The sequence below is a fragment of the Labrus bergylta genome, chromosome 4, assembly GCF_963930695.1.
Source record: "Labrus bergylta chromosome 4, fLabBer1.1, whole genome shotgun sequence".
NCBI classification, from domain to species: Eukaryota; Metazoa; Chordata; class Actinopteri; order Labriformes; family Labridae; genus Labrus; species Labrus bergylta.
In genome coordinates, this window is record NC_089198.1 from 17,398,830 (window position 1) to 17,459,777 (window position 60,948).

Below are 60,948 nucleotides of genomic sequence, written 5' to 3' on the forward strand. Positions count from 1 at the left end.
GAAAAAAAAAAACAGAAATGTAGAAACTCTTGCAAATTTATTAACCAAGATAAACTGAAATATCACATGGTCATAAGTATTCAGACCCTTTGCTCAGTATTGAGTAGAAGCACCCTTTTGAGCTAGTACAGCCATGAGTCTTCTTGGGAATGATGCAAGAAGTTTTTCACACCTGGATTTGGGGATCCTCTGCCATTCTTCCTTGCAGATCCTCTCCAGTTCTGTCAGGTTGGATGATGAACGTTGGTGGACAGCCATTTTCAGGTCTCTCCAGAGATGCGCAATTGGGTTTAGGTCAGGGCTCTGGCTGGGCCAGTCAAGAATGGTCACAGAGTTGTTTCGAAGCCACTCCTTTGTTATTTTAGCTGTGTGCTCAGGGTCATTGTCTTGTTGGAAGGTGAACCTTCGGCCCAGTCTGAGGTCCTGAGCACTCTGGGAGGTTTTCTTCCAGGATATCTTTGTACTTGGCCGCATTCATCTTTCCTTCAATTGCAACCAGTCGTCCTGTCCCTGCAGCTGAAAAACACCCCCATAGCATGATGCTGCCACCACCATGTTTCACTGTTGGGATTGTATTGGGCAGGTGATGAGCAGTGCCTGGTTTTCTCCACACATACCGCTTAGAATTAAAGCCAAAAAGTTCAATCTTGGTCTCATCAGACCAGAGAATCTTCTTTCTCATATTCTGGGAATCCTTCATGTGTTTTTTGGCAAACTCTATGCGGGCTTTCATATGTCTTGCACTGAGGAGAGGCTTCCGTCAGGCCACTCTGCCATAAAGCCCCGACTGGTGGAGGGCTGCAGTGATAGTTGACTTTGTGGAACTTTGTCCCATCTCCCTACTGCATCTCTGGAGCTCAGCCACAGTGATCTTTGGGTTCTTCTTTACCTCTCTCACCAAGGCTCTTCTCCCACAATTGCTCAGTTTGGCTGGACGGCCAGGTCTAGGAAGAGTTCTGGTCGTCCCAAACTTCTTCCATTTAAGAATTATGGAGGCCACTGTGCTCTTAGGAACCTTGAGTGCTGCAGAAATTCTTTTGTAACCTTGGCCAGATCTGAGCCTTGCCACAATTCTGTCTCTGAGCTCCTTGGGCAGTTCCTTTGACCTCATGATTCTCATTTGCTCTGACATGCACTGTGAGCTGTACGGTCTTATACAGACAGGTGTGTGCCTTTCCTAATCAAGTCCAATCAGTTTAATTAAACACAGCTGGACTCCAATGAAGGAGCAGAACCATCTCAAGGAGGATCAGAAGAAATGAACAGCATGTGAGTTAAATATGAGTGTCACAGCAAAGGGACTGAATACTTATGACCATGTGATATTTCAGTTTTTCTTTTTTAATAAATTTGCAAAAATTTCTACATTTCTGTTTTTTTTCTGTCAAGATGGAGTGCTGAGTGTACATTAATGAGAAATAAAATGAACTTTTTTGATTTTAGCAAATGGCTGCAATGAAACAAAGAGTGAAAAATGTAAAGGGGTCTGAATACTTTCCGTACCCACTGTATGTCCGTCCCATCTGCAGCAATTGTCTGCAACATTGCTTCAGACACACAAATGTCAAGGATGATTTTCAGAAGTGTACAAGAGTAGCTGATTGCCACGAAAGGATGTTTACAACTTTCTAGAATTCTAGAAACTTTCTGACTTCAGGGCATGGAGTTAGTCTTTTCTCCTTGTTTTTATTAAATCTTGTAATAAAGGAACAATATTCCTTTGTTACGAGTTCATTTATGATGTTGGCCTTCCTGAGTTATTCCTGAAAACAGCCCAGAAAGAAGCTAATTGGAGGTAAAAGTACAAAAATATTATTAGCAAACATATTCACATTTTAATTTTTTATAATCTTTATTTTGTCAATTTTTTAATTTAACAACACGAATAACATAGACAACAGAAGAGAACCCCGTATGAGGAGGGCACCTTAGATTGAAAATAATAGTCATACTAACTTTATTTATATTGCAGCTTTAAAAACATGTTTCCAAAGTGTTTTGACCATAGACTGTAAATGGTTTTGACTGACAAAGCAAGGCAGGAACTTAGGAAGATAAGATAGTAGCAGTCAAAGCAGAGTGTATTCTCTGCAGCCAGTTTCTCATATATATATTTTCAAAGAAGAATTAATCATAATGAAGAAAAAAAAAAACTTTGACAGTTTTGATGTCTTATGGGGTCAGCCTCTTAAAGGGGGTGATCCCACTGTTTCTAAAAAAAGAAAACTACAGGCCTATCTCAAAACTGTCTGTCCTGGCTAAGGTTCTGGAAACCCTTGTCAGTGATCAGCTTAAGGACTTTTTAATCACTAATAATGTTTTATCTGACTTTCAATCTGGTTTTAGAAAAAGACACTCTTAAAGTTAATAATTTTATAGAAATTATAGATCACAAGCAGCATTGTGCAGTCCTTTTGATAGACCTTACAAACAGAACTCAGAGGGTTACAAGTCTAGTTCACTTACTTTAACCAAAGGTGTGCCTCAGGGGTCAGTCCTATGGCCACTCCTATTCATTCTCTATATAAATAACATTGATTCAAATGTTCTCAATTTTAATTTTCACTTTTAAGCTGACAACACTGTGATGTACAGCTCAGCACCCACTCCAGACCAAGCTCTCTCACAGTTACAACTTGCTTTTAACATTGTTCAACAATAATTGTGCCGCTGCCTGTCTTGGCCAGGACACTCATGAAAAATATATTTTTAATCTCAATGAGTTTCTTTCCTGGTTAAATAAAGGTTAAATTAAAAAACATTTTTAATGGTTTGGTACCTTTAAAACAACTGTACCTGTTCATTGATGAGTATGTAGTAAAAGAGAGAAAACAAGTATTTATGACGTAGAAATACCTCACAATGTAGTCAAAAGTACATTAAGCAATTGAGTGATTGTGTAGTAATTACCTTTAACTGTTATAAGACACAGTTCTGGCAGTACAATAAATAAAATGTACCTTTGGCCATGGCAGTTCTTTAAAACAATGCACCGATTTTGTTCCCTGTGACAAATGCGCTGTGCCGTGAACATGGATTTTGTTTCTCCCATGCTGGGTAACAGGATGTGCAGCAGGGAGGTCATGGAGCATCCAGGGGGAGAGCGGCCTCTGATTTACGCAGCTATGACTTGGGTCAAGGCCCTAAAAATTTACGAATGAGGCCCATAGGACACAGAGGGGAGGCCACAGAGGCTATAACCACAGAGGTAACTATAAGACATTCTGCCTCTCCCCTTCTCTATCCTCTGTTGGTTTGTTTTTCTCACAGTCTCTTTATCAAAACTGTTTCACCCTCTGTGCACCCCTCCAGACCCTCTGAGCATTGAACTTTAGTACACTTTGCCTCTCCAAAGATTATCCTTGTTTCCTGCCATTAATAGAAGGTGAGGTCTAATTAGACCCCTGGTAGACAAGCCAAGTTTTTAGTGAGGGGTTCGTTAGAGAGAAAGGCTGAAAGCAAAGATTAAGGAATTAAAACCACTCTTTCTTAACACTTAGCCACTATTTCAACCTGTCTGCAAAAGTGCAATTTGCTGCTTTCAAGGAAAGAACAGTAAATACAAACAATGATACATAAGCACCACTGACATTTAAGATTCGCAATTTAAACACACAAAAACACTTGAAAGAAAAAGTCCATAAAGTGCAAAATAAAGAAAGATAGTTTAAAGGATAACAGCAAAAAGCAAAACGGATGCTCTTAAAGTTAACTTACTTTTATGTAAGCTAAAGTGCAAAAGGGGAAGACTCCATTGTGTGAAGGTCAGGAAAACAAGCCATTCATTTATTTTTTGAAGGCTCCAACCCCTGCAATGCATGACACTTGCTAATTTTTTCTCCCACAATTCGCTGCATACAAAAGTCACAGAACAAACAGCAGGTGCAGAGCGCCCTGAAACACAGGGTCATATACTTGGCTGTTGATGATAATGAGGCAGTGTTAGAGACAGAGATGTTTTGACTCTTTGGAGCAGGAGTCCTTAGGTAAACATTGAAAGACAAAAGTGGACTCTGGGCTGACATGAATATTAGCACAGTGTACTGAGTGGAAGAACAAAGTCAGGTATTGTTCCTGACTGTTCCTCAGCGAGTGTGAGGCACTCAGCAAATATGATGTGATCAGGCTTGCTTAATCAAATTGATGTTCTTCAGGGTAGGTGCAGGGTCAATTTCACCTGAGAAACACTTTTATTTCCATGCAGTTTATACCTGTTAGCTGCAATTACTGACAAAGACACATTTTCTTGTTTTCTAGATACAGACGTTAAAACCCTTTTTTCATTTTGAGATTCACCTTTTTGTTCTTTTTACATTATTTATTAATTCATTTATTCAATCAATCATTCATTTTGCTGAGACAGAGTTGGGCATATTGAAAAGATAAATACCTACCTCTAATATCTGACCTCTACAGCAGTAGCCAGTTAACTTAGCACATGCCTGGAATCAGGTTGAATTAAGGTCCCTTTTTTGGCCAGAATTTCCCTTTTTTCCTCATGTACACACCACTCATCAGTCCCCATCTTTCTATACCGAACCCTTTTTTATGTTTGGTTGTCAGTTTTCTTCGCTAAGTTTCTAATACCACACCTGTTCCTATTTAGCTGCAGAGGCAATGTCTTGATCCTACAGGGCTGTTGCAGCAATCCTGTTTCTGCCACTAAGTTGCAGCATCTACTGTGGTGGTGCTTCAGGAGCTTCCTTGGCCACCAAAGCTCACCTACCGACCGGTACCCTAGCTTCTAGCCACCTATGTGGATCATGTCGCCTCTGGCCTATACTGCTTAGCCCATCTCTGGTTCACTCGTTAAGCCTTGACGTTTAGCAAGATTATCAGTGTCCATCATCTTCTGATGATAACAATACATAGACAGAAATGTGTCACAGTTTGTGATAAAGATAATAAGTAAGAAGGCCTAGTTGACTGTAAATAATAGAATATATGTTGAGAAACACTCAGGACATATTCCGGCCCTCAAGACTTGTACTTAATAGTTTTTCCATTTATGTATAATTTTGAGACAGAACATATCTTACTTGAGACCTGATCAGTTTAAAATGTTACTTTGATGTTCTCTCTATTCTGTTTGTTTCTCTTTGAGTGTTCAGGTTTGTTCTTGCAGCATCACAAAGGGTCAGATAACATCTTGAAGAGATATGGCCAACAGATGCTTAAAGTTGAAAGACCTCACTGCAGGATGAACTTTCAGTGATGACACACTCTGGTTTATATAACCATCCTGGGAAGTTTGACTCATTTTTTTATTTAATGGGGTCAAAATCAAAATACTGAAGTAAAACTCTGAGCTTTTTGACACACCCATGAGAGATCATGCAAGATACACAGTTGGGAAATTATTTGACAAGAACAAACTTTAATGGAATATGACATGTTCAAGTTTTTAGATAAATGTGTTTAACAAATCAGGTGACTCTAACTTTCAAGTTATAATAGTTTGCTTTATGTTTTAAAATATCTACAAATATCTACTCAGTGAGTCAGTGGGAGAAATACAGGACACAGTGTGACTGCTCAGAAATGAGGATGACACAAACAATCCCTTTTCCAACTCACACACAAAGATCCATCCAAAAATTGTCAGCTGTAATATATGTACAACCTGCCAAAATCATTACTTCAATAGACTGCTCCTGGTAATTCAGTACACAGACAGCTTAGAAACTTCAGTTACTAAGGTTTTTTGGTTGTCTCAATACCTCCAGAACAAGCTGTTGCAACCATCGCTTGGATTAGTGTTCAGGATTTGAGATTAATGTGGATCAGGGCAGTCTTTAGAGACACAACAGACGGACAGAGGTCATGGGCTTAATGTTTCAACTTATCATTATTTAAGTGCACATTGTGTCATTTTTATCCCCGTGAAATAATCAAAGGTAATGTTAGCAAATGTCAGCAGTTCGCCATCTTCCTTCCTCCCTCTCTGACACAAATCATCAATGTTCACCCAGAAGACAAGAGGTCAACTGAAAATCACTGGTACTTTGGATAAAAAAAGAAAAAAAAAGATATCTCTCAGTTTGAACAAACTTTTGTGATTGTTTAACACAAATCAACAAATTTGTTTCATACTTTAAGTCAATTTAGTGGAGAAATGTTATATATGCAAAATATAAATATTAAATGAGAAGCAAGCAGCCAGTTAGCTGAGCTTGGCACAATTACTGGAAACAGAGGGACAAGGCTAGCCTTGCTGTCTGGAGATTTGCAAACACAGTTCAACCCTATATCAACAAGGGTTTATCATCACTTAAAGGTTGGCAAGAGACACCAAAACCATGCCGTTTTTATACACATTGTTATGACAAAGCTAAGCTTACTGGCACCTGGCAGTAACTTCCTATCCATCCATCCATTTTCTTCCGCTTATCCGAGGTCGGGTCGCTGTGGTAGCAAGCGTAGTAAGTCAACCCAGACTTAACTCTCCCTAGCAACGTTTTCCAGCTCAAAAGCCTTCTCCAAATCCACAAAACACATGTAGACTGGATGAGCAAATTCCCATGCGTCCAAGTTATTAGGTACCCCGATAATTGGAGCACACCCTCCGGTCCCCCTTTTTGAAAATGGGAACCACCACACCGGTCTGCCACTCCACAGGCACTGTCCCAGATTTCCACACGACATTGAAAAGGCTTGTCAGCCAAGACAGCCCAACAATGCCCAGAGCCTTTAGCATCTCAGAGCGAATCTCATCCACACTCGGCGCCTTGCCACTGAGGAGCTTTCTAACTGCCTCAGTGACCTCTGCCAAGGTTAGTGGTAAGGCTTCCCCTGGATCTTCAGACTCTGCCTCCTCTTCAGAAGACGTGTTGTCTGGGTTCAGGAGTTCCTCAAAGTATTCCTTCCACCGCCCAACAATGTCCCCAGTTCGGGTCAGCAGTTCTCCACCCCTGTTGATAACAGCCTGGGGCAAGCCCTGCTTTCCCTTCCTGAGCCGTCAAACGGTTTGCCAGAACCTCCTTGATGCCAACCGAGAGTCCTTCTCCAAAGCCTCCCTGAACTCCTCCCACACCCGGGTTTTTGCTTCCACAACCCCTGAAGCCACAGCCCACCGAGCCACCCGATACCTGTCAGCTGCTTCCAGAGACCCCTGGGATAACCAAGCCCGAAAGGCCTCCTTCCTCAGCCTAACGGCTTCCTTCACCACTGGTGTCCACCAGCGGGTTCTAAGGTTGCTGCCATGACAGGCACAGACGGTCTTCTGGCCGCAACTCGTAGCCGCAGCTTCTACAATGGAGGCTTTGAACATGGACCACTCAGACTCCATGTCCCCAAACTCCTCCGGGAAGAGAAGTTCTTCCAGAGGTGGGAGTTGAAGACCCCACGGACAGGGGCCTCTGCCAGACGTTCCCAGTTCACCCGCACTACACGTTTGGGTTTGCCAGGTCTGTCCGGCAGCCTTCCCCGCCATCTGATCCAACTCACCACCAGGTGGTGATCAGTTGACAGCTCTGCTCCTCTCTTTACCCGAGTTTCCGAAACATACGGCCGCAGATCTGACGAAACAACTACAAAGTCGATCATCGATCTTTAGCCTAGGGTGCTCTGGTAACAGGTACACTTATGAACATCCCTATGCTTGAACATGGTGTTTGTTATGGCCAATCCATGACTAGCACAGAAGTCCAACAACAAAACACCACTCAGGTTCAGATCGGGCAGGCCGTTCCTCCCAATCACTCCCCTCCAGGTGTCCCCGTCGTCGCCCACGTGAGCGTTGAAGTCCCCCAGTAGAACTACAGAGTCCCCAGGCGGAACTCCTTCCAGGACCCCACCCAGAGACTCCAAGAAGGCTGTGTACTCTGAGCTGCTGTTAGGTGCATATGCACATACAACAGTCAGAGCCTTCTTCTCTGCAACCTGAAGTCGCAGAAAGGCGACCCTCTCATTCACCGGGGAAAACTCCAACACAGTGGCGCTCAGCTGGGGGCTTGTGAGTATCCCCACACCCGCCCGGCGCCTCTTCAGAAAAAGAGAGAGTCCAGCCCCTCTCCAGGAGTTTGGTTCCAGAACCGACGCTGTGCGTAGAGGCGAGCCCAACTATGTCTAGCTGGTAGCGCTCCATCTCCTGCACCAGCTCCGGCTCCTTCCCTGCCAGAGAGGTCACGTTCCACGTCCCTAGAGCCAGCCTGCGCTGCCGGAAATCAGAATGCCCAGGCCTCCACTTACACCTGCCACCCGGCTCTGCATGCACCCTTCCCCCATGCCTCTCCCTGTGGGTGGTGGCCCTACAGGGCAGCGGTAGACCTGGGTCCCCCTGGGTCTGGCTCCAGGGGGGGTGCCCCGGTTTCCCTCTTCCAGGCGAGGTGGCTTGCTCCAATGTATGCTGCTTCATAGGGGTATTTGTTGAACCGCTCTTAGTCTGGCCCCTCCCCTGGGGCCACTTTGCCTTGGGAGACCCTACCAGGGGCTAGTGCCCCGACAACACAGCTCACCAGGACATGCAAACTCCTCCACCACGTTAAGGTGGCGATTCTTGACTTTTTGAAAATGACATAGTTATCCTTCTTTCAGTATAATACACAAGGAGATTGGTAAAATACGACATATGATGAATGTAGAAGTATTTCTTTAAATAATTGAACCAGAAAAATGAAAGATGCAGGCAGTTCAACTGCCTTTATATACTGCATCCCTGCAGTACAAGCGTCAGCTATACAGAATGTGGGTGGTTTACAAAAAAACTGTTTGTTATAAATCATCCCTTTAGCTGATGAATAAGAGACACAAGTATTTAATTTCTACAGAGATGCAAGTGCTAAAAAGTACACAGCTGCCATACAGTCAGAGGCCAGGACCCCTGCTGTTCTGCAGGAACACTTTGTAATTCAAGCCATCTTTCCTTTTTCTTCCCCAAACCAGCTGTCTAGCTCTTGCGAAAGGCTGTCTGCCAGATACCCACATTTTTCCCAGAACAGGCTCCATTCAGTTAAATCCCTCTTCACTTTAAGAGTCTTGTGCATTTGACCTGCAGCTACCTCCACTCCTGTTGATTAAATTAATTGGACAATGAATTAGTATCATTGAGATCAGTAACCTACACCAAGTGGCCTTGAGTGTTCCCTCTCTTCAGTAAACACAATATGTGCAATTGAAGGTTTCACAGAAGGCCAATTGGTTCGTGGGAATGGATTCATGCTTGATGAGCCGGGTATGTACAACCAGAGGACTGAGGGACAGAACAGGGACTGGGAACGCATCTTCTGAAACTCTAGGGAGACTGAAAAGCTATACTGCATATCACGCTCTGGGTCCATGAAATGTCAAAGGAGGGTTCTGGGTGGCTCATCTAACAACCACAGCTGCCCCATTTGAGCGGATTCCCCAGACAGTGTAAATATGTTTTCAGGTTATTAATAGCCACAGCGTTTAGCACAGAATTCATTCTTGACCTTGGTAATTTGTTTTGGTCTCCAGAGTTTGTTTGTTTTTAGAAACAGCATTTTACAGCAGGAATCCTGACGATGTCTTTAAGTTACTTCACAAATAACTGAATGTTTTAGAGTAGTTTTAATTAAAAGTGCACTTTTAAAAGAATATTTTCACTTTTGGCAAAGAAAAATGTTTGTCACTTTTTTTTTTGAGAGTTGGATCCCAGATACAAGCTATACAACTTTTACATTTATGTGGTACTGAAGCTTAAATAGGTAGCCAGGCGCTTTCAAGCGCTAACCAAATCTGCCTTGCAGCACCTCTGAAGCGCATTCATTGATACATTTTATCTGGTTGCATGACATGCTATTGATTTATTTTGCTTGCAGGCAAATGTTACCTCTAGATGAAGCCAGGTTAGGTATTTCCCTATTTTCTTTTCTTATTTTATGCTAGGCTAATATTTTGTGCTTCATGTTTTACAGACAAAGAGAATGACGGTGATGTTTTAATCTTTCATTTCTCAGACAGAAGGAGTTGTTGGAGACTGTGGGAGTATTTGGGAAATGTATTACCTTTAAAAGCAACTTTTGTTAAATAAGTTCCTAAAGCCAAATGTAGAAGGAATCTGCCTGATAAAACATCTAAGGCTAACTATTTCATATTATAACACTTGTTTGATTATTTTGTACAAAAAATAATGCTAGTTGTTACCAGTTGTAATGCTAAGCTAACCATTTCCTAGTAAGAGCTACCTTATTTAAAAAAAATGAGATTGGTATCAGATTACCATATAAAGCTTGCAAAAGACAAAAAGAAATTCTCAAAATGAGGAACTACAAAAATAAAATATTGTATGTCTTCAGAACCGACAGTTTGTAACAATGTCAACAGCTTCTCTGGTATTTTAGTTCAGGAAGACACTCATCAGGTGAAAAGGGTACTGTGTGACTAAGTTCCAGGGTTGAGGCAAAGAAAAATTAAGTTTTGAATCAGAATTGATTCTAATTCTCTGTATAATCGGTCACCCAACTGTTCTGATCATAAACAACTTTGAACTGCCTCAAAGAATACTTGTTTCAGAGCTGTCTTTCCTAAATGTTGTTACAGGATTAAGAGTGAGGATTAAGTCTAATTCTCTTCCTAATCACACATGCAGCATTTGTTTGCTCAGGGTAAGGTGGTAGGCATAATTCAGAAATATTGTAGCCTGTGTGAATTTCAAACGCTGTACAAAAATAAGAGCATACACAGCTAATGAGGTCAACCACAGCCTATATGCATATTCACATTTTCAAAATAGGGCTATATGTACATTCTGTACTTTTCTACTTCCTGCCAGCTGGGACACTCGTTGAGTCCATATGCAGGGTCAGAGCTGAGTGAAAAAGCATGAAGAGTCTGGGGACAAGAAGTATACGGGTCATCTATCAGCAGGAGCTTGTTCCATACCAGCAGTCTGAGAAGTAAAAGTATCTCATGGTAAATAAATACCAAAGCAGGTCAAGCACAAGCAAAAACAAAAACACATTCATTTGTATCGTGTTACACATGTCTGTGCATGTGTTAGCTGAGCATGAGGGCAAGGAATGTCAAAAGAGAAGACTTGGTGTATTTGTGTGCATTTAAGCATGCAAGAACGATACATGCATAAATGAAGTGTGTATTTGTTTTGTGGTCAGCTGCACAAACAGGGCACTGGGGCACATATTCTTTGCTCTCACATAACTTGTGTTATAAAGCCTTTGACCCCAGAGAGAAGAAACAGGCTCATCATAAAAAAGGCAGAAGTCAAACATTTGTGTGGGAACTAAAAGAGTCTCTTGATACATGCACATGCAAGACAGGGACCTTAATCGTCCAAGGACAGCATGTTGGAATCCACAGAGGAAATCACTCATATCCTCTCAACCATGCGCTCCCTGCCAGGACCTGTTTGCACTGAACCCAACTAGAGTCGAAATGAATCGCACTTCATCTCTCAAAGCTGCTGGAGGGGGAAGAAAAACTGCAGGTTTTCATCTATACTGCTACCATGTCAGATTCAGTTCCTGGGGCTGCAATAGTATAACAGTCACTAAAAGGGCTGAGCAAATTGGAACAATATGCTTTTGTTTTGCACCACTAGGGGGCAGTAGTGTGTAGAGCCAGCTGTCTACTGATTTTTAACAGGCTGTAGAATGGAGATTGCAAAACTGCTGTAAAGCAGGCATTTTACTCTGCACAGCAGGTTGTATAAGCGTTTATGAGTAAGGACACCAACCTTTTTCCAGTCTTACCAAAAATGCATTTGTCATAGCTATGGTGTTATTTGTTTCTAAATGTAATTCTATTACCATGAAAACATCTAAAAGAGATAATCACTCTGAGTGAATTTGATAAATCAGGGACATTTGAACATCATCAGGAGACGTGCAAACTTCACTTATAATTAATTATGACTTCATTCCATTTCGGTGTGCCCGTTTCAAGGTGCATGTATTATGCATTTAATAGAATTATCACTTTGAAACATGCTCAACATGCTAAATGGAAAATATGGTACATTCCTGATTTTGCTGCAATGAAAGTTTAAACATCTACCGATACATCAGGATCTGAAAATGTAATTCAAAATACTGTCATTCCTAATGACATTCCTACAAGAGATACAAACTGTAAATCTTTCAACAGATCTATTTTTTATTGCCTATTTCTTCATCATTGGTGATTATGAAATGCCTAGAGCGCTGAATCCATTATTTTTAATGCTTGTTTAATGACAACGGATTTCTCCAGATTTACTTCTCTGATCTTTCCATTTTGACTTTTTCACTAAATCACAACAGTGATGAGCTCCATTCACTGTGTACATCTCAGTGATCATGGAGTCAGCTTTAAAGGTCACTGTCTGCTTTTCATGAATATCTCATGATATCAGACCTGAGGACCATGGGGCAGGTGACATTTGGATAACATAGCTGATGTATTCCAGAGACCAAAAGAAAAAGTTTATTTCTCTCAGAATTCTTTTGGTTTAGCTTTTCTCTTTATAAACCAAAATTGGTCTAAATCTTTCCCGGGAATATTAACTCTATTGGAATACATTCAGATATGTCTTTCTGGCAAACATAACTGGAAAAAGTCAGAGAAAATAAAACTAAAAACCTCGTAAAATGGTAATAAATGGAAGAGATCACACAGATCACAGTCTGTACATGAGAACCAGAGGGTTACGGCTCTAAAAGACTCCAGCACCTGTTTTTTTTCTTTCCATCTTCCAGTACATGACTAAGTCTGAGGGCTGCACTGGGATTTACAGATGTTCTGTATGTTGAATCTGGGTAAAAGGTGACTATGCCGGCAAGAGATGGGAGCGGCCATTTTGGCAAATTCAATAAGCAGCTGTGGTGAGATGTGGGTCCCATAATGATCTGTAATATGTGATAATGAATGACAGGAGACATATTCCTACCTTATTAAAGAAAACAGGATACAAAGAAAACTGAGGCTTGTTTAAATTCAACTGTTTGTTCTGTCATTTCAGATATAACACCTACAGATAATGTTACTGTTCTTGTTTGAGTAGGTTTTATTCCTCTTTGGAAGAAATCCAGCAGGTCACAGTAACTAGCCTCATTTATATTAAAGTAATCATTTTAGGGATTTTACATTTGATGATACTTCAAAATTCAATTCTGCAACATTTTGAAGGAAAATATTCTACAGGTTTTGACACCAGTTTTAGGGTTAAAAAATTCACATTTTATAACGCACATCCCATATTTAAGATCGAACACACTGTTACAGATTACTACTCACTAGTATTATGATGTATAACTTTTTGTTATAACATAACATATAACATGTAAATACATCTGTCATAAATGGCAATGTGAAAGTCCCAATTTATGATTAATTCAGTCTTCTTTTGAGACTTTAAATTCATTTTGTTGCTTGGTTTACTTTATCACTTTAAGGCCAGCTATTTGCAAGAAGAAATAATCTTTGGGGGCGCCAGATAGCCTTGCAGTCATGTCGCCAGCCCATGTGCAGATGCTATAGTGTTGGTAGCAGCGGCCATGGGTTCGAATCCGACCTCAGCCCTTTGCTGCATGTCCTCCCCCACTCTCTTCTCCAATGTTTCCTGTCTCTCTTCAGCTGTCCTATCCAAAAAAGGCAAAAATGAATACTTAAAGAAAAATGTTTACATTGTGGTGTTACTGTTGGTACATTAGTTAAGACCTGAATGTCTTTTTTTTTCCAGAACATGTGACCCACCTACCGTCATCATCTTGTTAAAATATAATAGTTGCCTTTTGTTAAGGTCATGATGCAAACAGGCTTGAGTTATCGAATTACAGTTACAGTTACAATTACAATTACAATTACATTTGTTGATAGTGCAGTGGATTCGCTGAGAGTTACTCTTGATTAGATTGCTCCCCTAAAACAGAAGGTTATCAAACAGCAGAGAATAGCTCCATGGTTCAACTCAGAAACCCGTACTCTAAAACAATCGTCGCAAAATTTTGAAAGAATATGGCGCTCTACCAAGACGGTAGAATCTCGTTTATTCTGGCAGGATAGTCATAGAAAATATATGAAGGCTCTACGTCACGCTCGAGCTGCCTACTACTCTTCTCTAATCGAGGAAAACAAAAGCAATCCTAGATACCTTTTCAGCACTGTAGCCAGGCTGACAGAGAGTCATAGCTCCATTGAGCCTTGTATTCCTTTAGCCCTCAGCAGTAATGATTTCCTTAGCTTTTTCAACAAAATTAGTAACCTCCTGCCCTTACCTGGTGCAGATACGTCTGATACGGCAGAGACAGTTCCAGGAACAGATATTAGTCTAGACTGTTTTTCTCCAATCGACCTTTCAGAGCTAAATTCAATTATTTCTGCGTCGAAACCGTTAACCTGTCTTTAGACCCAATCCCAACCAAGCTGTTTAAGGAAGTCTTTCCCTTAGTTAGCAACTCTATATTAGATATGATCAATATGTCTTTACTGGCAGGCTATGTACCACAGTCGTAGCGGTAATCAAACCTCTACTCAAAAAACCTACTCTAGATTCAGGAACTCTAGCTAACTATAGGCCTGCCACACACACACACACACATATATATATATATATATATATATATACATACATACATACATATATATATATATAGGCCAACCTTCCTTTTATCTCAAAGATCCTGGAGAAAGTGGTAGCTAATCAGCTGTGTGACTTTCTCCATGACAACAGTTTATTTGAGGAGTTTCAGTCAGGATTTAGAGTCCACCATAGCACTGAGACTGCACTAGTTAAAGTTTCAAACGATCTACTTCTAGCTTCAGACAGGGGACTTCTCTCTGTGCTCGTCTTGTTAGATCTTAGTGCTGCTTTTGACACCATTGACCATCACGTCCTATTATACAGACTAGAACATTTGCTTGGAATTAAAGGGACTGCTTTAAGTTGGTTTGAATTCTACTTATCAGACCGATCTCAGTTTGTTCATGTTAATGATAAGTCCTCTATGCACACCAAAGTTTGCCATGGACTGCCACAAGGTTTAGTGCTTGGACCAATTCTCTTTACATTATATATGCTTCCTCTGGGAAATATTGAGGAAACACTCCATACAGTTTCATTGTTATGCAGATGATACTCAGCTTTATGTATCAATGAAGCCCGATGGCACCAGTCAGTTATGTAAGCTAGAAACGTGCCTTAAGGACGTTAGGACCTGGATGACCAGAAATGTTTTGCTACTTAACTCAGACAAGACTGAAGTTATTGTGCTAGGCCCTAAAAACCTCAGAGAGACTTTTTCTAGTGATATGACTGTCCTTAATGACATCAGCCTGTCATCTAGCACCACTTTTAGGAATCTAGGAGTTCTATTTGATCAAGATATGTCCTTTAGCTCTCACATCAGGCAAATTTCAAGAACAGCCTATTTTCACCTTCGTAATATATCCAAGATCAGGAATATCCTGTTGCAAAATGATGCAGAAAAACTAGTTCATGCATTTGTTATCTCCAGATTGGATTATTGTAACTCTCTTTTGTCAGGGTGTTCTGGTAAGTCTCTAAAGACTCTTCAACTAGTCCAGAACGTTGCAGCTTGTGTACTGACTAGAACTAGGAAAAGGGACCACATTACTCCTGTGTTGGCTTCTCTGCACTGGCTCCCTATACAGTCTAGAATAGAATTCAAGATCCTTCTTCTCACTTACAAAGCTCTAAATGGCCAGGCACCAGCTTATCTTAAGGAGCTACTAGTGCCGTACTGCCCCTGGAGAACATTACGGTCCCAGAATGCAGGCCTACTAGTGGTACCTACAGTCTCTAAGTGTACTATGGGAGGTAAAGCCTTCAGTTATCGGGCTCCTCTCCTCTGGAATCGCCTTCCAGCCGGGGTCCGGGAGGCAGACACAGTCTGTATTTTTAAGAATAGACTTAAAACTTTCCTTTTTGATAAATCTTATAGTTAGGGCTGGTGCTGGTGTAGGCCAGCTCTTAGGTATACTGCTATAGGCTTAGACTACCGGGGGAACTGGCACCTTGAGCTCCTCTCTCTCTCTCTCTCTCTCTCTGTGCATATACAGTACATCATATTACTGCATGTATCTATCTGTAAATCTCAGTCACTAACCACCTACTTTCCTGGGAGCTCTTGAGCTCTCTTAGGCTCCTCAAGATCGTTGGTTGACGGCCTGCCAGAACAACCCCCCCCCCCCCCTCCCCACCGGATCGTTGATGGACGGCCTGCCAGAACAACCCCCTCCCCACCAGATAGTTGATGGACGGCTTGCCTCCCCCCACCCCCTTGCTCCCTATCCCTCTTCCTGCATCTTATCCCATCTCTCCCCCTATCCCTTTCCAAGCCCGGCGCAGTCTAGGCCTGTGAAGGCTGTTTCATCATGAGCCGGGGATTCGGCTGAAGATTTCTGCCTTTTAATAAGGCAGTTTTTTCTTACCACTAACTTTTGCTGCTTTGTTAAAGTGCTCATGATGGATAGGCCGGATCTTTGTAACATGACAATGAGTAAGGTCTTTTTACCTGCTCTTTTGTAATGTTAACAGACAAAGAGTAAGGTATGTTACCTGCTTTTTGTAAAGTGCCTCGAGATAACACTTGTTATGAGTTGACGCTATACAAATAGAAATTGATTGATTGATCGATTACAGTATGATTACACTAGCAAGAAAAAATGGATTTATCTGTATCCTACAGTTTGCATGAGGTAAATTGGAACCTTACAACAACAAACCCTGGAATAAACAAAGTTTCAAGATCAACTAGCCATTTCATATCAAATATATCTTAATTTAAAAAGATCACAAACAACCATGTCTGTTAAATGTGGCTGTGATTCAACTGAAACAACATAATCAGACATATTTCTCAATCAGAACATCTGACGGTTCTTTACATGAGGATCACAAAAACAGGCTGTCATCAGGTTAAAATATTACTTGATTGTTCTGTGAAACCTTATATATATATACCTAATATTTCTGCTTGAACAAACAAAAGCCAATCTGTCTGCATTTGCATTGGTGCTGCTGGTAAAACATGGAAAGATTTTAAAGATGAAGAAACACTTATTTATAACTGGAACACAGCTTCCTTTGGTAAATCCTATGGAAACCCTCTCTCTGCCAAGGATTTGAGGGAATAATGCATGACTGTTACATTCCTGAAGCATAAGGGCTCCGTAATTCCCTTGCACCTTGTTTCCCCTCTGAGCAGCGTCATCAGTCTCCCAGTTACCTTTCACCTACTTAGTCTGGGCTGCAGACAGGAGAGGGTTAAATTTGCTCCTTCTTTGTGGTCTGCCCACAGATCATGCATGGCCCTGCGAGATCCCCAGTGGAGGTTGTTAAAAAAACCTTATGGCTCACAATTTGGGCATTCTCTGTGCTGTGTGAACTTTCCCCTAATTCTCACACTCCACCCAACAAGCAAGAGCCTTTTCCTCTCCTGATGTGCTCCACGGACTTCATTCCCAACACTATTCCTTTAGGGGATTATCAAAGATATCCTGATACTGTTTTTATGATAGCCGTTGGAAAAGTTTCTATTATTATCTCAAATATCTATACCAATCAAAAAAAACTTAGAGTGGGATTTATTCACAGGAGCACTATTTATTTATTTTAAATGACATATTATAATTATTAAAAGGCTAATTAAAAGAAAACTAAAGATTTTACTTCTATAAGGTCAGTCAGAATACAAGCGGCATTATTTAATTTTCGCATTATATGCTTGTATTAATTGTATTCTTTTATTTTGAGCAGATTCATTTGTCTTCACAAACCTTTACTGAATTCTCATTCTGCTTGTGAAGTTAAAGATCATAAATTCAATGTTCAGTTTCCTTAATAACTCAAAATTGAAACCACATTAAAGGAATATGGATTCTTTGCCTTGTTGCTAGCAATATATAGTTAGGCTAAATGTACTGTATGAGACTGGAGGGTGTACTTTGACACAACTTGCACACAAAGTGCGGCAAGATACTTCTAATGAATAGATTTTAAAAGTAGATTTTAAGGCATGGGAATGTAATGATCTACTTGATGAGTTTGTTTAACAGTAAATGAAGAAGCCCAGATTCTCCCTTCAGATGGTGTTAAATCCACTTGATCCACTGGTCTTTATCTTTCGCTAGTATCATGATGATGGCATTTACTACTTTCACTTTCACATTTTAGTTTGGTACATGTATTTGTAAGCTCAAATCAGGCCATTTTACAGGAAATTATGTTTCATGATATTTTTTAATTAAACATAAACATAGTGATGCAGACTCTTTGTGACATGTTTTAGATTGAATATAATTTGAATGAACTCTCTAAATAGACACTATTTCATCAACTTTATCAGAGCTCTGATATCTTTATCTTCCAATTGTTATTACAGGCAGATCCTGTGCTAATGAATGGATTTGCTCATTTACTCAGAGATACAAATATTACACTTACAGTGTTAATTCAGAAATAATGAACACCCTACCCTGTCTTCCACAGTGCAGAGAGGCAAGCCAATATTTTTGTTATATAGTGTCCCTCCTCCACTTCTGTTAGCATGAATAGTTAACAGAGAGAGGAGGGACAGAAATCTGAGAGTAACTGCAGCCCTCCCTCTCTCTCCTCTATTGGCCAATGGCAGGCAGCTTGCAGCTCAGACTTTAGGGCTGTGAAACTATATAAACGTGACTGTTCAGCCAAGCGCTGGAGCTCCCAAACCCAAATCAAGAAAACAGGGCAGGACACTGCACCCTTCTGCAGGACCCACTATTCCAAGCAACATTTCACCAGTTCAGATCAACAGTAGCAATGAAGACAACACTGGCAACTCTGTCTCTGTGCCTGGTCATGGCCACAGGTTTCCCTCTGGAGAGGAAAGGGGGCTCACCCTCCAGCCATGCAGCCAAGGAGAAGCGTGTACAGTACGCGGCGTGGGACGATGTAAATGTCATCGCCCATGGCCTGCTGCAGCTGGGACAGGGGCTGAAGGAGCATGTGGACAAGACCAAAGTCCAGATGAGGGACATTTCCAGCAAGCTGAAGGTCTTCAATCGCACCGTGACAGAGCTGGGGAAGGAAAGCCAGAAACTGCGTGTGGAGGGTGAGGTCCTGAAGGCTCGAGCCCAGGGGCTGGAGGACAGAGAGGGGCAGCTTCTGAACCTTACAGCCGAGCTGAGGGAAAAGGCTGATGAGATGCAGCACGAGAGGAGGTCGATGGGTGAGAGGATGAGCCGGCTGGAGGAGAAGGTGGACAGCATGTTGCAGGGAGATGCGGTGCTGTCTGAGACAAACCCTGGGGCCAAGAACAACAGTGATGCTCGCAACATCCAGGTGAGAATGCATGACTTTCTGTCTCTGGGTTTTGACAATGATGATTTATTTGAGGCATGTAAAGATATAGGGAGTTAAGTTTTTTTTTTTTTTTTTTTTTTAAACTAAGGCAACATTAGGTTGCAGTCAACTGTATGCAAAATATCAATCCTACACTAATTCTTTCTGCAGCAGATGGTTGAAGGTGCTCATTAAATTAGTGCATGTACAGTATAACAGTTGGCTTTTCCCTGAGCTCAAAGGCATCAAATTAAAATGCACAGAGGGCAAGCGGTGGGTGTAGTAAAGAGGAGGGGGTGGTGGTTAACAAGCCTTCAGGCCAGGGAGGAAGAACGTGCAGTACGTGCAGGGAAACACTAAAAGGCAGCTAGACAAAGGGATCGGCACACATCAGCTGCAAGAATGTGTGAATTATTCTTGCAGCTGCAAAATTTTACAACTCGAAGAGCATTCAGCCATATGACGCAGTGAAAGGGGCTTATAAGAGTTGTGCTTTCTTTTGTAGGCTCCATTTACACAGCCGTATTTGAGCCTGAAAGACTTCAGAGTAGGATGGAAAATCCCGTGCTGGAAGGAGTTACATAACTGTAGCACAGTGGGTTGGAAAGAACAAATGCTTGTCCTTGAGGGGTGGAGATGTGTCTGGAGTATCAGGCTTTCCATTGAAACTCTCTAGTTAGTCTGTTTTGTTGTGTTCATTCTGGTGAATCCTTTGGTGACGTTGCTAAAGCATTTTGGGCACTGTTTACACATGGGCAGGGTGTGGAATAAAGATGACAAAGTGCTTATAAAATGTGGTTCCTTTGTGGTGTATTTCTTTCAGTTGATGCTGGAAGGTCAGAACAAACGCATTGATGATCTGATGGACCGGATCCGACTCCAACAGGAGAAGCTTGACAAGCAGAATGTGCGCATCAGGACGCTACAAAGTCAGGTGAGAGAAAGACTAACAAATGCGCACACAGCTTGCAAAGAAAAAAGAAAAAAATCAGAAACCCAAAGTGAAAACCCAAAGTATTTTTTTTTTAATGATTTTCATATTCGCCACAATGTCTAAAATGAATTGCTTCTTTGAAACAATTTCAGCTCCAGCAGTCACGACCGAGGCCAGTCATGCGCAGCAGCAAAACTGACCGTTCAATGGAGGAGCAACGCGACTCACCAATCGGTAAGTAAAGCTAGAAAGCGTCCAAAATCCCCTCCTGGCACCGTCTTAAGTCGACTGTACACAATCTGACGCCAAATGTGGCAGGCCATCTGTGTAGTCAGGCCATAAAGAAGCTTAAATCACTAGCAATTAAAATCAAGGAATCTAATCAATTTGGGGCACGCTTTCTGCTCAGTGTGACTCCAGATAAATCAACTGGTGGTTCTTTTTGCCAAAGCTTTGCCTTATAGCCTGAAAGGGCCAAATGTTATGAAACAACACCAAAACAATGCTAACAAAAGTCAATTTGATATATTTCAAATATATATTGTTATATATTTGAAAAATATAAAGTTTTGACGTGAAGGAAAGAGAAGCGTAGCCTTGTAGTCAGAATGAGACTTACAATAAATTATTTCCTCAGTGAGCAGTGAGGCCAAGCAGCTGCTGCTCCAATGAAACTGAACGTTAAATAGACCACCACTCACGTGAATGCTTTGATGCAAAATGTACTCTACTGTGAAGACTTCCAATTCCAGATATCAGTATTTTATAGTTGACTCAAACATTAATCAGTTGGAAATTAATTCATAATCAAACGTAAGTCTTCAAATGTCATGACTAAGATGTAGGTGAAAGGCAAACATTGCTGAGGCAACAGTTGAGATCAGTCATTCAGTGCAAATCACAATAACACCTCGGAGCTCTGACATCAGTTTGTTTAAACTGGGGGAGAGTTTGCTGGTCTCTGAGTGCGTTCAGTCAGGGTCATACAGCTCAAGTGGATTACTCGCGTTGCCCATTTCTGTTGTTTGTGGTCGGCTGAGGTGCAAAACAGGCAAGAAATTGTTTGTACAAATCTAGCATGCAATGTTCCTCAGATTACTGAGGCAGAAAGAAAGGAAAGAGGAAAATGAGGGGGATGTGGGAAAAGACGGCCTATATTTATCTGTGAACTTTGTACAGATATCCTTCACTGTATTAAAGACGCTTGCCCCCCTCCTCTTTCTTATGCGGTCCCACCTTTTTGTGTAAACCAAACATTTGCACATCCCAACAAGAATGAACAACCTTTCCCCTACATCTGTCAGGGAGTCAGACATCCCTCCTCCTCAAGCTCTACACACAAACCCCCGCAGCTCCATTTCTTCCTGCTCTCCTATTGTAATGAATAAGAAGTGTGCCAAAGTTCAGGAGAACCCCGACCCTCAAGGCAGGCTACCGCCACGACTCGCCACAAAGAGTTCCTCTGGAGGAAAGGTCAATACACACAGATGAGGTTTTGTGGCTCCGTGGTCAGCTGTTGTGCCAACAATGTAACAACATGCAGGCAAATATCTAACAAAAACAAGAAAACGTTTACATTTTTTAAATTTATAAGGGACTTTTTTGTTCCCTAAGGCTCCCTATGTGTTAGTACCATTCATTCTTAAAAGGATCACTGGAGGCATGCCATTTGTCTTGCGCCTTATTGGACACATGACAGCCCCAATTGGCTCTGGAGTCCCCTGCTTTGTGTTGCTCCCTTCTCAGATGTCCCTTGACTGAAACAGCCCCGATCATCCCCCTCCCCATCCTCTGATCACACCCCATGCATGCATCGGCCATGCACTCCTACGTCACAGACTGGCTGGTGTGCACGTGAGGGAGGTGTGACAAGCAAAAGAGGATGGGGTTCTGAAGAAGAGGGGGAGGAATGTAACGGGGGTAGTACTGAATACTTCAAGTAACCGTGAGAGGAAAGCCCTCTTGGGAACTGGGAGAAAGGTCATATTTATAACCCAGTCTCAACTCTCTCAATACCACTTGTTAAGGCTACGTCAAAGGCCTTATCATGTACACATTTATATCTCCAGACTTGCTGATAAACTCTCTAGGTATTTGCAGACGCTCCGCTTATGCATTGCAGAAAAACCTCTTGCTGTGAGGTCCCAAACTGAATGATCTACTTCTGTGTGCCAGAGAGAACAAGTTTAGATTCATGAATAATAAAGCAACAAAAAATACCACTGCTTAGAAGATGATTATACTGTTTGGATTATAAGACACTGTTGATTTTAACATTGTTGTTTTTTTCTCTCTCTCTTTGTTCTTTTTCCAGAGATGGCGTCTGACTGTCATGAGCTCTTCCTGAGAGGAGAAACCAACAGTGGGGTCTACACAATCCAACCCATCAATGCAGAGCCCTTTAAGGTCTTCTGTGAGATGACAGCTGGTAAGTGGAGTAAAACTTCCTCCTTTGCATTGCAGTTAAGCTTACGATTTTTTTTACTTCAGGCAATAAGTCACCAATTTGAAACAAAATGGTTCAAAAGTTCAAGCTGCACAATAAGCTGCTGTTGTGGTGAACACAACTTTTTCTAATCAAGCTTTTTTCTGTCTTTCCCTTCAAGATGGCGGGTGGACGGTGATCCAAAGGCGCCAAGATGGCTCAGTGGACTTTGACCAGCTATGGCAAGCCTACGAGAAAGGCTTTGGCAGCCTTAATGGTAAATACGCTTTCGACATTTATCTCACTCTCACTGAAGACTAAACTGGACTGGACAGGTGCTAGTTGGCATGTCCAAGGTTGGATGAGTTCACACAGCTTTACTGTCTTTTAAAACTACCATACCCGATCTGGCCTCCTCAAGCATCTTAACACATCTTTAAATGGCTCAAAGGCCAACAGAGGTAACTCGGCTAAGTATAGTTTTCTCACCTTTTCTCTCCCTCTTTGTCTTTTTCTTTAGGAGAGTTCTGGTTGGGTCTAGAAAAGATGCACTCCATTGCTAAGGACGGAGGCTACACCCTGAACATCAAGCTTTCTGACTGGAGTGGTGATGTGGCATCCATACGCTTTCCCTTCAAACTAGCCGGAGAGGAAACCAAGTACTCGCTCCAGATCCAGGAGACCAGCACTTTTAGCCCATTGGAGAGTTCACTGGGGACCGACGCCACCTCCGGCCTGCCTTTTTCAACCCGTGACCAAGATAACGACCAGAAAAATGACATCAACTGTGCCAAGCACCTCTCTGGTAAGTTGTGGAAGACAATCATAAATGTATCTTTTTTTGCATTGCACTTTAAAAATTGGCAAGGAGCTCAAAAGCAAACACCTAGCCTGATTTCTCCCATTGTCTTCATAGGTGGCTGGTGGTTCAGTAACTGCGGTCGCTCTAACCTAAATGGAAGATACTTCCAGAGCCCTCCACCCAAGCAGCGACACCAAAGGAAGCAAAGCATCTTCTGGAAGACTTGGAGGGGGCGCTACTACCCTCTGAAGTCCAGCGTTATGATGATCGCCCCCGCCGCAATCGAAAACAAGTCTTAAAGAATATAAAGAGACAGAAAGAAAGGGTTAATACCAAGAGAGAGGGGGAGAAAGAAGTAGATTTTGGACTATTCTTTCTTTTCTTGGTTCTTAGTTGATGAGGTAGAGATTTTCATTTTCCCTGGTCATCTCCCTTCGAAGAAGACCTCATACCAGAGCCAAAGCCCTCAAAATGGAACTCATAGGAATGAGATCCTGGTATTTATAGCTCTGTTACTCCGAGAGACAAGCAGATTCCTTCCCTGCACGTACAGACACAGATGGAAAAAGAGACAAAATATGCAGTGGAAACATGTATACACGATGTACTATCGAGTTGATTTCTTCTGTAGCATGAAGCAGGGCCCAATAGTCAGGAGAGCGTCACAGGGCAAATCCCAGCATGTTCAACATCCTATAAGCCACAACATGTCGACACTCATCACAAGACATTTGATGTATGGGCTGTTAGGTTTTAATGTGGTTTTGTAGCAAAAAGAGAGCACTCGCATCCAAAAAAGCTCTTGGTTGTGGGGCGCAGATGGCCTGGTAGTTAGGTCGAACCCTGTGTACGTAGGCTATAGTCCTCCAAGCGGCGGGCCGGGTTTGATTTTGGCCTGTGGCTCCTTTCCCGCATGTCCTCCACTCCACTCCACTGTCCTCTACAATTAAAGCAAAAAGCCACAAAAAAATCTTTAAAAAAAAAAAAAAAAAAAAAAAAAAGAATAGGTCTTGGGAGGAAGCATGTAGGAGTGACATTAAGGCAGATTAAGCAAGCTTTTAAACCCAATGGTGTGGACCAAATGGCAATTTAATTTAAACAAAGAGTAATTTTCCACCTGAACATGTTGAGATTAGTGTTCAAAGGCATTATGTAAAGTTATAAATCACTGTTAAGTAGGATTACGATGGAGAAACTGGTGTTAGAAAAATAGTTTACGGGGCACTGAAAACTATTTCAGCCTTTTGTTCGCAATGATTTCTGACAACGACTTCCAATAGTATTCAGCTTTTTCTTCACTTTCTTTAAATTTAAGAGGAGATTTTGACGATGTTAAGTCACATTGACTTTCTTTAAGACGCGAGTTATGGTATGTATATAGTGTATGACGGACTGTCATCTGTCTTTTCTGAAATATAACTGTTGTGACATTTTCTGTCATCTTTGGGACATGAGACTTTGTTCTTGAAGACGTTCCCTTTCTTATTTAAAAGCTGTAAAGAATCAATATATATATATATTTCTGGTGCTCACTGTTTGTAATTTATACTGTCTTTTCGTTCTGATGTAAAACTGTTTTATAAGAGAGAATAACCATTTTTGGCCACAATGAGCCAATAAAATTGATTTAAAATAATACTGCATATTGTCTGTGTATTTTGTGCAACTAAGAAAGTTTATGTGTTTTACGAATTCAACTCAATTGAATGCACGATTTAAAAACATTTTAACCTTTTTAAAATATACACATATTTTTATGTCAAGGGGAAAAGGCCCCTCAAGCAAAGCTTTGATTGAGTATTGTATTAGTTAATGCTACTTAATTAGCCTAAATTAGATCAATGTTGCATTTTTTTTTTTAAATGTAGCCTATAAAACACATTTTAGTTGTATTTTTTGATTTAGAAGGAAATGTTAAAGTGAACTTCATTTATTCTTTACATTTGAATTATAGCCTACATTTTTTAATTTTTACAATCGTTGTCTAAAACGACCCTATTTTAACCAATCTAACTAAAACGTTTATATACAGGTTTTTAATTGGTGACCACCTGCAAACAGACTAAGCAATCTTATTGAGCCACACGTGACACCTCTCTTGTAATCTTAAGGATTTAAGAAGCTTAATCGCATTACCTGGAAGCAAACTTCAGGAGCCTGTAGGTGTCAGCTTTAATTTCTCAGATCACCACTTTCTGCCTCCTCTGCGGGCTTCATCCATTCTGATCCTCCCGGTTCCAACAAACAGTTCAGGATCTCTCTCTATAACAGCTGATCTGAAGAGAGTGTGCTCTGAACCGACCTTCGAGGTATCTGTACTTGCTGGTGAAAGTAAGTTCCTGGATTTATAGGTTGACTGGGAACTCTGAGGACAACATATGTTAGCCTAGCTGCAATGTAAAACAAAGTTGTTGAATAATTCAACGAACCTCTTTTGAAATTAAACGAACTGTTAAGGAAAAGTAAGCTCACCAGTGTTTTCATGTTGGGAATAATGTTTTATGAAGAAAAAAAGTAGCCTATCAAGTGTCCCCTATGATGCACATTTTACAAAAGCTCTCTTGAATGAAAAGATCTTCATTTGCATTCTAGCTAAGACAGGGGTGGGCAACTGGCCACATGCGGCCCCCATCAACCCTCAACGTGGCCCTCAGATAGATTTTTACACATCAATTAATTGGAAACATGAAGAAAACATGACTAAATCTGCCATGAAATCATGAAAACCAGAAGTATGTCCATAATAATACTTGATCACTGGTATATGTTGAGTTAAATTTGAAACATAATTGACTGTAATTGTTTTTGTATCCTACAATTTGGCCCCCTGGCAGTGAGAATTAAATGAATGTGGCTCTTGCTGTGACCAAAGTTGCCCATCCCTGAGCTAAGACAACCATTAGCCTACAACTCTCCTTTTTGTATATAGAAGCTACAGCTAGCTATGGTTTAGCTGAGCATAAAGTAAAACAGTTATCCTACAGCTATTAGCTTTATGAAAATAAACATTTTATTTAAATTATTTAAATCAAATAGCAGTTTAAGCATGGAAACGTGAGTCTGGCTCGAGAGCTAGAAGTTGTTAATTCGATTAGGACCAGTTGCCAAGCAACATTCACATTAGTCAACCACGCTGCATCTGGTCGAGAACTCCTCTGGTCAAAAACATTCAGAACCTATATTTCGTTTTTACTCTTTTTTTAAATGGCTAGTACAAACAATATGTAATTGATACGTTTTAGAGATTCTGGTAGGCAGTTTTTGTGACTTTTGTTTGCTAGCCCAGGTTGCTAGCATAGGTTTGTGGTGAACTCAACAAAGTGACTTCTGACTGCAGACAGAATTAACAATAGCAATTTGGAGGTATTTAACTTTGTAATCTGTTAGTTCTTAGGGAGATGAATCCTAAATGAAAGCTCCTGTGTGCAGACTTGGGAACTTTTGGTTTTGATTTTTGATTTAACTTGAACTTTGAACTTTTGATTTCACGAGCCCTGGCAACATCCAGCAGTAGGCCTATGCCTTATCTCTCTGTTGATCTCGTCTTGTACATGCCTAGGTAGTGTTCTCCTCCTGCTTTCTTTCAACAGTCAAATGTATCACTCATTGTATGTTTGCAGTGAAAAACAAACAAACAAAACAATACTGTTTCTGCAACATCCCCTAAATCATCTAAACTAAAAACTAAATGAAACAAACCAAAAAAGGCAGTGTTTTTGTCCCTGATGGTCTTGTTTGCTTTTATTGATCCTTAGAGAAGAAAGAGACCCTTATGTGCCAATTTGTTTATCCATAATTAAAATTCTGACTAAAAACAAATGGATTGTACATATCTAAAATGGGAGTTATTCCTGGGAAGAATTCTATTTGCAGGTTTCCAGAATGATCATTCTGGATAGGAACAATAACATATCAACCTGAATACCCAAAGCAAAAGTGACATGTGTCCTTGGAAGAATTAAATTGTGGATATCTGAATTGACAATTCTTGCTAGTGAGAATACAGTTTTGACTAGGAGAAATGCTATTGTAGATCTAGAAAATATGATATAGGAGTGTGTTTGCTTTAACCGTTTAAACAACTCAAAAAGAGCTTTGTCCCGATTGAAGCCCTAAACAAGCTTCCATGCTGACTGGCTCCTTCTTTGCAATGTGTTTTCTACCTGTTATTTGTTTCTACCTGCCGTTATATGTTTTCTTCATGTATACCAACCGTGCAAAGCTGTGAGAACAGATTTCCCCCTGGGGGACAATAAAGTATTGTAACTGGCCATAGGATACAATACAACAGCTCTGTTCACAGAAGAGAGGGCAAAACGACTTACAAGCACCTGCTGCCTCACTATTGTGGAGCTACTGTGAGTAGGAGGGCATGTAGCAACGGGTAAAATTAGTTTACGAGTGGAATATCTGTGGGGAAAGCCATTTGAGATATTAGCGTTTCCTATAGGCTGGTTACATCATGCAGAACATGGAATAGAAGAGCATATGAATGAGAAGACTGCAGTAAGAGAGCATGTGATTGATTCATACATTTATTCATTATCATGTACAAATTGTATTCCGGTGGTACAAAGCTGTTGTAAGACTCCAGTGCTCACCCTCCTGTTGTCTTTATTGCAGTAAAAAAGGAAATACCAGCATGATCAAGAGTCAAGAGGTACTTTGGCAAATATAAATTATGTGTTAAGAAGGCAAGCAGACGTCCCAAGCAATGTAATGTGAGGGGAGAAAATGTCGCAAAATATCAATAAGCCACTTCCGTCAGTGCTCACTTAAAAAGAATAAAAATTCATAAAATGTTTTATTTTAAACAACACACTTAAAACAAGTGGACAGAGGAAGAGTCACGGTTTTCTCCCTCCTTTCATCGTTATGCAAACTGCGAGATACAGAACCACAGTATGAGTGATATTGTAAGTCTGTGTTAGTGTGCTAATGAGATAAACTGACTTTTACACGCATATATATATATATATATATGCGTGTGTATAGTATGGGGGCTCATATCTGCAAACTTGCGTATAGATTCTATTTCATATCTGTGAAATGTAGCCTTGTCCCTACCGCTGATCCAAGTGAATAAAACAGGTGGAGCAGGGTGCAAAACAACACAGTAACATTTGGCAAAAAAAAAAAAAAAACTTCCGATGAGAACGCGGGTGAGCGATGAGTCAATGTGACACAGCCTGCAAATATTTCTCTGTATGTCCTTGTCTTTGTTCAGCTTTCAGGGTGAGACCAAATCTCTGTGCTCGTAAACCATACCCCAGACTGTACACCGAGGGAAGGGCAAGAGAGAGACAGATTGAGCAAAGCGAGTGACAGAACAAGAGACAGAGAGAGCCAAAAGGTTTAGTGGGGAGGTTACACGACGAGTTCATAGGAGACAGTGGCTGCAGTGTCTGATAGTCTCGCTGATGGGGGTGAACATTTTGAGGAAGGGGAGGTCAGGGAGAGTACAGATGGGTGGTGAGCTAGAGGGGTAAAGGAGGGCAGGGGGAAACTAGATTTCACTTCTCCCCTGTTGACTAATTTTTAGAGGTATTGTTGTAAAAAGTGCAGCAGCATTATCTCGTAGTGCTCTCCGGACTCAGGGCAGCGAATACTGTGTCGCTCATTAGGGTATACCTGAAAGATCAAAAACATGGAAACACAATCACACACTGATATGTTTGTATCCTGTTGTATCTGCTCTGAAGATATCAACGCGTGAAAGTATAACATCGCTAAATTTACAGATTTTTTATTTTTTGGCATTTCATAACAGAAATTCCTTTTAATGCTGAATTAAATGTTATGGAAAGTATGTCAAACTGGTATGCAGACCTTTCACCAAGCCATATCAGACAGATGTGTTAGTCTGTGAAAAATGGTATGTAATGCTAACCTGAAGCTGGTAGGGCTTCCCAGCACGGATTATCTGCGACACCAGGAAATTGGTGTGGAAAAAGTGCACATTCTCATCTAGAAATCCATGAAGAATCAGCAAACGGTTGGGCCTGGAATGAGAAGAAATAAACTGTTGCAATGAAATCAAATTACAGTAGAATTAGGGTACAAGCAGAGCAAATCTTTTGATGATTATTATTCTTTGGGCTTTTCAAGGTTCAATGTTGTCGTTATTATCTCTGTGTGAGGGCACTTTGTTTTGCAGTCAGCAGTAAAAACCTACATACATCCAGCCAACCTTCAACAGAAAACTTGGATGAGAGAGTGAGAAATGACAAAAGACAAGAGCTGAGGGTCGGAGTCTTACCCTGGCCACTTGCTTCAAGGTCTATAGCCTCTGTACATTGGGCGCATGATATAACCACTAGGTTATCACAGTCTGCCAAACAGTGAAAAACTCCCCATTCCTTTATGATTTAAGACACTAAGATATTCAATGACTTGACACCAGCATCCAAGAGCAGTGCTCTAACATGCACTCTGTCAGGCCTTAAGGGTATCCTCAATCCTAAACAGCGAGGCTTGACTTTGCCTGCCACCTCAAAAGCTAATTTTAGAATTGCACATTTTTAACAGCTTCTAGAAATATCTGCAGACATCTGATAGTTTTTAAACATACAAATTAAACACTTGTATCACTAACGCGTGCATAACTAAAAGTGCATCGCAGTATATAAGGGCTAAACAGACGTGGTGGACATTAAGGGATTTCTCCAAGTTTTAAACTCTTTGGCACAATTATGCGAGACTGACTTTTCAAAGAATATGACACGGTAATAAAAACTCCTGCAATCATGTGTGTACTGACTCGCTGGGCAGTTTGTCCACGTGCAAAGCAACAGAGCCTTCCTCGTAGCCCTGCTGGTTGTTCTCAGGCACGTCCATGTAACGCTCTGTGTATCCTGTGTCGTAAGCCATCCACACAGTAACAGGGGCTCCTGCAATAGCCAACTAGAAGGAAAGCACAATGTCACCAGGGTGTGAAGTACGTAAAATAAGCAATAACAACATAGATCTTACTTGAAGAAAGTGTCACAATTCTACTATATTCTGATGGATCAGCTTAATATATACTTCTTTGTAAATCTGCGCACAATTTAACCTTCAATCCCTCTCCCAGGATGATGTTCCTGCAGATTTACTCATTGGCAGAAGGCTATTATAGACAACACGTTGTACAAGATAGACACCATGTGGCTGTAATGGGTAACTACATCACAAGTTAAGAGTTAAATCCTTTGAGATTCCTTATATTTGTATTACTTCAGGAGACAGGAGAGAAGGGTTATTGAAAGTGTGTGTGTGTGTGTGTGTGTGTGTGTGTGTGTGTGTGTGTGTGTGTGTGTGTGTGTGTGTGTGTGTGTGTGTGTGTGTGTGTGTGTGGTAAAGAAGACAACAAGGGCTGAAGGTTGAAGAAGTTCCCTGACCTTGAAGACATTGGGTCTCTGAATCAGGCCCATGAGGGAGAGGAAACCTCCGTAGGACCAGCCATGAATGGCAACACGGCTCAGGTCCACAAAGTTAAACTTCTCCGCCACATACTGCAGCCCCTCCACCTGGTCCTCAATCTCCACCTGACCCTGAAGAGTCCAAGGAGAGTCAGGGTTATCTTATATCGTAAATGTGCATGGTTTTTATGTAATTTAATCATCTTTTAATTTCATTTACCATTTTGTTTTTCAGTGCTCCTTCAAATTCAAGGCCTCTCTGACAGGAACCCCTTCCATCAATGACCACCACAGCGTAGCCCAGAGAGGCCAACGTGTTCAGACGGAGGTACTTCATCCCCTTGAAGGAGTTGTTCACCAGCTGCACCTAAATATACACACACATACATACTGTTGTCCATGTTTTCTTTTTTATTAAACAGTGATGCAGTTTATAAAAACAACATCATAGATCCAAGCGACCAGGCTAAAAGATATAGACCTACCTGTGGACCTCCGTACACAAAGAGAACAGTCGGGTGTTTCCTGTTAGGCTGCAGGTTGTGAGGCTTGTATACCATCCCATAAAGTTGGAAGCCTGACCTCCCTGGGAAGTCAAAAATCTCAGGCGGATTGTAATCTCCTGGGCAACCTGGAAGAAATATCAACACGTGGTCATTAAGTTGGCATGTTAAAAAACCGTCAGGGACTCCGGCTATATCAGAACTTCACATAGATCATGGACTGTGTCTGCTGTATTAAAACATCTTACAAAGAGAAAAATATTATTTTACATAAGGAATATAAATCACACATCATTGTTTTGACTTATATACATTTTCTTGGCTTCTTCATCAGGTAACCTATACTGCAATAAACCGTCTTTTATTTCCTTTTCCTTTGAAAGCAGACATTTTCATTCTTGAGCTGTTCGACTTCCCAGCGGGGGAGCAAGAGTCTTCTGAAGCACATTTTTGCTACTTTCAGATATAGTTTTTAAAAGTTGATCGATAACATCAGACAGAACTCCTTCTGCAGCCTACAGTTAGAACAAATAGCTGCTGGTTTTTGTTGTGTAGTGAAGTACTCTCCAAGATCTGTTTAAATCCAATGCGACAATAGGAATAACAAGGATGGGCATCTCTCGGTTCTTGGTGGAGGTTTTTTCACTTTGACGTCAAAAGGGCAAATTGAATGCTCGCTAATTGCCTACTGAAAAAGACAACTGTAATTTAAAATTCAGCTCTATGTTGGGTGATGGTTTTGCTTTGAGTGTTTCTGCTTTGACACAAACAGGAGAAATGCCATCTCATTCCTGGTACTTTTAATTATTAATAGTTTTTAATTCTCTTGTAACTCCAGGACAGAGTCCAAGAAAAATTTCCCTTTGGGGACGATAAAGTATATCTTATTATCGTGATGAATCATAAACAACAATCAACACTGACTCCTAGTGTCTGAGCACCACTTTATCTGATTGCTGTCCGATTGTCTGGAGGACGCCGTTGTAGACCAAACTGACCGTCCTTGATTTAATCACAGCCAGACCTCAACTTTCCCCTACAGACGCTACTCTATTGATTGCTCCAAAAATAAAACCACAGACAGCCCCGACAACCTTCGCACTTGGCCACAGACTACTTTCTATGGAAAACTTTGCTGGGCCAAATATGTAAATCAAAACTAAATAGATCATTAAACTATAGGAGTGTGGCTACTTCACATCCAGTTTACCTGGTGATTCCATCATGCTGGCCCAAAACTCCGGCACCATGTGTAGTGGGTCACCTTCTGAGCAGCTCAGTTTGTAGACGTGAACGCACGGAGGCGTACTCACATTACTGTAGTGGCTGACAAAAAAGTCAAAGTTCTGCAGAGGGACAGAGAGATGCAAATACTACATGGTTACAGGGAATTTTGTTGAAGGTACGTAACAAATCGGTATAATAAACAGACAATAAAGAACTAAAGAGGATGCAACTGCACTGCTAAAACATGAACCACCTTTGGTGTCAAACACTCATGAGAACATATCCCCAGATTTGACAGCTTTGGAACAGCATGGAAGAATGTATTTGTCTGTTTGTAAAGAAATAAATGGTTTTACCTGACTAACAGAGCAGCTATGGGAGAAGCCAGACTTTGTTAGTCTAACCACATCTCCAGGTGAATCATAGCTGACCACATACAGGTGGTGCTCCAGAGGTGTGTCTCTGGTGCCCTGGAAGTACACCAGCTTTGAAGACTCATTCACCCAGATCTAGCAAGGGAAAGGCAAGCGAAACATGTAAAGATAATTTATAAGACAGCAGCGGTGAGGCTGAGGAATAAAACTGTAAGGTGCTACTAAGACATCATGATGTGACTTCATCATCGTCATTTATATTTTTCACCCGTGACTCCAGTATTGAGCTGCAGGTGAACAAACAGAGGAAGCTTTGTGTTAATGAAGAAAGCTATCAAAAGGATCAAGACTTACAAGGTGAGGAATTTCCTTGTCACCAATCAGGTGCCTTTACAAGTGTTGACAATACAAAAGCAAACATTAGTGATCCCACCCTGATTGGAGCATTTAACAGAAGTGATGTCATACGAGTTTTTCTCATGCCTCACACTCATGTCACGGCAAAATTAACATACGAGAGTGAGTAGAGATGAAAAATGAATACAAATTAAAACTGCCAGAATTGGTTACCAAATATACTCAAGCTTCTTGCGTACCATTGCTCAGCGTTAGGAACAGTGCAGGTTTTGGAGAACACTGTCTGAGTAAATACTAAACAAAACAACATACTTTCATCCATCCAAATAGTCTTTAAATGCATTCTATAAACACTTTATATTAAAACCAATAGTCTTTGTCCAACCTTTGAACCATGTCTCGCCAGCACTTCCCATTCGCCACTGGTCAATGTAACCTCCTCCTTGATTGCACATTTGAAGTCTCCTGCAGAAAACAGATAACAGAATCAACGCGCTCCTTGTAATACGTTTGGTAGCTCTGACCTAAACCGTGATGAAGTGATGGTTATTTCGGAGTCTTCTTCTCTTCTCTTACCCTCATTATGTTGGTAGTCTTCTGTCCAGCGGTAGCCTCCCGGTTGTATCAGAGATGTGATTTTATAGAGATGGCTGAAACCGGTTTTAGACTCATTTACCCAGATGAAAGAAAACTCATCTTCTGTCGTTTGAACAAACGGATAGAATATATCATGAACCTGTGGAAAAAGAAGAACGGCTAGCTTATAAATCCTTTTCACATCCATGACAAGAAGCTCATTGAAAATAAGATGGATAAAGGTAATTAAGAGAGGACACTATGGAGCAAAACGCACATTTATCCAGACATCTGTGACCTCTTCATAGATTATGTGTGGCTGAGTGTTACTGGGCATAGCCTCCAGACTCTCCTGCCTCTGAGCTGGGTCGTCTGTGACAGGGATGAAGAGGGCCAGGGGCAGCAGGACCAGCTGTAGTTTTCTCTGACTGCGGTCCAACAGCACAGCCCAACCACTACGGGGACACAGAGCAGACAAAACTCAAAGATTTGCTTTATACAGAAAGACTACTTAATTATGGAGATAACTGCACCATTAGAAAAAAGTAATTGTGAATAGAGTTATTAACAGAATATTATCTGTGACATGTCACGTCAGGTATCAGAATTCCATTTAACAACAGTTTACATTCTAATTGTTTGAGTCAACAGAATCAAAGTTTTTCGACTGTAACACTCACTATTTCCCATCACTTGTCCATCCTACTCGGGCAATGTATTCTGTCCCAGGAAACAAGGAGTTGAAGGGGATGGCCAGTTCTTTATCTTGTGTGCTTACAATCTGAACACAGAACCATGAATACAAACATTAGGAAAGTAAAAATATCATTCTGAGAAAAGAAACAAAACAAAGAATATGGAAGAGGGGAGACAGTAACAGACTCACTCTTCCTTGATGGTCTGTTTTTATCTCTGCAAGTTTTAGGGTAGCCTGGGGATTTTTACTACCTGTGAATAAAGAATGATGTTAAATGTGAAAGGATTTCTTTTTTTATCCTACCAAAATTAACTCCTCCAGACATGTGTCGGTTTGTGTGTACAGTGTAAACAGCAACTCTTGCCTGTGCGGGGATATCTGTATGCATCTGCTTTCCGCTCTTCCAGTGCCGGAGATGGAACATGGATAATCTCTACCTCTGTCTCATCCACCTCTTCATACAGCAGGTACACTGTTTTTCCTCCATTCGGGTCTGACAAGGAAAAAAAACGTATTAAGATGAGGCTGGCATAAATGGAGTATAAATAGACAAAGCTATTATATTAGTTATTTGGCAAACAACGGTTTTAAAAACCCAGGTAGCATTGGTTGTCAAGCTTTTTTAAGGATTCAAGTTGACATGCTACCAATCACTGACCTTCCACTGCTGAGGGACTCCACCAGTAGCCAGTGAAACGGTCAAACTCTTCTTGTATGACAAATGTTGCTACACCTGCAGACTTTGGGTCCTCCTTTACACTATCCACACCTTGAAAAGAAATAAATGAGCCAAAGTAAAACATCACACACCCATGTACTGTTACTGCTTAGTACAAAATGTACAAAGTATCTAGTCCAGAAACCACTTTTTTGTTAAGATAGAGAATTGCATTTTCTAACATATATATGATGTGCAGCTATATAGCAGAGATGGAGACTTGTGTTGAGACTCGGACTGGAGTCGCACACAAATGTGACCTGAGTCTTATCCTGGACTCGCCCCTCAAAGACTCCAGACTCTACTCGGACTCGAGGTTTCGGACTTGTGCCCAATCTATTATGTTGTATTTTTTGCGCATTATCATTGACAGCTGAATGTTATTCCCCCTCATTATGCGGAACCCGTTGCTTCATTTTGCACCAGCAGCCACACTCCACAGATCACACGATGACAAGCACATCACCTGGAGCTAATACAGGCTCCGCGCATACGCCCAGGTGCCCTTGTTCAGGAGAGGCGCTGCCAAAAACCCTGAATGTTTTGAAGAAGCCCTTATATGATGTTAAAAGCAGCATAAGCAACTTCCCCACCGCTTCACTGCTCTCTTCCTCTGTCTTGCTTGGCCACTTCCTGAAATGCACCATGCGACACAATAGCAGCAGGAGAAGACTTATTACAACTACGAAGGAAAGGAGGGTAAGATGTCAGCATCTGCAGCAACTTCTCATTAAAAGGTACATGATGATTAACATCCTGATTGTGGGTTCTGTTGTGTAATTAACTGCCCAATACACAACGCTTGTGACCCTATAGGACTACTTCACACACACAGACAGGTAGGCAGACAGAGAGACAGAGAGACGGGCAGGTGGACTGCTGTGTTTGTTGTAGAGAGAGATGACGTAGAAAGTAGTTGAAGTCAGTAAATGAGTCATGCTGATGTTTGACAACAGTGAGAGATACCACATTGATTAAACCTATATTTAAAGGGAGATTTTGTCACTTTTTAAATATATTATTACCGTATTATTAAAACCATAAGAGATATGACTTGGACTTGAGGCTGCCCTCAAAGACTTGAGACTTGATTTGCCCTTGCCCTCAAAGACCTGTGCCCATCTCTGCTATATAGTAAAGACACTATGTGTATAGCTAAGCATGTGAAGCTGCTATATTACATTTTATTGTCCACTCAAACAATTCCAATGAAACCATGAGTCTTCATACCTTTGTGGCAGTAAGTGAGTCTCCTTTCCTCGCCGGTCTTAATGTGAGCTATCCACAGGTCATTGTTGTTGATGAAGGCTATGAAGTCAGGGTCTGCGGGGCAGATCTTGGGGTCCATGCGTGTCCCAGAGCACTGGGTCTTGATCTCCACTGGCTTTACAGGAGCAGACTGCTAAAACCAACATGTAAAGTCTTAGTCAACGGCGGAGACAAAATTAACTTTCACACGCAAAAGATAAATGAGAGGCCTGTTTATGCAAATGCAAAAGAGAGTTTCACACAAATGACGAGGTACACTACTACTAGACAGATGCGCTCCTGTTTCTGCCAGGAAGTGTTCTTGAAGATTTTTATTTAAAAAAATCCCCCACATCTTCGGAAATAACAGATGTTTTTTTGTTTCATATACGACTATGAAAAAGAAAGATCTACATGCCAACTGAAAGCCATGTTTGCTTATTTAATGAATCAGTAAGATGAACAATGATTTTTAGAGACAATTTGCTTTCAAGACTCATCGACACCTATCTCACTCTTTTTTTCAAACCAAACTAGGCTGTAGACCAATGCCATGCGCACAAATATGTTTACCTGCTCTAGTCTAGGATATCTATCCTAAGACATTAAAGAAAAGAAACAACAGTTTACTCACAATGAAGCCGTTGTTGCCTCCATCCTGACAGTAAAAGAGGCTATTGCTGGCCTGGAAGAGGAACAGGCCTGTCTTGGCATGGTAGTCATAGGATGTGATACCAAATGCTCCGAGACGTTTACGCTCTCTAAGCAACTCCTCCTCTCGTGAGTAAGCCCCCTGGTGCGGTGTAGCCTTGGAAAACCAACAGGAAATGAGGTGTCACATTCAGAATATGAAAGATTTGTAAAGTATATTAGTTATATGGAATCATCTTTGTGATGTCTGACATAACCACATTTAACGTATCCAACCCCCCTCAGGTCAAATCATCACAAAATGGTTGTGAAGTATGTGCATTATTCTCGTAGTTTATGGTTGCTTAATCTCAGAACATATCTCGCCTAAGAACGGCAACACCACCATACCTTCAGGGAGAGCTTATCATAAGAGTGAAATGTGATTCGAAGTAGAATTTTGCATGTTTTAAATGGGACAACAAATAAAAACAATTAATGAAACAAATGACCCTGGGCTGTTAAGAATATGAAGACAGGGGAAGTTTACCTGGAAGTGATCTAGCATCTGTTTCCATGACAAAACTAAGAGGGCCTCTTTCCTGATCTTCTTGGGGATTTCTGAGTAAAGTAATGAATTCTCTCTGCTTCCATAAGGCATTCCTGAAAAGAAGATAGGAAAGAAACAAATGGAACTTTAGCAAAAACAAATAAAAGGCTAAGAAAAGTCAACACAGTGAACAGTGCAATATCATAAGGAAATCATATGTTGATGCCTAGAGCAGAAAAGCATGGCTGAGGTCAAGGGAACAGCCTGGTATAAAAGAAAAATATGAATCATGGGCTGACCAAGCATCCATCAACTTACCAAGGTAGTACAACCGATGGGAGTGGGGTCCATTTTCATCCTTTTTCTGCACAAACTGGAAGTCATGGGGAGCCTTGTTGGCGATCATGCCCGAGTACTTCCTACTACAGTGGATGATGTCACGGAGGCCCTCCCAAGAGTGTTTCTCCACAAAGAACTGAGTTGGAACATCCTCCATCTCCACCACCTCTGTGCTGTCTGTAAGGCCGTCCACAGCCGTCATGCTCACTGTCACACAGCTGGATGTTGACGTTAGAAAGAAGTGAGAAGACTTAAAGAAATCAAGCCACACCTGCATTTGAAAAGAGCTGGTTAAAACGTGTCTTCATCTATCTCTCAGAGCTTTAAAGCAGAATAAGGTTAACACAAATCTTATACTGTACCTTTTCCAGATACCTTCTTTAGTGTCACAGAGTTTGACCTTCTTGACTCTATGCATTCACTGGTCAACACACCTCTCACCAACTCTGTAACCTATAAACAAAAGTTGAGGACTGAGATTAGAGATGTTCCACTGCTATTTGTTCCAATTCCTATACCTAGTTGTGACTATTGGCTGATGCCCAGTATATCTAAGATACTAACAGGACTTTAAAAAAAATCCTACAAGTAGGAAAATCCTGAATTCTGACATTTTACTAATTTTGACAATACACTCTCCACTAGTACTGCACTGTTGCTGTTTATTGTCCAAAGATAATTTAACCTGGAGCAGTTGGTTTTTTTTGGGTGACAAATAAAAAATTGTATCAGATTTCAGAATTGACTGGTGCACATGCTGATACACCATACAACATAAGGCACAACATAACTAAACTGAGATCATATGAAATACCTCAATAAATAACTATAACAGAACAACTCTGAGATCTTTCCAAATACCTAAACAAGAAATGAAATATTAGAGTATTGGCACTTCTGTCTTCCCTGGTAAGACATTTATTTCTTCTGTTGCATCAATCCTCAGACTACCACACAAGTGTCGTATACTTAATACATGAAGCTTTAACTACAGCCTGGAATGAAAAGTAAGGATCATAATTCTTGTTTAATCTTTTGTGTGTGAGTCTCAAGGTAAAGTACATGTTGAAGGGAATAGAATATCCCACATTCCTTCCTTTATCCTTAAGTGTCGGGTGATGGATTAGCACGAAGCAAACAGCGGTGGGAAGAATCATGTACTCTTGTTTCCATAACCCTGCGTACATCGTGTTAACATTACAGCAGCAGTTATGGTCTGAAACAGGATTTGTCGCACCTTCACACACATATTTACGCTCTCTGTCCCAAACGCTCGGACAGAAATTGGGAGAAGGGCTTTTGGGTATTCCGCACCCTCAGCCTGGAATCTGTTGCAGAATGACTTAAAGCTCAAGGAGCTGGTGTCCTTAAATGTTTTTAAATCTAAAATGAAAGACATGGAAGCAGATTCTACAGGATGTCGACGTTTTAGCTCGGCTGCTTGAACAACTGAGTCCCAGATATGACTAATAGATGGTTTCTATTTTAAACCAAAATGTTGTGTTTTGTAAATTGTACTGTGTCTCTCTTTGTATTTCCGTCTGTAACTTTGTGTTTTTGCTGCTGCCTGTCTCGGCCAAGTCTCCCTTGGAAAAGAGGTTTTTAATCTCAATGGGACCAACCTGGTTAAATAAAAAAGTATATATATATATAAACTGTTTGTTTACACATTGTAGGCTCTGTGTCGATCCATCAATCCTTTTGCTAGAGGTGGTAAAAGAAACTATGTAGTGCTCACCTAAAACAACCATATTTATCACAATATATACCTTAAAAATTGTCCAGCAAAATGTTGGTGAATGTGTGACTGCTGATGTTAAGTTGACACAACACCATATGCTTTACTTGTGGAAAAAAACAGTTTTGTTTGAAACCCAGTTGGGTCATAACACCAGTCCTAATTATGGCAGCTGAGATTTATACACAATATTCAAGTGTAACAGTGCTGAAATAAATACAAAAAAAACTACAACTAACATTACCTCAACTGAAGTTAGCAGAAGCATTAAGAGTCAATTCAACAAACACAACAGGCTCAGTTTTCTCCTAACCAACAACTGTGAAGAAGTCTATTGATTAACTCATTCATGACTAAACTAAGATCTGACTATTTGTGCGACTGTTTCAGATGAAACCTTTCTAACCCAAAGGCTGAATTTCAACATAATAAAAATAAAAACTCGTCTTATCATTGAACTTTCCCCTGAACGTAACCTCCCGCAGACTGTGTCAAATATCTTAAAATGGATGTAATAACACTGCAACTTGTAACCTTAGCCAGAAAGAAAAGCTCTGTTTGGCTCGGATAGTAACTTAATACTTGTTAGCTTGAAGTAAAAACATTTTAATAGTTGTGTTAAGTCGGTAGATTTGTAAAACACCGGCACCTTTAAGGTTAGCTAGCCTACAATAGAGCTTTGTTCTCGGGTTTAAACCACTGATAAAACACCGGATAAATAACTACTGACAACATTTAAAACAGCACTGACAAGGTTACAGCTGACAGCCAGTGGATATCACCAGCTTTTATAAAGTGACAGTAATCAAACCGTGTCTCCGTTAAGCTTCACTTTGACATGACAGCTCTCTTCTGTCACTGAAGCTAACTGTCGCTAGCATGCTACCAAGCTAGGAGCAAGATAGCCGCGGTGCTAGCGGTGTCTTGTATTTCTCTTAAATCAGACAATAAATCGATCGTCCCAACAAAACAGGTTAACACTAAGGTGACTACTTACCAATCTGGCCACTGTTCCTTTAACCAAGTTATAGACTCTATCAGCTTTGTGTCAATAAAAAGACTGTGCAACTGCTAAAGGTTGCATCCATGGCCCAGAGTGGCCTCACAGAATGTAACGGGCTTCCAGATAGAAGGCGGAACCTTTGCGCTGGTGGAGTTCACACCCGGACTGTTTTAAGGCTGCACAGGCGACAATGATGCGTCAGTTATGGTCACTGCTGCGCGGATTGTGGCAGGATGGTTACTTGTCCTATTTTTATTTTTATTTACCAACTATGCACTTAATCATATCGCAGTTAAAAAAAAACAAGATTTTAATCTCCGTGTCACAAAGACGACCATTAATATTATATATTTAAAATCTGAAGTCCTTTCCATTTTCTCACAGCCACACTTTAATTCTTTTAAATAAATGATATAAATCCTGACAGCAAACATTCTCAGGCGATTATTCAGGTTTTAAGTGGTGATCACAACTCATCAACTTTGCTAACAGAAAAATGCACTTTTTATTTTTAAGTCATCTTAAAACCCACATATACTATTTACCAAAATACTTCACAGGTCAAGCTTCAGTTTGAAAAGCATCTATATTTTTAAGCTGGTGTTTTTTTTTTTTAAATAATATACAAATGAAATTAAAGCAGACATGTTTTGTGGAGCAACCCTTTTTTATTTATACAAAGAATACAGCCATTCTACTTCAGAGGGATGAAACGAGAAGAATGTGTAGCTCCAATACCGGGGCGACCATGCTTGACTGGCTTGTAGGTGATGGAGAACTCGCCCAAGTAGTGTCCGCACATCTCGGGCTGTGGAGAAGAAAAATGTATTAGTCGCAAGGTCTGAAAAGAGTCGTTGAAACAAGTACAATTAAAGCTGAATTACTGGCATTTTTATACAGGTACTTTCGATGAGCTTGAGTCAATTGAATTCAGCTAGGGTTACTAGTAAACACCATCTCATTGCATGGACTGATCCACAAGGCTATACTTTGGCTGTTCCAATTTATTTCAAAACAAATATATTTTATTTATTTTTTTACACATCCTCTTGGAAAGATTTCAGCCCACCTTAAACACAATGGAGTTAATCATTTTCTTCAGTGGATATTTGATCAGGTACAGGGAAGAATAGTTTATCAATTTAATGCAATGGCGCATAGATGGGGAGCCAGAATTGTCTACGATGACCTTAAAAACATGAATAATTGTATAGAGAGCTGACAGAAAGGTTTTTGTCGCAGTCTGACACCCAGAGCAGATGGCTACATGCCTTGCTAAAAGGTACTTCAGAAGTGTCCAAGGGCTTAACTAAAACCACTCAGTGCTACACTGGACTTGGGAAAAAAAATGAGCTGATGAAGCTGCCATAGCTGAGATGTTACTTTGCCTGCTTAAATCGCTGAAGTTCTTCATGAAGTTGCCCATTACTCAAAAATTCCAACCCATCAATAAAACAGATGACAACTGCTTTTAATAGAGTCACAAAGAATTATGACAAATTGAGACCACCTTGGGTATTTTTCCTTTACACACCCAAATCAATGTTCCTTTTCCTACTTTTGACAATTAAGCCACCAACAGCAAGTCTGATCCCAGTAAGCATGAGTTTCAAAATGTACTCGAGTGCTTCCCTGTAGGTTCTCACCTTGATTTCAACCTGGTTGAAAGTCTTGCCATTGTACACTCCAACCATGGAACCAACCATCTCAGGCAGGATGACCATGTCCCTCAGATGGGTCTTCACCACCTCAGGTTTCTCCATTGGGGGAGCTTCTTTCTTTGCCTTACGCAGGCGCTTCAGGAGAGACTGCTGCTTGCGGCGCAGGCCACGGTTAAGCCTCCTCCTCTGGCGGGCGCAGTACAACTGCATGAGCTGCTCACTACACAAGGAAACATGAGAAATGTCAATGAAACCCTGTGCATTACCAATGTATCTGTAATCTGGTTAGACAGTTTTTTTAAACAGAGGGGCTTAAGTGACTACTAAACACCTAAGAGTGAATTCTGATTCAGTGGCATTACCAAGCTGGCATGACAGTATAACCTGATCTTAACATACACACAACACTTGTAACTTAACCTCAGTCCTTTCTTACTTACTATGACATGTCCAGCAGCTGATCCAGGTCCACACCTCTGTAGGTGAACTTCCTGAAGGTACGCTTCTTCTTGATCTCAGTATCCGCCTGAAAGAAGAGGCATCAACCCATTAGCTAACATAGTTAGCAAGTTCATAGTTGCACAGTTACTATTTAAACCGAAGTCAATGACATTGGTGTTTATACAATAGTTAATTACACCGAGCTTCAGCCAACTCTACATTAAAAGCCCAACTCTTATTAACGCTACTACTCCAGGTTATGATGTACCAAAATGATAGCTTAGCAATAAGCGGCGTTTGCTAATACTGGCTTGTAGCAGTTATACACATATTTATCCGGCATTTCATCAACAATTCCCTCCTGAATCGTCAGCTAACGTAAGTGACTGTCGGATTGTATGCACAGTTATCATAATCAGTAACTATTCGGCTCAGATGCATATAGATTGTAGTTTGAAGAGCATCACGGTCTGTTTTACACCTACCATCTTGCCTGATGTTCCGGGGAAAAGAACGTCTGAGGTTCTCGTCTGTCCTGATATCGCGAGATTTTATATAAACATCCGGTGGAGCGTTGTAGTGATATTCCCTACTTAGAACGACAGGGGGAGATGTTGTATAAAATAAAAATCGGTTTCTTAATAATTTCCAGGTTTTATTATTTCGATGTATCTGATGATAGCACACAATACAGTCTTTTATCTAAAAAAAAAAAAAAAAAAAGTTACTGTCATCGAGAGAAACTTAAACCAAAAATGTCTGATATTAAAAAAAATGAAATACATGAATGAGGTTGACTAAAGGTGGAACTTTGTATGTTAACTGAAGGGCTTCATTTTTAAGGAGCACATGATTTTTACATACTAAACTTAACTTTTGCCACATTTCAGAAAAAACAAAAACAAAACAATTATTGAATAATATGTATTTTTTTTTAAAGAATGCACTTTTTTAAAACAGGAAAGTTTTTCATTGTGTCACTTTTCACCTAATTCAATTTAAACGTCCCTACAATATGGAGGCCTGCCCTATGGTACCCTCAAGACCTCTCGGACTACAATTATTACAGTTATCACGCTGACATCTTCAAACTTCATACTTTTATGCAATTTACTTCTAATGGAGTATTCATATTGGATAACAAAGTAAGTGGCCTACTTTAAAGCGTTGCAAAAAGTCCACATTTAGTCAATTGCAAGGACATTTTTTGAGTATTGCTACCACATTTTAGATGTAATTAGTCTTTCAATGTATTTATATGATGCCTAAATCAGTAGTTACACCATTATAACAAAAAAATGCACTGCTACTAAAAGAATCATCTGAAGCTGCACCTTCAGATGGTCACAGTGTATGTAATTATTATTAGATAAAAAAATTAAAAATGTGACACAACTGAATGACTTGTGTTTGGTGCTTAGGTATCAGTCAAACAATGTTTGTTTTAAAAAAATGTAGGTTCAATAATGTTAAGCAGCTCTGTTTAAACCTATTTTTGAAAACATTTTAGGCTCTCTGGTCCCCATTTAATCTAGATTTATATAAGTAGGTTACTTGAGTAAAGGTTTATTTGCCCATTTAACCATTGCTTTAAAGGATTGATCCCCCTAAACTTCACCTTAAAATCTCTATATCAATCATCTAAAAAGCTGAGCATCTTTTCCACCTGTGAGGTCCGATTGGCACTTAAATACAATAATGTTCTCCCTTCCTATACTTTTTAAAATATATGTTTGTTTTGTAAAGAGTATTTGTAGTAACTTCTGGACAGAACTTTTCAAGCTCTATATACTGATATTTGTACATCACCATTCATAGTTGACTCACACAAACAAGCTTAACCAATGCAACAGCAATAATACACTTTCTGTGCCACTCATCACACAAACCAAATCAACACATAATAATGAATACACATCTTTATTACACTGTATTCACAAAAAAAAAAACATACTTCTCAATTCAAACATGTCCTTTTTCCATTGTTGAAAAGAATATTCCAGAAGAAAAAGTATAGTCCAATGTTATTCAGAGTACAAAACACCCCATTTAAATCACAAATATGCATAAATATGATCTAATACAATTGGAGGATTGGTCACATTTCAATCAATATTTAAGAACTCACTGACCAAAAAAAAGAAAGAAGTCCAGTATATTTGCTTGGAATGTTGAAAACTTCGCTGGAGTATTATTTTATCCTCCCCCACCAACCTGAATCCAAAGAAAACAAGCTGAACGCCGGTTGGACTGGTTATACAAACAAAGGAAATATTTCCTCCATTAAAAATGAAATAAGTGAAACGAGAGAGAGAACAGAAAGAATATAAAAGAGTGGTTTGATCTAAAAAGGAAATCTACCTACATATCCATTTTGTTCCCTTGTCTGCTTAAATAAAACAGACTGCGTATGTTAATAAGAAATACTGAAGGAATTGAGAAGATACTGTCAAAGTAACAGACACAATGCACAGTCTCATTTAAAGAAATGACAAATTACACAGCTGACACAGATGCAATACACATGAATGTTTTGATCAACAAGAAAGTATTAAAAACTGGTTAAAAACACTCCCCAATGTTTCATGCTTGGTTTCGTTTGGACCTTACAAAATATCTGAAGGATCTTAATAATGAAACTAATGAGTCAGCAAAAACACTGGGGGAACAAAGAGAATGGGGCTTTGGCACATTTAAAGAAATCCCTGGGATAAAACTAAGTCAGCCAAAAAGATTGGCTTTTGTGGTCACTTTAAATATATATTTTTAAAAATCACAGAAATACATTTCATCAATGATATGTTTAACATTGTTTTCTATAAACAGGGCTAAGAAAACATCTTAATACAATGCTAGAAAGGCTGTGACCCAAAAAAAGATTGCGCAACATCCTATGGACATAAAAATAAACCACATGCTGTGAGGTTTTCTCTCTTCTGTTATATGACCTCCCTTTTCCTTCCTCAGTAGCCTCCCGCCCTAATAATCAGTCCCATCCCCTTGGTACACCTGCTCCTCTTCCTGGTAGCCTTGGTAACCCTCATCTTGGTTATCTGGGATGTAGTCGCGAGCCACGCCGGCCCCGTTTTGTTCCTCTACCTCCTCTCTGGCTGTTGGACAGTACTTGGCGTCATAGATCTGCCGGCCCAAGCCGAAGTTCTGTCCTTTCTGGCTGGCTCCCTGGGTGTAGCCCATCTGTAGGGACATGGTGCTGTTGTCGCACTTGTCTGTGTTCAGTTTTGTGTCGTAGATGGCACGCCTTGTCCCTGGAGCTGTCATCCCAGCCTGGAGTATGCACAGAGGGAAGGGAATAAGAATCACATGTACCTTTCATCTAACTGTCATGACATCAGTCACGCAGCAGTTATTTTTCTGTTCAGGCATGAACAGCCAAAAGTGCTGATCAAGTGTTTGTTTTCCATTGAGGGAGAAATAAAACAAGGCTTTACAGCTTTCTACAAGACTAAACATGACACAGGTTTACAGCGGTGGAAGGACGGGAAATGAGCGATGCCTTGAGGCGTGTTCCCACTTGAGCCCTATAATATTGGATTTATGAGAAGTGGGGAATAAGCTGCAGTACCTGACTCGCCCCCTTGTTGGTTCCCATCTGCAGGCTGATGGTTGTGTTGTCCATGGGGGCCTGGATATTATTTTTGTGGTCGTATAAATGCCTCCTGGTGCCGTATGCGCACATACCTGCCTGACTAGCACCCGTGTTGGATCCCATCTGAAGAAAGAAAGAACACAATAAAACCATGTTCAGTTGGCTTGCTGCACTGAGTGCTCACATGTTGCATAATATCCCCCACATATCATTCTGACACCTTCATGTACTTTAAAGTTTCAGCCCTCATGTCACTATGCTCTACAGATACCATCAACACTAAGTGGTTCTGTCGATTTCTCTCTGTTTAGGCAGCCCTCATGTCTGTGTGAAATCCGTCTTGGCAACAGAAACAATAACAAAACATAGAAGCTAAAGAGGCAGAGTGAACAATGACACATTCTTATTCTGAAGTATGCTGTGCCTGACATGAGGTCATGACCGGCGGGTTTCGCAGTAGTTTCATCCCATGCAGCATTGGGCTCAGCTTTAATACCATGTGATTCACCTCAGCTCTGTCAGATCTAGCAAATAAATGCCAAATTCAGCAGCTTTCAATTGTTTTTGGTTTTTTTTTTTTAAACCTAGGATTTTTTTTATTTAAAAATAAAAAAATAAATCACATAATATTAAATATGTAACCCTCCACAGTCCTGTGTTCCCTCTCAAACACAACCTACAGTAACCTGAGAAGCTCAAATCAAGGAATGTGATCTTATGGAGATTTCAGGCCTTAGCGAACATAGCTTGAACAGATCTAAGAAAAAGTGCTGCTGACTCTCTTGAGATTTTAAACCCTGCTGCTCACACACTTGACGAAGGTTCAGAGGGACCGAAACCTTGAGATATTTCTAAGAAATTGATGATACTTAACAAGTATTAGCTTTTTTTCTTTTCAAGTAATAGTTTGTCACCATACTTAAGAGATCTCCTTAAAAACCCTGCTGCTCACCCAGGAGTCTTAAAAAAAAAAAAAAAAAAAAAAAAAAGACCTCCATACCTGTAGACCAATGACGCACTGTCCTGCTTTCATTTTCTCCTCGTCAAACATCCTCTCCACCTTGTCAGCATACTTCACCCCGATGTCTACCCGTGACTGGCAGCCCCTGGTCTTCGCCTGAGGGAAAAAAAAAAAAAAAGAAGACAATTAATGGGTCACTAAGCAGAATAACAGCCAATCACAAACCATCATTTATTATTCTTTGCCTGAACAGCCAAGAAAAAAAAAGAAAGTCTCACCATGCTGGCGAGTGCGAGCAGCGTCGTCTGGACCTGTGTCATGTTTCCGTTCTCAAACAGGTCATTGGCTTCAAAGATATCGTGAGGCTTCAGGCCAAACTCCGTGATGGCTTTGGTGAAGTTTGTCAGGTTCTCCAGCTGCACCGATTTAAAAAGAAGAACCACCAATGAGTGTGCAGGGTGAAGAACAACAGCAGTGTGATTATTTCTCTGTTTGCATTCCACCTTAATGTATATTCAGAAGAAAACACAGTCCTGTAGCCTTAAAAACATTCAGGCCGTCTAAGACGAGGGAGTTTGTTGACAGTGGCTGGTCACACCTCGGTCAAAAAACCAGTTTCAAAAGCAGCACTGAAAAGACGCTCTAAAACAAAAGGGATGCTTGCAACATTGAAAATGTGTAAGTAGAGCCATGACATAGCATGATTCAGTATCCTGACATCTGAACCGGTACAGAGCACAATGCCACAGAACAAGGCGCTATTAATAAAGTATGTACAGAATAGAGTCAGAGTCATTACAAGTTTGAATGAAACTATTGTTTTACCGCACCCTTAATTATTTGAAAAAAGTCATTTATTAACTCACCTGATGCCAGTTCAGTGCTGACTGGTTGATCTTTTTCACAGAGTTTGGGGCAAGTTTGTTGATGAGTCTAAAAGGGGAAAAGGAGAAGAGAAAAACACAACAAAATTATAATTAAAAAAAAAACAACAACTATAATTTTGGTAACAGCCCAGCTGTGATGTGTGCTGCTTACTCGCACAGAATGACTCCACTCTTCAGGCCTTTCTGGAAGTCAGGGTCGATGGTAGCGCCGGTAATCTCTTCGATCCAGGCCCTCAGCTCCTCTTCTTTCTGAGAGTCATACTTCTGTGCGATCTGGTCGGGGGGGGGGGGGGGGGGGGGGAGTCAAAATGTCACATTTGTTTACTAGCAGCAATGATATTCAGTGGGGGATTTTTTTTGTTTGAGAATTCCATAATTCATTTGTATCGCTAGCAATGAAAACTCGTAGGCCAATCGCACAACACAAAATGTCATATGTGCCCTCAAACGTTGATTATGACTTCATCTAATCTTGTGTCATGGCCACCAATGAATGTTGCTTTGCCTCAGTGTATTCTGCCATGTCTACAAAGGAGGTTTAGTCTCTTTTAGCAGTCATAGATAAAGGGAACACTGACTTGACCTCACTCATGCACACATATATCCTGTTTGGTAAGATTCTCCTGAAACACAGGAAGGCAGTAAGGTTTGGGAACGGGGGAGGGAAGGAGCACTTTAAGGGGCTTAAGGTGGCACAAAGATTGACTTTCTAGAAAAGGGCGTTGCTTTTGAGGTGTTACTCAGGTTTATAAGCCTTTTTTGATTGACGGCATAAGTGTGAGAAACGTGCTCTGCTTGCTCAGAAAGAGGCCATTCATAAAAGGAACATTATGGTCACGTAAACAAAAGTCACAAAGTAAGAAAGCAGCAAAAAAAAAAAAAAAAACAGAAACACAGGCATTGATTTCTTCTCCTCCAGCAAAGGATGAGGTGTTGACTGAGCTTCGTGCAAGCTCTCAAGCAGTTAACAACCTCTCTCTGTCCTGAGGCCAACCAGAGAAACCAAACCGCTGACTTTAACCTACTATTATACATGGAAGCCGGCCGCACTCAGCTCACAGCTGGATGTACTCTTGAGGAATGTCTGTCTTCTAATTACACTTCCTTCGTAAAGTTATCCCTATATTAAAAAACAACACAAGCTATTTTAATTGCCCACAAAGAATCAGACAGATGTAATTTACAGAGACAAGCTGAATGGGTGGAATTCACCCCACAGTGCTTCGATAAAAAGGAGTCTGTCTGCGTGTGTTGATCCAATGAATGAATGAATACAGACGTTGTGGCGTAAACTCAAAAACTGTTTGTTCCCTCTCTAAACTTTGGCACTTTTTTTTTAATGTTAGTTTTTTTTTTTTTAAAAGGAAAATGTTCAAGGGGAAGGGGTTTAAAATCCTTAAATTCTTCACATTTCATGGTCAAGGCTATGGCACTTTTGGCAGGAAATACCACTCAAGTCAGCATCACTTTACACTCCCCCACTTCAAGGACATCATCGGTAACAGACAAGAGTAAATCTACATGTTTTCTTTACATCCTGCACATGTTGTTCCAAAAGGTTCTGGGAGGGGACAGGACCCTTTCTCTCCTGTGCAAGAACTGAAGCAAAGAAATTAATGCAATTGGAGAGAAAAAAAAGAAAAAAAAAATCAGCTGAAGGCGAGTTAAAGAAACACTGGCAGGCTTGAGAGCAAAACCAATAGATCTCCATCTCTTCTGGCAGGAAACAAAGATAAAAGCGTTTTGCATTGTAACAGCACATCTATACAATATTGTTAAAGGGGGAATTGATGCGTAACAACGTGGTCAGGTATCTCCAGCAGCATCAGCTCTGGCATTTTAAGTGGATCCGGATGTGCACATATCAGTGCTGGCAGGTCCAAATAAACAAGGCCGCAATCAAAAAGTTACACATTACCAAAGAGAAGGGGGGTCACTTTGGATACGGTTTGTTTAACTTCAGTCTGTACAAGGACTCTTTTTTTTACAGCGGGAGAGCCACAATTTAAAAAAAAAAAAAAACTGTTTGAGAATAGAGAAAAGTCAAAATGAAAGAAGAAGTAGCAGGAAATTTGCCTCGAGGGGGGAGGAGGAAACTTTTCTAGCCATTATACAGCAAAAAAAAAAAACAGCAAAAAAAAAAAAAAAAAAAACACAGAAGGACTGAATGAAGCCAAATCCCGGGACTTGGAAGATGAATTACATTATCTACTAATGCGGGTCACAATGCCGGCCAACAAACCGCAGCACATTAAACAGATAATTCTGGAAACGGAGAACAATTATGCCACAGCGACACACTTCTTCTCTTGAAGGACAACGCCCATGCTGGGTTTTTAGGTTTGTTTCGTACGGCTATAGAACAACAAGCAAGTTCTGCTTTTCAAGACACGAAACTCAAAGATGAAAGTAGGGCTGAACTTTGCAATGACTGATAACTCGCTGAAAATCTTTGATAATAGTTAGTCCCTTTAAGCCTCTCTTTCAAAACTTTTAATTTCATCCACCTTTCACTACCTTTAACCTGAGCACGCTCGTCAAAATGGAGGCCAGGTGACTCCCAAACTCAGGTCCAGCGTGAGGCACAATGAGAGGGTGACGGGAGGAGAAGTTTGATATTACATAATTAACTTAACTATATTAAAGTGTCATACATACCCGGTTTTTCACCTCCGCTGATAATCCGTAGGAAGGACCTTTGTGGAAGGACATTGTCAAAGACTTGTCGTGCTTCTATGTGGTTACAGAAAAAAAACAGAAGAGGCTAACTTGTGGATAAAATCTCCGCTTAAATGTGTTCGACTTTCTCTTCCAATGAAAACGGAGTGAACTAAATGCTTCCTTTCTCTTTTACGGCCGCCAATTAGAGCGCTCCCACGGCTTCTACCAAAGAGTGGCGATTCAACTCAAGATAGTTCTCTGCTGCCGGGCAATAGAGAGATCAGATTTGATTTCCCCTAGTGAATATTCATAACAATATGTCAACATGTAAGCCTTTGCAGGAAGTATGAGCAAAGAATCAGACAGCTGGAATGGATTTCTTGTTGTTTACATTGGCTGGCTAGTGCATGTGTTCTGCTAAAGATTAAAAACATGGCTCACGGAGGTGGTGACTCTCTTGTCCTCCTGCATACTCTTGGGTTACCCGCTTCGTTAATCGATCCTAGGCTCCACCTTTCCCCTTCTCTTCCTTAGGTCGCGATAGAAATCAAAAACTCCTTATATGGAAGGAAACTTCCCAAATTCCTGAATGGTGGGAGTGATCCACCGTCCCACACTGCATACCAGACTTTCAGCGGACCAGACAAATTGTCGCACTTTTTTGAGTCACTGTCGAGAAAAAGTTTGAGTAACTACACCAAGTTCAACTAGCTACGGAGGTGACGTAATGTAGGGGATATGGGATTTTTAGATAGCAGATTTGTTACAGCTTCCAGACATGTGTGGATGACTACATCTACTCTAGGATAATGTCTTTTTTGCTACTGTGTGCTCAGAGGATTGCGTATTTCTTTACATGATAACTGTATACTATTGTTTGGGGAGGCTTTAGGGTCTTTATGTTTTGCTACCTTTAGTCAAATCACTAGTAAAAGAAAGAGAAAGAGTCAAGTTTGGATAACTAGGAATTAAAAAAAAAAAAAAACCTCATAATGGAATATACTACCACATGGGGAAAAAAAAGTCTAATATCATAACTGGATTTAAGCCACAGCAAAGGAAACACTTTTTTTAAAAGTAATTTATGAGTAAAAATGTTGCACCTCAGCCTAAAGTCATCATAATTATTTAATCTGAAGCATATCAAATTTGATAAACATGAACACCTCATGAAACTACATCATGAAACTACATCACATACTAAAGCGAAGTACCCGGATATGAAGCCGACTCACTGATTGAATACTGCAAAAAAGAGCTTTACAAATTATACATAAAACCACTTGCAGTGAACCAACAAATCCATTATTTATTAAACTAAGAACACTACAATTTCAGGATTTGATTGACTATAAAACTATTCAAATTATGTACAAAGCAAACTATCAGTACTTGCCTCATGGTATCCAGGAGTTGTTCCAACCGAGAGAAAGCAAACATAAGTTGAGAGGAACCTGTATATTCAAGAAACCACCAATCAGAACTAATGCAAAACTTCACTGTGTATCAACTAAGGGTGGAACAACTGTGATGACGAGCTGAAAAAATGCAACACTATATTTAAACTAAAAAAAACTCTTCAGGAATAAAATATTTAATAGATACGAGCTGGAGCAGTGATTCTGTTTTTCTGTTTTCTATTTGGTTATTTCTTGGCTGATGGTCTTGATTAATCTGTTCCCATTATTTTGTTGTTTTGTCTGAAAACTGAATTAGTTTTGGCCAACAAGTCCAACATCATACACTGATTGATGAAAACATTTGTATTTTTCTGTGAATAATGCATAAAAATATGAAGGGGTAGGACCAGAAAATGTTTTAACTTCTTCCTATCCCTTTTGAACATGAACTATATTATTTGAGTTATTTATTTGTTGCTATGGATCCTGAGGATCCAGTTGGTTTTTTTGTTTAGTTTTTTTCCTTTTTATTTTGTGTTTGTATTTTCTTAACATGTTCAATAAATTGACTAATAAATAAATAAAATGACCTGCAATGATCTAGTTATTAACGTGGGATTGTGGGTAAATAAAGCCATTCAATACATGGCAACCAGGACAATTAACTGAGAAAACGCACAACTTTTTTTTTTTTTAAGTGACGCGATACCAGATGTTTCTTTTCAGTCTGCGGTCATAAAAACAGCTGCATTTTAGGGTATGTTTACCTGGTGATGACATCACACAGGTGTGAAGAGGACTGAGTCAGCCTGAGTGTAACTAAACACACCCTAAGGGGAGGACAGTTTACTCTACTGATATCAGTTATGTGATTACATCAACAGACTGAGTCATGGCAGTGACGTATATTCTGCCTTACAAAGGCAAAAGGCAGTAACTAACAAAAGAGTTTTTGTAATTTTTGGAACATTACAGATGTTCTTTTTTATGTGGACAGATATCTTGAGTCAATTGTGTTGTTGTTTTTTGAGAAAATAGTAGGTTGTATTTGCCTTAACTTCCAAAAGCCCTGGAGAAACCAAGGCAGAGTGCAGTAACTTCACTCATAAGGGTCTTTACCTTTGAACTGCAGCATTCAGGAATGCTCAAACTGAGTTCAGGTCTTCTGTCTTTGTTTTGCTGCAGATCAAAGTGAAGTTACTGTTTTACTGCAGTGGAGTTAAAGTGTTATGCCTTTGTTTTAATGTCATCAAGGACTTCTGACACACACAGTAGCTTGACTAAAGTGTAGCAAAGAAATAGCGTTGGTTGTGTTATTTTAACTATGCAACCAAGTGAAATACAGTATCAAATGGAAGTTAATGCCTTTTGCCTTGGCATGACCCCGTTATTATTGTACAGGCAATGCAAAGGCAGAGTACCTTAACTTCCAAATAAGGGTCAAAGGTCATGTTTGAGCTAAAGCTTTTTATGAACATTAATAACCTGATTAAAAAGACAAACAATTGCCACATTTCCAATATTCTGCCTGCAACTCATTTGGCTGGACAACAAAAATACTTTAAAGTCATTTTTCTCAGTTGTAAACTCTGGCGAGTTAAGGGCTTTTGCCTTCGTAGGTCAGTATTGTACATTTGAATCTATTAAGCATATACAGGGACATTTAATCTATATTAAGACTAATAGTGCTAGTTAAAATGACACATCTGTACACTTTTTTTTTCTTACTGTGGGGGTTGACAATTCAAAATTCCTACTCCTGAGGATTATTCAGAACTCAAGTGTGATTCTTTAAATTAAAAAGCAAAGTGCCATATATTTTTGGTGAGCTTTGAAAAAATGACTGGTTAATTCACTCCCACTGAATTGAAACAGCTCACCATTCCACCCTTGCATGATGTAGACAGAGGGAGTGGGGAGACATTGGAAGATATGCACCCCCACATGGACAAACTGGGTAAGTACATCAAATTACACCAATTTACAGTGGATTTTAAAACTACAAAGAACTTTTAGGCAGAGGTATAAAGAGCTCGAACTAAATATGAAGTTTAAACATGGGCAAAATGTGCAAGGATACAACAAAACAAGGCTGCAACAGACCCACACCCAACCAACCGAGCTGAAGATTTAGATCATTTTATTTTTCAAACAATCGAGAGATGTTAAACACTGAACAAATAAAGATGCCCCAATCGAAACTCCAGAAAACAGATTCTTATCAACCAGTTGTAGCACTTTTTCCTTTATTGCCAGCTGTGCTGTTGTGCAGTTTCTCATTGTCTGCAGCTTCACCCTCGCTAGATCAGTGTGTACAAAAAGTAACAGAAATGGTGCATGTACCAGCATTGTGTTGATCACCGGATTTGGAATTCTTGCACATCAACCCCGCTCGACAGACAGCACAGTTTGTTATGCAGAAACAAATCCAGATTTACCATTTACCAAGGCACATTGGTAGGGATGAATGACTGAAATAATGTATGGACAGAGAGGCTGCACAGAAGCCAATCTTTATGTATGTCATGTGAGAAGAAGTGGTAGGAACTGATGAGTATAAAGGGAAATCAGAAGATTTAGTTGTCACATGGAGAATGCCAAGAACATCTGATGCACACAGCTTTTCTCTCTCTCTTGTTAATGTTTGAAGTATGTTTGTAAAAAAAAAATAATAATAATAATTGAACAAAGGAAATGCTACTGCGCTCAGCCCCGAAAAAGTGTTTCCAAACTCTCAGAAGCAGCCGCAAAAATGTTAAACCTCTGAATAAACTAGGGGCACAGTAATAGATGTAGTATCAGTCACTATTCACACTTGATTAAGTCAGTAATGAAATGACCAACAAGTTGTAAAAGTATGTACAAGTGCTTAAGGAGTCTCAATCCTGTACATTCACTAAGGCGTTTTAACTCAGAAAAATATGGGGAAGTTTTCCAGAGGGCAAACAATCTATAGGAATGGAAACAAAGTGAGTCCTGTCATTTAAATATCTTTTTGTTTTTGAAAATACAATGCAATTTTTGATCAGCACCATCGGAGTTACATTCTTTACATTTTTAAGCTTAGAAGAGAACCGTGAATGTTTTCACCTACACTGAATCAATGTTGAAGTAACAACATATTATTTTAATGAAACCCTGTGATCTTTAAAAATATTTCTGTTTGAGATGCCCTGGACATATGGGTGCTGTGTGGATGAAGGAGAAGAGTGAAAGTGGGTGGAGTATGGAATGTTAATGACCAAATGCATTAGCCGATCTGTAAGAAAGACCATGCAACAACAAATCTGTATGCCCCTTTAACATGAAAGATTAGGCTGACAACACTGCGATGCAAACCGGAAAAACATGGGAAACATCTAAAGGCGTCTGAACATCTGTGTGCGTGGACGTCCCATAAATGAACTGATCAAAAATAAATAGATGTATACATGATAAGAAATTTATAATTTACTCTTAATATCTCACATAAAGCTTCTTGTAACTGCCAAAAATGGTCCAGTACTTCATACTCTGGACATGGTCAGCTCTACCTGTGCTAGATAAACTCATCAACACCTCTCTGGGCACCAACATGGCAGACTGGACAGGACAGCTAAACCCCAGCCTTCCCTCAAATTTAACCCTAGATTGCAATTCCTCATTAGAAACTAGACAGTCAAAAAAAAAGAAAACATTATCACCCCAGTAAACCTGAAACACAGAACATTGAAAATCTACATCGTAACAACATTTCAGGTTTTTCTGGGATAAACCTGTCCTCTCTCTTTCTTGCCTTCAGTGGTAGTACCAGTGCTCTACAGCAAGGGATTCTTCATTCCTGCGACTTTCATTTAGAAAAATAAAACAGAAACAGCCCTTGGTATTACAAACTCAACTATTATTTTAATCTTTACTATTTTTATACCAACATCTCAATGGATTATCACAGGAAGAGGCATGGGCCAGAGTTGGGTCGGGTAGGAGTTTAGCAGGCCTGACGTTTGCCAAACTCACAGTGGACAAACAAAAATCACAAATTATTTTGTCTCTGTGTGGAGACAGCGAAAAAGGAGTGGAAAAGGACAGCAAACCTTCCCAAACCCCTCAGTCTAGGCAAACATATGGCAGGATGTTCAATTTGCTTTCATCCCCATGAGGGTCCAATGATATGCACTCTGTCCAATCATACCAGTTGCCCTTGGTGTCACAGCAACCATTCACCCCCGGCCAGTGCTGTGTGTGTATCCTGCCCAGGTCCTCGTCCGTCACCTCCCTGCTCAAACCCGGTAAATCCCCTACCGAGCTGTCCGTCTGCAGAACATGAATCTCCCTTGAGTCCTTGATCTCCTGTTCTTTCCTTTTCAAATACTCTGACATGAAAAAGTGTGCACTAGGGGCTTGGACCCCTGAGGAGGTGAGCACATTGCTCTGAAGGTTCAAGTAGGACTGGATGATTTCATTTCTGGACAGCTCTTTCCAGTTTGTTTGATGGAAAGGGTTAGCGCTGGGACCTGGACCTGGGGCAGAGGCAGGGGCTAAGGTTTTGGCAGGGACAGGGACCGGAACAGGGGGCTGTTGAACAGTGCTTTCAGTTCTCTTCCTAGATTCAGCATGGTCAGGAGTTGGGGCTTCCTCCGATTGAGAAGGTTCTTTATGTACCAGATGTTTGATCTGACCTGTGACAGGATCAAATGTAAGTCTGCGTTCTTTTAACCGTACAGGTTTAGTCGAGTCCTCTATTTTCTGGCCATCTAAGTTGACAGAGAAGTCTCTTGATCTGTACTTCCTCCTTTTATGCTCCAAGTGTGAGATGGTTGCCCCGTCTGTGTCATCAGACACAGACATGGCTCCCTCAGATGCTGGTCTGTGCAGTTCTGAGTTATGTTGAGGGTGGGAAGGCGAAGGGGAGACGGTTGGAGATTCCAGTGTTGCAGATATGTCTTGTGGTGGGCAATGAGAAGGGACTTCTGACAAACCAGCCCAGTGCATTGAAGACCTATGAGAAGAATGTGGCAGCTTGTCAGCGTAAGAGGCTTGGGCTGGGGCGGATACAGGCTGGGGCAAAGACAAGGGAGAGTCCCTAGAGGAAGGGCTTGGGGTGGGTGTTGCTTTTGGTGCATATGCTGAGGAGCGCTTGGTCACTGTGTCCTGTTTCATGCTCCTTGGACTGGTGGTGAGACCACGAGGACTTTTGGCTTGATAATAAGCCCCTCCTCCCCCTTCATCCAATCTGGCCTGTTGCTGCATTACAGCAGCCTTGATCATAGAGGAAGTGCTAGGTGGTTTGGCCACCCCAGGGAAGCTGGGGCGAGGTTTGACTGCATTAACAGGAATTCTGTTGATTTTGTCATTATCAAGGGGCTCTAACCGTGATCTGTCAGGAGACGGGATGACTTGCAGATCAAGCAGCAGGGCATCAGGACTGCCTGCAATGCCATTAGTGGGTGGTGGTGAAACTGAGTTTTCATAAGAAGACAGCTTGGAGATTTTCTCAGGTAAGTGCACGCCACTGTCTCTGTTCTCTGCTCTTCGTTTGCGGCTTCCTGATTTTTCCGCTTTTGGCGAGTATGTGTTGTGAACATCGATTCTGATTTTGACTTCAGGGACACCTTTCCCAGTCACAGAAATGTCAGGAGGAGAGGTGTCTGTTCTGCAGGGAAGGGAACTGCCATTGGTAGACCCAGGGGCACTTGCAGCAACAGATGTCCCAGGTTCAATCAGCTTTTGCCAGTTCCTTAGGAGTTTCTTTGCACGCTTGGCAAGGTCTTCATCCTTGGTCTTCTTCCTCACATCATTGATCAATTTTCCTAGTCGGGTTTCCTATATAAATTGGTATGAAAGTTAGAGACTAGTTAAGCAAAATATTTCTACATAAAAAGGTATTATTAGTCTACCATCTTACCTCAAGTGCTTCTTTGGTGATAGGATACTTTTCTAGACTGGTAATTACATCCAATACAGCCACCATATTGCAAATCTACAGGGAGGAAAAACAAGCATTTCATATTATTCAAACCTTTGAGTGTTAGTCTAATATCACCATTAACAGGGGAACTAAGAGTGGATGTCACTATTAAACAAGACAAACCTCAGTTATTATATAAGACCATGCAAATAACAAATACTCACACAACCAACCGAATGTACTGTTTTGTTAATACGACCTTAGTATTTGAAAGAAGTTTAAATGTATACAACGTGAGAGAGACTTGTGTTAAATTAGAAACATGAGCTTTGTCTGAGTGCTTCACGACGACGTTCAAGAGTAAAGATGGCAAAGTGTCAATTCACAAACTCTCCCGACACTGGAAACGTTTTCATGTGAAAACTAAACACACAAAGTTACACACTTTCACTGTGAAGGGTAAGCGTTGTGTCCTGTCAAGAAGTTCAGGAAGCTTTCTGGAGTGGACAGACTTACCTGCGTTAGCAAACTGAGCTAACTAACTTGAGAAAGAAGGATCTGGCTATTTCCTAAAACGTAGCTTTTCATGCTAACAGTGGGCTACACATCTCCCACACTTCACCTACAAGGATTACTGTCCGTTCACCTGTCTGCGGTAATACCATGCTTCATCGACAGAGCACTGGTTTAACTTGACAGTAACATATATATTTCATTGGCACCACCTGTAATTATACTCCTTTAAGCCGCTAAATACTCTAAACCCGCTTTGGGAGTTACAGCTAGGCTAAGAGCTAGCAGCTAACACCAGAGAGGCAGCAAACTATGCTAAGTTAGCTAACAAGCTGTCAAATGAAGAACTCCGCGTCTCCATGTCTTCTGTGGTCATTTTACACGTTTGTACCGACACACTTCGCAAGTCGTGTAATTCAAAGAGAAAGTGTTGAACTAATTGACAGGTGTTAGTGTGAGCTGCTTTAGTCAGTTCACCGTAATGCAGGTAAACAAGCTAGCAAAAAGTTAGCCTCCTAGCCTGCTAGCTGTACTCACATTGCTGTGACTGTCGACGGCCTGCAGCAGCCGGTCCTTCATCTGCTGCGGGGTTGCCGAGACCGTTGTCATTGCCTGTTCGGTGCGATTCGGAGGATGGAGGGAGGAATCCTCCAAAATGAAAACCAGGCGACAGAGAGGACTCAAAAGCCGGCGTCGTCACACGTCAGGCGTCCGAACAGCATGTTTTTTTTTTCTGTTGCCTGGAAGTTGACGGCTCGGGGGGGGGTTTTTCTCACATGGAGCTGGAGATGCGTGTGCAGTGTTGACCGTCTGCTGCTGCCTGCTCGGCGCTCTCACAACTCACTACCAGCTGCTGGATCTCTGAACGGCCTCCTGCTGCATGCTGGGATACGCTGTGTACGCTGTGACGTCTGCACGTAGCCAAGTAAACATCCCTGGCGTACAACACCTACAGCCCCGGTGAGTTACTTTACAGCAGCAGGTTATCCAACACACAGTATGAGTGAAAAAAAACCCACAATGTTAGCAAATCTAAACACAATATCATATTAAATACAAAGTAAATAAGTACTAAAAATATCAAAACTAAGAATGTGAATATATACAACCAGGATTTAACTAAACATTACTAGTCTTAAATAGGAAGATTAAATATGGAAGATTGAATGTGCAAAAACAGAGTTGTAAATGGTTGTAAATTAAATATGAAGGATTAAATGTAAATGTGCAAAAACAGAGTCGTAAATGGTTGTACATTAAATATGAAGGATTAAATGTAAATGTGCAAAAACAGAGTTGTAAATGGTTGTACATTAAATATGGAAGATTAAATGTAAATGTGCAAAAACAGAGTCGTAAATGGTTGTACATTAAATATGGAAGATTAAATGTAAATGTGCAAAAACAGAGTCGTAAATGGTTGTACATTAAATATGGAAGATTAAATGTAAATGTGCAAAAACAGAGTCGTAAATTAAATATGAAGGATTAAATGTAAATGTGCAAAAACAGAGTTGTAAATGGTTGTAAATTAAATATGGAAGATTAAATGTAAATGTGCAAAAACAGAGTTGTAAATGGTTGTACATTAAATATGGAAGATTAAATGTAAATGTGCAAAAACAGAGTCGTAAATTAAATATGAAGGATTAAATGTAAATGTGCAAAAACAGAGTTGTAAATGGTTGTAAATTAAATATGGAAGATTAAATGTAAATGTGCAAAAACAGAGTTGTAAATGGTTGTACATTAAATATGGAAGATTAAATGTAAATGTGCAAAAACAGAGTTGTAAATGGTTGTACATTAAATATGGAAGATTAAATGTAAATGTGCAAAAACAGAGTCGTAAATTAAATATGAAGGATTAAATGTAAATGTGCAAAAACAGAGTTGTAAATGGTTGTAAATTAAATATGGAAGATTAAATGTAAATGTGCAAAAACAGAGTTGTAAATGGTAGTAAATTAAATATGAAAGATTAAATGTAAATGTGCAAAAACAGTGTTGTAAATGGACAGTATTGACAAAAGTTAAAGTGCATGAGTGTAGACATATTATAAGCAGAAACAATACAATATAACGGCGAGTAGACAGCCAAATGAAGTGAACTTGAGTGCAGGGATAATTTGTAAATTTAACATGTGCAGAACAGATTACAGTATGGAG

General features: G+C 40.4%; 5 protein-coding genes across 7 annotated transcripts; 1 reads left to right on the forward strand and 4 right to left on the reverse strand.

Moving 5' to 3' along the window:
- Window positions 1-18,600: 18,600 nt before the first annotated feature.
- angptl4 (angiopoietin-like 4) lies at window positions 18,601-25,037 on the forward strand. The gene is made up of 7 exons (XM_020644468.3): window positions 18,601-19,240; window positions 20,064-20,174; window positions 20,327-20,408; window positions 22,489-22,602; window positions 22,781-22,876; window positions 23,120-23,404; window positions 23,516-25,037. Exons 1-7 carry the CDS (start codon window positions 18,719-18,721, stop codon window positions 23,698-23,700), a joined length of 1,395 nt encoding a protein of 464 aa, XP_020500124.2. The 5' UTR covers window positions 18,601-18,718; the 3' UTR covers window positions 23,701-25,037.
- A 2,881-nt stretch (window positions 25,038-27,918) lies between these two features.
- LOC109991990 (dipeptidyl peptidase 9) lies at window positions 27,919-40,912 on the reverse strand. 3 transcript variants are annotated; one of them, XM_020644456.3, is made up of 21 exons: window positions 40,756-40,912; window positions 38,383-38,473; window positions 38,000-38,238; window positions 37,682-37,794; window positions 37,136-37,309; window positions 36,484-36,652; window positions 35,194-35,304; window positions 34,900-35,028; window positions 34,725-34,786; window positions 34,519-34,619; window positions 34,116-34,293; window positions 33,839-33,998; window positions 33,648-33,727; window positions 32,888-33,040; window positions 32,515-32,650; window positions 31,287-31,432; window positions 31,022-31,168; window positions 30,781-30,933; window positions 30,162-30,304; window positions 29,292-29,403; window positions 27,919-29,032 (listed from the first exon to the last, which is right to left on the reverse strand). In XM_020644456.3, exons 2-21 carry the CDS (start codon window positions 38,436-38,438, stop codon window positions 28,940-28,942), a joined length of 2,655 nt encoding a protein of 884 aa, XP_020500112.1. In that variant the 5' UTR covers window positions 38,439-38,473; window positions 40,756-40,912; the 3' UTR covers window positions 27,919-28,939. The 3 variants fall into 3 exon arrangements, with proteins under 3 accessions (XP_020500112.1, XP_020500111.1, XP_020500113.1); XM_020644455.3 differs by having other exon boundaries at window positions 36,484-36,655; XM_020644457.2 differs by having other exon boundaries at window positions 36,484-36,655; window positions 38,000-38,291; window positions 40,756-40,871.
- Window positions 40,913-41,407: 495 nt separating this feature from the next.
- rps15 (ribosomal protein S15) lies at window positions 41,408-43,412 on the reverse strand. Its single transcript, XM_020644454.3, has 4 exons — window positions 43,349-43,412; window positions 42,863-42,948; window positions 42,408-42,642; window positions 41,408-41,569 (listed from the first exon to the last, which is right to left on the reverse strand). The coding sequence occupies exons 1-4, from the start codon at window positions 43,349-43,351 to the stop codon at window positions 41,456-41,458; spliced, it is 438 nt and encodes a 145-aa protein (XP_020500110.1). The 5' UTR covers window positions 43,352-43,412; the 3' UTR covers window positions 41,408-41,455.
- Window positions 43,413-44,953: 1,541 nt separating this feature from the next.
- Window positions 44,954-51,161, reverse strand: cnn2 (calponin 2). The gene is made up of 7 exons (XM_020644461.3): window positions 50,977-51,161; window positions 48,470-48,591; window positions 48,298-48,364; window positions 47,710-47,847; window positions 47,471-47,587; window positions 46,447-46,593; window positions 44,954-46,148 (listed from the first exon to the last, which is right to left on the reverse strand). Exons 1-7 carry the CDS (start codon window positions 51,028-51,030, stop codon window positions 45,843-45,845), a joined length of 951 nt encoding a protein of 316 aa, XP_020500117.3. The 5' UTR covers window positions 51,031-51,161; the 3' UTR covers window positions 44,954-45,842.
- A 3,341-nt stretch (window positions 51,162-54,502) lies between these two features.
- Window positions 54,503-59,614, reverse strand: crsp7 (cofactor required for Sp1 transcriptional activation, subunit 7). The gene is made up of 3 exons (XM_020644404.3): window positions 59,317-59,614; window positions 58,264-58,338; window positions 54,503-58,181 (listed from the first exon to the last, which is right to left on the reverse strand). The coding sequence occupies exons 1-3, from the start codon at window positions 59,386-59,388 to the stop codon at window positions 56,466-56,468; spliced, it is 1,863 nt and encodes a 620-aa protein (XP_020500060.1). The 5' UTR covers window positions 59,389-59,614; the 3' UTR covers window positions 54,503-56,465.
- Window positions 59,615-60,948: the final 1,334 nt, after the last annotated feature.

Coding starts and splice junctions, on each gene's coding strand:
- LOC109991990 (XM_020644455.3), bottom strand. CDS start 38,438: ATGCATAGAGTCAAGAAGGTCAAACTCTGTGACACTAAAGAAGGTATC. Junction 37,310..37,681: donor AGATGCTAGATCACTTCCAG/GTAAACTTCCCC, acceptor TGGTTTTCCAAG/GCTACACCGCACCAGGGGGC. Junction 29,404..30,161: donor GTGGACAAACTGCCCAGCGA/GTCAGTACACAC, acceptor TTCTCATTCCAG/GCCCAACCGTTTGCTGATTC.
- angptl4 (XM_020644468.3), top strand. CDS start 18,719: ATGAAGACAACACTGGCAACTCTGTCTCTGTGCCTGGTCATGGCCACA. Junction 19,241..20,063: donor GTGATGCTCGCAACATCCAG/GTGAGAATGCAT, acceptor TATTTCTTTCAG/TTGATGCTGGAAGGTCAGAA. Junction 20,175..20,326: donor TCAGGACGCTACAAAGTCAG/GTGAGAGAAAGA, acceptor AAACAATTTCAG/CTCCAGCAGTCACGACCGAG.
- cnn2 (XM_020644461.3), bottom strand. CDS start 51,030: ATGTCCTTCCACAAAGGTCCTTCCTACGGATTATCAGCGGAGGTGAAA. Junction 48,592..50,976: donor CAGCGGAGGTGAAAAACCGG/GTATGTATGACA, acceptor CCCCCCGACCAG/ATCGCACAGAAGTATGACTC. Junction 46,149..46,446: donor CCAACAAGGGGGCGAGTCAG/GTACTGCAGCTT, acceptor TGCATACTCCAG/GCTGGGATGACAGCTCCAGG.
- crsp7 (XM_020644404.3), bottom strand. CDS start 59,388: ATGACAACGGTCTCGGCAACCCCGCAGCAGATGAAGGACCGGCTGCTG. Junction 58,339..59,316: donor CCGTCGACAGTCACAGCAAT/GTGAGTACAGCT, acceptor TCCTCCCTGTAG/ATTTGCAATATGGTGGCTGT. Junction 58,182..58,263: donor TCACCAAAGAAGCACTTGAG/GTAAGATGGTAG, acceptor CAATTTATATAG/GAAACCCGACTAGGAAAATT.
- rps15 (XM_020644454.3), bottom strand. Junction 42,643..42,862: donor CAGCTGCTGGACATGTCATA/GTAAGTAAGAAA, acceptor TTCCTTGTGTAG/TGAGCAGCTCATGCAGTTGT. Junction 41,570..42,407: donor TCAACCAGGTTGAAATCAAG/GTGAGAACCTAC, acceptor TCTTCTCCACAG/CCCGAGATGTGCGGACACTA.